The 72,089-nt window shown below is 34.8% G+C and overlaps 1 protein-coding gene across 1 annotated transcript; it reads left to right on the top strand.

Moving 5' to 3' along the window:
* Nucleotides 1-35,671: 35,671 nt before the first annotated feature.
* Nucleotides 35,672-54,000, top strand: LOC114236692 (keratin-associated protein 19-8-like). Its single transcript, XM_028164436.1, has 3 exons — nucleotides 35,672-35,845; nucleotides 48,717-48,855; nucleotides 53,945-54,000. Exons 1-3 carry the CDS (start codon nucleotides 35,672-35,674, stop codon nucleotides 53,998-54,000), a joined length of 369 nt encoding a protein of 122 aa, XP_028020237.1.
* Nucleotides 54,001-72,089: the final 18,089 nt, after the last annotated feature.

Here is a 72,089-nt window from a genome sequence, read left to right as displayed (position 1 = left end):
GCTTGGTCTCACTTCTGTTCACTGCATCAAGATGCTGTCTCCTTTTTTCTTCTCTTTCTGTTGAATAACTTCTGTCCCTCAAGAGCCTACCTCAAATCCACCTTTTTAAGAAATTATTTGCAGATCAATATAACCCACTCTAATGTTTTACTGTTTTTCTAATAAATGTCACTACCTCTTATTTTACTGTTGCTTAGTTGCTTTACATTATCCATATACACAAATATAAACGATGCATTTGCCACACAGGAACATACCCTCCCACACACAAACCATAAACGCACACACACAACTATGACTTAAATTAAAAGGTACATTTCTAAGGCTAGGGATTAGATTCTTATATATCTCCAACCCATCATCTCTCTGGTCAAATGCATAGCAAAGTATTTTCATATAACAGGCATTCAGTAAGAATTTGTTTAAAGAAAATGATATAAATCATCATCCCATTCCTTTGAAAAACAAAGTTTGAGGTATCCTATATGACATACCTGTTATTTTTTAATATAACATTTTAAGGTTTTATAATATTTCTAAAACAAATATATTAAAAATATATATACACATTATTTTATAAGATATTACATAACTTTAAGCCTCAGTCATACTAAATCACGGTCCATGCCTTCAAATTGTTTATAATCAAACTGGAGGACGTGGCAAACATGGAGATCGACCTCTCAAATCTTTCTTCCAGAAAGGAGTCTCTACCCAGAGTACAACAAGATGTCAGTGTTGTCAGGGTCTACCTCAGCCCTTGAGCCAGAGCTGCACTATTCTTAGGGCAGCTGCCAGCCAATAACTAGGCACAGCGTTTCTGCTTAACATGGGCCTCCTCTGAAAGCAATCTTTCCTGCAGAGTTCCAGCTGGGCCGTCAGAGAATTTGTAGGGTCTGTATTATGGTCTCACGGCTCCCCTGCTCAGTTCTACTTATTTTCTTTTCCTTTCTCTTTTCCTGCTCCTCCTCGATATCATTCCTAACTCCGTCATAGAGTTTGATTCTCAAAGAACAGAAATGCTGACCACGGAGTAGGGTGAAAAATAAATTAATAAAACATAAAAATAAAGAAATCAGACCACTAGGTGGCGGTGTGGAAGGGGGAAGGACTACATAATAGTAGGCTAGTAGGATTGTGGACTAGAATGGGTGAAAATGGCATAAGAACAAGAGATAATTTTTTTTTCTCCAGGAGAATAAGTATTCAATACATGTGAGAAAAAGTATATGGCAAAGATACGAACTGCCAGTTTCAAGAAACATTGGTATATCACATGTGGTCAGGAGAGATTTTCTTCGTAAGGGTACAGAAGAAAATTGTGCATTTTGTGTTAGGACATGTCACTCCTCTTACAGAATTTGGTATTTTCAAGTATAAAGGTGGTTAAAAGGTTGTGACACAGAATATCCAGTAAGGAAGATAATCAAAAATTGTCCAAATTTTTCTAAATAAATGGCATCTTTTTATCTAATTGATGACAAATATGTTTTATTTTTCATAATTAAATTTAACAATTATGTGATTCAATTATTGAATAAGTAAAGAAAACAGGTTTTTGGAAAAGATAAAAAAAGTCTGAGGTAGAAAAAAGAAATAACATTTGGCAATATTAAAAATTTCAGAAAATGCCAAGAATTGTCTATCTCATAGAAGAAAGCTTGGAGATTCAATTTTAATGTAGAAATACATGGAAAAAATCAGTTTTGATGATGAACGTAATAAAAACAAATATTAATTCTGAGCTATGAAAAATTATTTTACATTCAAAGGAAAAATGTCTTCTTGCATCTTTGGAACTATGTTTAATAAGAAAGGTATGACTTAATAGTACTATCTTTCACCAAGGATACATTTTCAAAGAGAATGACACTTGTGTGTTGTGCTTTACTACACCCACACTGAGGGGGTATAAAAGTCTGGATGCAGTTGGTGATATTCATTCTCAGGAAACTTACCTTCAACATCCAACCAAACCTTCAACCCCTGACACATTGAGCTACCATTACAGCAACTACTGGTGGCCTTGGCTATGGCCTTGGTGGTTTTGGTGGCCTGGGCTATGGCTATGGTTCTAGCTATGGCCTTGGAGGCTATGATGGTTATGGCTGTGGCTACTTCTGTCCCTCTTTCTATGGATGATACTTGTCATCTGGATTCTTCTGAAAGACCTGATCATTATTTTGGGATTCAGAATGTTTGTGTAATTTTTATTATCTGTTACTTTTCTTCAAAGACGTTATCACCCTGCACTTGGAAATTTTTGGATCAGCAGACACTCATGTTTCTGATGAATGATTTGAATGCTCTACCAAGATATAGTCAACTCTTCTGGAAAATGACCTATATTTTGCTCCTTTTCACTTCTGTGATATTTCTAGACTTACTTTTGAATAAATATTTTTTGGTGAACATTAAATACCAAACTTTATTTCTTTCAACCATTTCAAAACACTAGATGTTTATGTTTTCCAAAATTTTAGTAGTATTTTTGTATTGAAAAATATTTTCCCATGGAACATATTTACTTTGTATTCATGTTTCCTTAGAAATAACCCTTACTGTTAAACTAAGTATATAACTCATTTAGATGATTTACTTTGCTAAATTGATGTCTCTTTTTTAAAATATGGAATTCCATAGAACCAAATATATTCAGACATTTCTAATACTTATGAAGATATGTCCATCATTAACAATATGTAAATATGTGAAGTTTGATGGACCATCTATTCTCTCTTTCATTTAATGAAAAGTCAGGAGACTTTCAGCACTGTATGAAGAGGCTCTTTTTGGTGCTATACTTACCCAATAGGTATTCCTATTTTTCTGAGCTCATCAAGAAAGTAGTGTCCTTGATTTGTAGCTCACTATTCCAACTGTTTCTGTGTCAGTTTCCTCCTTGTATAATTTATTTTTTTTTTAATTAATTTATTTTTTTAAAAAAATTATTGGGGTATAGTTGGTTTACAATTTTGTGTTAGTTTCAGGTGTACAGCAAAGTGAATCTGTTATACATATACATATATCCACTCTTTTTTAGATTCTTTTCCCATATAGGCCATTACAGACTATTGAGTAGAGTTCCCTGTGCTGTATACTAGGCCCTTATTAGTTATCTATTTTATATATAGTAGTGTGCCTCCTTGTGTAATTTAAATGTGGGAAAACATGTGGCTTGATAGCCTTCATTTGCTCTATGAAAGAGAAAAACCTGAGAATTCACCATAGTTAGCATTCTTGGTTATCTCAGTATTATAGCATATACAAATCAATTTTTAAGATAAACTCTCTTTAAACTCACTTAAAACTTAAAAATTGACTCTAAATTAATGTTCTTACTCCTTTTTCCAACCTAGTTCGGGATTGGATTTTGATCAGAATTCTATTCTGATCTTGATCAGAATTCTATTCCAGAGATGGGTCATTGACTTTTGTGCGGAGTCTTGGTTTCCTTGGATACTAAGCTTCACCTTTGAGTCCTACGTAAAGATGTTCACAGGTATCACTTCCAATAAACTGGGTGAATCCCATGGGCCTTCATGAGTCTCCAGTGAGTCCCACAGATACTTCCAGCACTGTGCTTAAGAGAAAAATCTTTCTAGTGTAAAGTTTGTTTTCATTTCTTTTAATGATCTTATGAAATTAAGAATGCTGAGAATGCCGAATCACACAGATTCTGAATAAAGGTTAAACTTTTCAAACAATCTCAAAATAAATCTAATTTGCAACCTTACTTGAAAAATCTATTTCAGTTCAAAAATAAGATTTAAAAAAATTACTGACAGTGTTTTTTAAAAGTCCCTATCATTTAGAAAGTCATATGACAATATTTATAGATAAAATGATATGATTCCTGGGATTTGCTTAAAAATTTCACAGCTGGTAACAAGGAAAAGGACAGAAGTACAGAGGAAATTTGATTGGTCACAAGGTGATAATTTATGAAGATGAGTTATGTATATAATGATTCCTTTAACCATATTATTCTTATATTTTACTTAACTTTATATAATAAAATTCATTAGAAAATATGACCATAACTAAATGTCTATTGTGTGACATATGAAATGTATAGCACAAGACTCAAAGAACAGGGAGAGATGAATCAGTAAAAGTAAATTTATAACAAAGGAGATTGTATTTCATCTTCACTTTTAAAAAAAGGCATCATAAACTAGTTTGGTTAAGGAATGTTGGATGAAGAGAGCAGAATGACATTGTCACGGGCATGAAGAAGAGAACATAGTATCCATGAAATAATGGAGAGATTGTCAATTGAGAAGAAGTATTGACTTATTAAAAAGAATACAGCTTATAGGGAGCTTTAACTGACTGACAAAGAGATTTGACTTCTTCATATTTTGTAGACTTTGAGCAAAAGATAGCAAAGAAAAACTAAATTTAGAAAATCACATTGTTATCCAGACATATTGCTTCTCCAGTAAAAAAGAAAAAAAAGAGACAGAGAGGAGAGAAAGAAAGAAAGAAAGAAAGAAAGAAAGAAAGAAAGAAAGAGAAAGAAAGAAAGGAGGAAAGAGATAGAGGAAAAGAAAGCAAGAGAGAAAGAAGGAAGGAAGGAAGGAAAGAAACAAAGAAAGAAAGGGAGGAAGGAAGAAAGAAAGGAAGAAAAGAAAGAGGGAGGGAGGAAGAAAGAGAGAGAAAGAAAGTCTGTAGTAACATGGCTCAGTTAGAGCAGTGTGTATGTATATGTGTGTGTGAGTGTGTGTGTGTTTCAAATTCGAAACAATGAAACATTGCAAAACTATACAAGATAATATTTTTGTTTGGTAAAAGCAAATTTTTTACAGGTATTTTATTTTTGTTTAAATTCACTGATTAGTTAATGGACAATAATTTATAAAATTTACAGATGTATTTCAATAAAACAATATTTGTCATTGTGTGTTTTGTTTCTGGCCATTATAACTGTTTATTTTATGATTATTACTGAATATAATTTTGTTATATTGAGGAATGATCTGATGCTACTATCAAATATGCTAGTTATACCACTCAAATTTCAAAAGTAAGACGTCATGTAGGAAAATATTATTTGCTGTATGGTTTATAATTATTACCTTAATATTCATTTTGTTCACTAGCAAACATCTCAAAATTTCCCTTCATAATTTGAGGAGAGTATTGGTAATTGGAGTCATGGTAAAGTTCCAAAAATTGACTTGAGGTGAAATATTTATTTATCTCTAAATAACTGAACTTTTAAAGTTGCCTTTTGGTGACTTCCACTGTGAAATATAGATTGTTATCAAAAACATGTTTTTGTTTTTTTTTTTATTGCTCTCAAATGCTTTTATCTCAAAAATTATGGGCTACTGAATAAATAAAATGCAGTGGACTTCTGCATATGTATTAAAACACACATGAAGTATTTCACTCATTTTATTAAAAAGCAAACATTGGTCATAATGCTCTTTACTTTTGACAGGAAATCCATTTTTATCAGCTTATATTCATTTAAAAGTTAAAAATAAAATGATATATGGAATACAAACTTGTAGCTTGGTAATGTTTCTATTTTTAGTCAATGAAGCATATGTGTGCTACTCCTTTAACATTATGCATCTTATAGCCATCTTTTCCCAGCTATCCCTGTTACAAAAACCTTAATTCCAGCTCTTACTATACTATACTATAATTATTGATGTATTATCTAGCTCATCTCCTTACTTTCCACGTCTCCCCACACCACCCAGCTTGCACCAAAAACCAAGTATTTCTAAAATTTCACTTTTCTTATAGTACTTCCCTGGCCCAAAATTAGAAGATTACTCCATAAACGACAAACTTTTCAATCCCAAGTCCCAAGCCTTTCTTCTCGTTTTATTTTACTTAAATTGAGCTTTATTGAGATATGATCAAAATAGAATGTATACGTTTAAGGAATACAACATACAACATGATGATTTAATGCACATATATACTGTGAAATGATTACCACAATAGGGTTAGTTTAACACTTCCATAACCTCATATAATTATGACTTTTGTGTGTGGTGAGACCATTTAAGATTTACCCTTATAGCAACTCTCAAGTATGTGACAATATTGTTAACTATAGCCACGTTGTACATTAGATCCCCAGAACTTATTCATCTTATAAGTGGAGGCTTGTACCCTTTGAACAACATTTCCCCATTTTTTTCCAGCCCCCAGTCTCTGGTAACCACCATTCTACTCTGTTTCTATGGATTCTGCTCTTTTAGATTCCACATATAAGTGAGATCATACAGTATTTATCTTTCTCTGCCCAGACCCTTCTTGCACTGTAATCTGTGTACCTCCCAAATTTAATTAGTCTGTATATAAGCTCTGCTCCAGATACACTGATCTACATGTGCACATCGAGGATACATGTGGTTAAGTCTTGCCTCAGAGCATTAGCTAAAGTCACTGCCTCCTTCTAGCTTCTGTCTCTCTCTTTGATGTTTAATGAATCTTACACATCCTTCACATCCACTGTGTCCCACCTTTTCCAGAATTCTTTGATGAGTGAACCTAGCCCATGGAAATCTTAAGCTCTTTTAAGCTGCTTTTGAAATAGGAGTCACTACCTTTCATTTTACATTTCTCTATACTCCTTCATGTGGCTCAATCTATTCCCCACCCTCAGCCCTGCCTCCAGGCTACAATACCCAGAAAATCATAGACACACCAGACACAGATATTTTTAGACCACAGCTAAAGGGCAGGCTTTCTAAGACCATGAGTGGCCATTTATATCTTTCCCTTTTATCATATACTTTGTTCCAAGCAAAGTGAAATAACTTTAATATTCCAGATAGTCAATCAAACCTATCGTTTGATTGAATGAATCTTCATTTCACCTGTACTCCTTTCTGTGTGCAACCTAAACTTTAAAGTCTTCCAGTCTTTAAATAACTAAATAACTGCTCTATTTTCTATTAAATAAAAATTTAGGACTTCTTGTTTTAGCTCTGACATGGCAAGAGCTTGGAAATTGTCACTCTGGTCTTTACAACAAGATAAAGCTGCACAAACTAAAGATCAATGACTTTTCTAGAATCTAGCAGAGAACTGAGTTTTCAGGACAAACCATTCCTAAAATCTGGAGAAATGGGGGAATCTGTAGATCTGCTGAGATCTGCTTACCAACAGAAGAAGCCTCTGGAGTCATAAACTGTTACAAATACTCAGACTCTCGTTGTGACAAGTTACTAGAGGCTGAGTATGGATTCGTGCAAAAGTGAGAAACTCTAAGGGGCTTTGGTCTTAGAGGGCCCCACACTTTTATGGGCTTTATCTACAGGAACTCTACCAGGTTTACACCGTGAAAATTTGAGAAAGATCTCTTCTTTGCTCTGGTAGTGGGAGAGGAAGAGCAAGTTTTGTGAAAGATACCCAGAGTCTTTCCCATAACTGGAAATGTCTCAACTCAAGGGGAATGAGCAAAGCCTTGTCTCCGAGCCCTGGGAAAAGGGCATTCCTCTCACTCAACTCCCCTGTAGTTTTCCTGTCTCGCAAAAGGGAGGGCTGAGAGATTAAGCTTTAGTTTAATTTCCTGCCTTCCAAATCTCATGCAAAATGTTTCTTTCCACCCTAACTAACCTATAACTATATAGGAAGGTGATTTTCTGAAAACTCATCTCAATTTAGCTTAATTTTCAAAATACAATCTGACAAAAGATGTATGTTTCATTGAAAAGGCAGTGTTAAGGAGCTGAATTATGTCTCCTAAAAAGAAATCATAAAGTTCTAACCTGTGAAAGTGAGCTTATTTGGAAAGAGGGTCTTCACAGATGTAATCAGGTTAAGATGAGTTTATACTGGATTAGGATGGGCCTCAGATCTAATTTCTGGTGTTCTTATAAGAAGACAGAGATTTAGATACACACACACACACGCACACACACACACACAAGATGGGATAAAGGCCCTGTGATGATTGAGGCAGAGATTGGAATCATGTAGCAGCAAGACAAGAGATGCTAAGAATTACCAGGGACCACCAGAAGCTAGGAAGAAGCAAAGAATAAATTTTCCTCAGAGCCTTCATAGGGAGTATGGCCCTGTAAATATCTTGATTTTAGACTTCTAGCTTTTAGAACTATGAGAACTTAAATTTCTCCTGTTTTGAGAAAAAAAATTACCAATGAGTGGTTAATTTTTACAGCAGTCCTAGGAAACTAATACAGAAGTATTGTCTCTATTGTGACTTGAATATCCTTCTATGGAGTCTGTCTTTACAAATTAGAGTCACAAATGTAGTTTTTATTATGAATAATTTGTCTTCGATTTTTGGATTAGTTTCAATCATTCATGGTTACTTAATACTTGGTACCCTGATTTATTGAAAGGCAAAGAGAAAAAGCGATAGAAAATATGATATTTAAAATAGACCAAAATTGAGTGTAACAAAACATGAAGAAGATATTGTCTGGTAATGACAAAGATCTCAGGAAATACCAGAAATGATCTATCTATTATGAAGGAGGCTGATATTTTAACTGTAGGAATATATGTAATTTAAGTTATGACAAAAGGAAAATAAAAATTGAAATGTTTTCAAAGGAAAAATAAAACATTTCATGCATCTTTGAAACTCCCCTTCATAAGAAAGATATGACTTAATAGTACTGTTTTTCACCAAAGATGGATTTTCAAAGAGAATGACACTTGTGTGTTGTGGTTGACCACACCCATATGGAGGGAGTACAAAAGTCTGGGGGCAGCAGGTGATATTCATTCTCAAAAACATCTTCAACATCCAACCTAATCCTCAAGCCCTGTCACGATGAGCTACTACTACGGCAACCATTATGGTGGCCTTGGCTATGGCCTTGGTGGTTTTGGTGACCTGGGTTATGGCTATGGTTCCAGCTATGGTCGTGGAGGCTATGGTGGCTATGGCTGTGGCTACTCCCATCCCTCTTTCTATGGAAGATACTGGTCATCTAGATTTTACTGAAAGCATTCTACATCTACAATGATCTGTTTCCCCCATCCAGAATCCATCACCCAGGCTGCCTATCTTCACTCCTGCTATGTTACTGACATGAAGCTTCCTCCTTTATCCCTCCTGTGATATTTCTGGAAGTATTTTCCAATAAAATTTGTCAACATTCAGAACTTTGTTTCATTATTTTTGCCTACTTAAATGCACTTTTTATTCATAAGTTTTGCATATTTGATTAATATATTTGGTTGAAACTTATTTTTTCCATATAATTATTTACTTCCTTAGAACTGATCTTATCAACTTTTAGCCTGTAACTTCTACATCTCATGTGATAACCTGCTCAGATATTGTTCTCTTTTTGATTTGACATCCTATAAAAACAAAATATTTAGGCATAAACTAATTCTTATGAATATAATAACACTTCCTTTGTAAAGTTATTAGTTTAATATAATAACTCCTTTACCCTCAGTATATCAGGGAAAGAATATTTTTAAACCTATATACTCTTTAGAAACTGTTAGTTTATGAGCTTGTAAGGAAGAGCTGTCTGTACCTTATTGCTCGGTCTTTGTTCAATGTGCCCTGTACCAGGTACCTCCTTAGAAAACAATGACAGGGATACATGTTGTTTGAATCTTTTCCCCCTCCGCATCCCCTGCTGCCAAACACATACACACTGCCCACTCCAGCAGATTCAATCTTTTTTTTTTTTTAAGGATGGCTTGTGGTTTTGTTTTTTTTTTTTAATATATATTTATTTATTTATTTTTGGCTACGTTGGTCTTCGTTGCTGCGTGCGGGCTTTCTTTAGTTGCAGCAAGCGGGGCTACTCTTTGTTGCTGCGCGCAGGCTTCTCATTGCGGTGGCTTCTCTTGTTGCGGAGCACGGGCTCTAGGCGCGCGGGCTTCAGTAGTTGTGACACATGGGCTCAGTAGTTGTGGCTCCCAGGCTCTAGAGCGCAGGCTCAGTAGTTGTGGCACACAGGCTTCATTGCTCCGCAGCATGTGGGATCTTCCCGGACCAGGGCTCGAACCCGTGTCCCCTGCCTTGGCAGGCGGATTCTTAACTACTGTGCCACCAGGGATGTCCCAGCAGCTTCAATTTTTATAAAAGAAATAGAGAGCCTGTGTTTTCTTTTTCTAAGTTCAGACTTTCCTTATTATTTTAACATTTTATTATGTAACTTTTCAGGTTTTACCCTACTTTTTTCATAAGTTAAAAAAAATTTGAGGCTTGAATCAATTTTTCTATAATTTTGCCAACTCAGGTTGAGTAGTATTTATTCCTCATTTAAGTCTTGAGAGGGATTTTATTGCAGGCTTTTTTTTGGGGGGGGGGCTTCCTTCAAACCTGAGACTGTTATGGATTTTTATCTCATATTCTCATAATTAGGGTCTTAAGATCCCTAACCTTCATCTTTAAATTATACATGATGTGACTCCCAATATAACTCTCATTTAATTAGGTAAGTTACACAAGTTTTCATGGGTTTCCAGTGATTCTTACTAATACTTCAGTAATGTGTTAATAAACTAATAGTTGTGCTGACTTTTTTGTGATTTAGTGAATGGAGAAATGATTTGGAGGATGAGTTTCATTGATTCAAGCTAGAAATCAGAATCTTCAATTCAGTTATTAGCAGTTACTTACATAGCACTAAATCCAACCTGACAGGACATTTTAAATAATGGAGCTTAAATTCCAGGAAATAAATAATAATTTAAAAATCACACACCCAATACCTTTTTTAAAGAAAGAATCTTTGTATCTACCAGCTATATACTGAAATATTTATGGACCCAAAAAGCAGGGCATCTCAAAATGATGCAATAGTGAAGGAAGCATGTGAGGCTATGTTTGAAATACAATTGACCTTGACTTGGTAATTCATTAAAATGAATGAATGATTGGTGGGAGTTGTTTATATTGTACTACTATATTTCTGTATTTAATTTTTTTTCCATAACTATATTTTCAGAAACAATTAAATGTTTTATTTTGTGAGAAGGACTCTAGGACTTAAGGAACATCGAGCGATGTATTGAACAGAACCGTACTTCGTGTACCTCCTCACAAAATGGTATTTTAAACAAATTAGAGAAGTGCAGAGTTGAAGAAGAGAACAGCACGTGCATTGTCATGGGGAGGGAGAAGAAAAATATTTTCCATAAGATAAAGAAGGAATTGGAGCTTTAGGGTCATTGTTGGATTTTTAGAGTGAATATAGTATATGGGCATCTTTAAATAATGAAAATGATTTTCATTTCATACTGCCATAAATTAAAAAAAAATAGTGACACAGAAAAAAATATTTAAAAGAAAATAATTGAAATGCAGATAAAATACTGTAATCTTGGCACATGCCCAAGAAGTCCCAGCTCAAACACTGTGCCCATATATAGGGTCTGGGTTAGAAAGGAAAGCAGTTTGAGGAGATTTATTTCAAGAATGTCATGCAGAATATAGGAAACAGGAAATCAAATTCTAGAGGGACAAAGGAGATTCCTAAGGTGATAAAGAGAATTCCCTTAATGCTAACTGATTATTAGATGAAAGAGCAGTAAGTCTGGATTTGAACAGTGCAGAAGCTGCTGAAAAACGGCAGAAGAAGCGGTTGTAGTAGCCAAATTTGATTATGTGGCCCAACAAGAACAAGAGCTGGACATCAAGAAGAATGAGAGGGACTTCCCGGGGCTTCCTGGGGCTTCCCTGGTGGCGCAGTGGTTGAGGGTCTGCCTGCCAATGCAGGGGACACGGGTTCGAGCCCTGGACCAGGAAGATCCCACATGCCACGGAGCAGCTGGGCCCGTGAGCCACAATTACTGAGCCTGTGCGTCTGGAGCCTGTGCTCCGCAACAAGAGAGGCCACGATAGTGAGAGGCCCGCGCACCGCGATGAAGAGTGGCCCCCGCTTGCCACAACTGGAGAAAGTGCTCGCACAGAAACGAAGACCCAACACAGCCAAAAAAAAGAAGAATGAGAGATTGTGGCTTCTGGATGATTCTAAGTCCTGGTGATGAGTTCAAAATTCCATGGATAAAACGGGTTTTGTGCCTTCTAACTACGTGGAAAGGAAAAACAGTGCTCGGAAAGCATCGATTGTAAAAAAACCTAAAGGATACGTTAGGCATTGGAAAAGTGAAAAGAAAACCTAGTGTGCCAGATTCTGCATCTCCTGCTGATGATAGCTTTGTTGACCCAGGGGAACGTCTGTATGACCTCAACATGGCCCACCCTGCAGGTAAGTTAAAATGCTTCCCAACCATCAATTACTCTTTATTTAAACTTTGTTCTCCAACCACAATGCTTTGCTCATTGAGGACACACCTTGCTTACCTTTGTATCTGATCATAAGCTAAAACCAGTTTCTGTGTTGGAAACTCCTCTCCTCTTCTCACCTTGTAAAATTCTTATACACATCCTCTAGATGCAGCTCATTTTACATTTCTACAGAATTCTTACTTGCAAGACATTGTTCCCACCATAATAGTTAATTCCTCTAAATTACTCTTGAAGTCAGTGTAACTATCCATCATTTTATTCCTCCATATACTGCTTTGTGGTATTTATAAGAAAAAAACACATATGTCTTCATTCACATACACCAAATAACACACACATACATACAACATAAAGAGACAAGCACACAAGCACACACACAATTGAGAATACAATTAACTTGTGGGATTTAAAGTCAATGGAGTCATCATTTATATATTTATCATCTATCATCTCCCTTCCCAAAGGCTTTTCATTGTTTCTTTCTCATAATATAATGTAAATATGAATATTTTATTGAGTATATTTGTTTTAATTGAATTTTTTTACAATTTGAAGTATATAAATATAAATATTTATATCCCTTCATATAGATACTTCTCTATTTATAAAAAACTCATACAATATGAATTTGTATTTCAGGAAAAAAGAAATTAAAAAAATCAGCAAATATGTATGTTGTTTCCTTTTACAAGGTATTGTGTTAGGTGTCAGCTTCATGCTTTCAAAGTGCTTTTAAACCAGTTCCAGTAACCAGTCAAGAAATGAAAAATCTTTTAAGAGGCAGTGTCAACTTAAAACAGTAGATGTATGTTTGTAGGTGTTTGTGGACTAGAATTGTTGAAGAAAGCTATGAGGAGAGGGAGTTATTTTAGAGTGAGAAAGGATGTCTGATAAAAAGCTTAGAGTGAGAAAGGCAACTGAAGTTTCAAGAAACAATTGGAGAGGGCTCACCTAGGTAGAGTGGAGGTTTATTGCCACTTGTAGTGGCAAGAAACTGGAGGACGTAGGCTTAGTTTATTTTATGACAAGACTTGAATGTTATCTTTACACGTATGAAGGTGCTTAGAAGGTTATCATACAAATATGCAACACGAAAGAAAAGCCACATACTTGTGCATATTTCCTTTCTAAAAATAAGTGTTCTCAACCATTTATGGATTATTTAATAACTTTACCTTAGTATATTTCATCATAAATAATAAGGAAAAATCATCATTGAATAGAACCCTATCTGAGGCAAAATGGAGATATCATTGACAAAGATCAAAATCTCAAATTATCTAAAATAAGGGAGCCTGATTATTATGATGTAGGTATAGAAATATGTAAAAACATAAACTTTGAAGACATGAAAATAATTATTAACACAAAGCCCGTTTCGGAAGAATGAAAATTCAATGCAATTCAAAGAAAAAACATATTTGTGCATCTCTGGAACTACCTTTCGTACAGAAAGGTATGGCTTAATAGTACTGTGTTTCACCAAACATGGATTTTCAAAGAGAATGACACCTGTGTGTTGTGGTTTACCACACCCACACGGAGGGAGTATAAAAGGCAGGTGCAGCTGGTGATATTCATTCTCAGGAAAGTCACCTTCAACATCCAACCAAAGCTTCAACCCCTGACAATGAGCTACCACTGCATCAACTACTATGGTGTCCTTGGCTATGGCCTTGGTGGTTTTGGAGGCCTAGGCTATTATGGTCTTGGAGGATATGGTGGTTATGGCTGTGGCTACTTCGATCCTACTTTCTATAGAAGATACTGGTCCTCTGGATTTTTCTGAATTTTCTTTTTTCTGTTACTCACTCATTATTTTTAAATAATTTTTAAATAAATTAGTTGTTTTGTTTCCTTCAATGCAAGCAGTGAAATTTTTGAGAGGCCACTGAAGATATTGCAATAAAGATTGACACTTTGAATCAATGGAGACATATGAATCTAAACCAGAGTTTTCATCACTTACACTGGACGTTCTCATTCCTGCAATATTACTGACATGTAGCTTCTTTCTTAATCTATTCTGTGATAATTCTGGGCATAGTTTCTAATAAACATTTTTCACAAGCATAAAAACTTGGGTTTATTTTCTTTCATTCATTTTGACATAATTGAATTTCAAGCTTTGTAATAATAATGCTTTAGCATCAATTTTTTTTTTCCAAGTGGAATTATTTACTTCCTACTATGTTCCCTTATACATGACACTCACTGATGTTTAAGATTATAACTCCTTCCAGTGATACACGTTTTGCTTAGTTCATGTTTCCATTTGATTGGAAATCCCACAGAACCAAATAGTTTTAGACCTTTTGAATTCCAATGAAGATATTTTTCCTGTACAAAATTCAACGGTCCATGGAACACCTGTTTTATTTTCAATATCGTTATATGTATTACTAAGAATCTTCAGTGCTGTAACATGTGGGATGCCTTTCTTGGTGACATCAGATTTTGTTGAATTACTAAGCGGTGCAAAAAACAGGTAGCTGTGAACAATTGCTGTGTCTTCACGATACTTTGATGCAATGTGCCTTCTTAGAAGCCAAAGGCATTATGATGTATTGATTAACCCCCATCACCTCTAAGTCAGATTAATTCTCTTAGTGACTTTCAGCTGTTCAATTACTATTTTCTCCTTACTTAAAACTTGACAGGAATTACTTCCAACATCTTGTCCTTGGTTTTTGGCTTCATCCGTGAGAGGGGCCGTGAACTTCTGCTTCATGTTTGGCTTCCTCAGATCTCTCTTCTTATCCCTCGATCTCACACAATGTTCCTCCTGACCTACCATTCACTCGATTTGTGAGCCTATCGTGTTTTCACATGTCATAATCTATTCTCACAATAATTCAGCAATGAATTCAAGAAAGAAGAGTGTCAGTAGTGATTCCTTTTCATAACTTAGAGAAGTTATACATGATTACAGGAATGATACTCACCAATTCCACAGAGAAATGAAGTTTTTCACCCAATTCAGTAGCAAGTATTTATGCAGCACTGCAGCAGAATCTAAAAAGTGACCCTACTAATGAAAGCCTGTTTTACCAGGAAATAAGAAAGATTAAAGTACAACTATAATTGGTTCCATTATTTTTAATTTGTCCTTATGTTCTGTATACTATGTTTCCATGTTCCATATATACTGTATACACACATACCTTTAGATAAAATGGTATGATGTATGGATTTTTTTCAGAATTATAAAAACAGAGAGTTAGTATAGGTATAAGTGAAAGATAATTGGCAATGAATTGATTATAGCTGAGGATGAATGACATTCATCTATGGGTTTATTACATAATCCATGTTTGTACTTTTCTATGAAAAGTATACGAAAACTGTACCCCAATTAAAATTTCTATCATGGAAAAATATGCACTACAGGACTTAAAGAACCTGGATAGATAGATCACACTGAACTAAGTAATCAGAGGAGAATATAGTTTACCTGAACCTTACAAAATTGTTGAGACATGAACTAGTTGATCAAAGGCATAACAAATGACACAGCAGCTGCTGCTTTCTGAATATGAAATGGATATATTATATTTGAAAAATTTTAAATTTAAAATTAAAAAAAAACTAAGTTTCAACATTTGATATTAGATAATTAGGCTGAATATAGCATTTGGAAAGTTTCAACTTGATAAGTAAGTTTTCCCTAACTAGGTATATTTGAAGATTTCTAGAAGTGTAGTTTAGTAACTGAAATGCAAAGAAATGGGTTTTAATGATACAAAATTTATTTAAGAATAAATTTAACCAAGAAGGTGAAAGACATATACTGAAAACTACAAAACATTGATGAAAGAAATTAAAGGAGACACAAACAAATGGGTTGATATCTCGTGTTAATGGATTGGAAAAAGTAATATTGTTAAAATATCCATACTACCCAACGTGATCTACGGATTAAATGCAATGCTTATCGAAAACCAATGTCATTTTTACAGAAATAGAAAACAAACAAACAAACAAAAAAAAAACACTTGTACAATTTATGTGGAAGCAGAAAAGACCACACAAATATCTAAATTATTCTGGGCTTTACAAGCAATTAATACTGACATCAAATAATTATTCCTAAAAAGTCATATCTTTGTGGCAGTACCCTGGATAAAATCATAGAATGATTGACTCTCCATAAACAACAGAGAATATGAAAAGGTCCTCATGGATCTGGAAACAACGTACTTCTTAATCTTCAGTTATTCTTCACAGAAGTTTTCTGTCCTGTCTACATGCACATCTTGTTTAGTCTTCCTCCTCAGCATTTGTTAAAACCATGGCCTCTTGAGGAAGTCTTCTCTTCTTTTCCCTATTGAATTCTTATAATTTATTTTGGATTCAGCCTAATTTAAACCTTCTCCAGAATTTCTTTTACAGGACAATCCAGCCCATTATAGATTTTCTTCCTCTAAAAAAACTTAAATAATTTTAACTTCCTTTAATTTTCTACTTCCATATATTTAGCTTTGTACCTTCATACAACACATACACATGTAGAATACACACACACACATACACACACACACACACACACACACACACACAAGCACCCTTTGTGTCTATAATGAAAGGGTAAACTTTCTAGGATCATGAAGTAATCATTTATTTTTTTCTCACTTATCATCTTCCTGTCTAAAAGTATGATAAATTACCTTTTATATGATAGGGACCCAGTAATACAAAAACAGAGCAATTCAATAGATGACTGTGGTCTGGAATATTAAAAGAGACTAAGAGACTATAAGGAGAATATATTCCACAGGTGTAGGAAGTGTAGGAACATTTAGTTGAAAGGTGTAAGAAAAAGCTTTGACTATAGATACAAATTGCAGTTTTGGAAACAATAGGATAATCCTTCTATATAGGATGGATGCTTCATGAAAGGTAGTAGTGAGAAGAAATTTAGGCTTGAATATAATCTAATAGAATTTGACTGACACAATAGGCAGGAAGTTAGAATGTTGTTTTTCAGAAAAGGCAAACAGAAGGATGGTCAAATATTTGTTGTAGTCTCTGAATAAATTCTCTCTCCTTCTTTAAAATTATATAATTATGCATGGTAATTTTATAATTGTTATGCTAGTTTATTCAATTTTAAAAAAGAAGGAAAACATGATATTTGGTACCAATTGAAACTCTATTGTAGGCAAAGTGAAGGAAATATCTTTTGACAAATCCAAGCTCTCAGACAACGACAGGAACAAGCTGCCCGATGCAAGGGATTTGATGATTACATTTTAAATGTAGAAATAGGTGTAGTCATTAGCTTTGAACATAAAACCTGTTTTTCCATATAAAGACTGGTTCTTAGACACAACATTTAAATAAATTCAAAGGAAAAATTGACTTCATCCATGTTTGAAACTACCCTTAGTAATAAAGTTATGTCCAATTGGTATTATTTTTTAATCAGATATTCATTTTCAAAGACAACAAAGCTTGTGTTGTGGTTTGCCACACGTTTCACTGAGAATGCCAAAATGAACTGGTTTATTTGCAGTCTTCATCCTCAGGACATTTATTTCACCATCAAACCAAATCTTCAACCCCTGATATGATGAGTTACTATGGAAACACCTACAGTGGCCTTATTTAGTGTTGGTGGCCTGTTTTATGTCTCTGGCTCCAGCAATGGATTTGGAGGCTATAGTGGTTCTGGCTGTACTACTACTATTACCTTTCCTCTATTGATGGAAATTACTGGTCCTTTGGGTTCTACTTTTCCAGTAGAACTTGCTGATCTCTTAGTCCCTTAGAAGCTACACACAGTCATGTGTTACCTCTACTTGCATGTTCTTCTGCATCATAACCTCATATTTGATTTATCTTCTTTGGCTTGTAGCTATTTATTTGGCATCCAGTGGAAAACAAACAAACAAAATAAACAGAACAAAACAAAACAAAAAAAAACCAAAGCTAGGCACTGATTAAAGGTAGTATGAAAGATTTTATTCAGTACTACTGGGGTAGGGGAAAAAGTTTCATAGAACCAAGCTGAATTCCAATCTATGCAGAAATGACAGGGTGCTTTAGAGAGAGAATGAGGGAATAGGGTGGAGGAACAAACATGGCCTTGAGCAGAGTTAGACCAGTTGAAAATTACAAAAAAACAGGAAGAGAGGGTTCACTAATGTGATTAAGCCATCTGGGTTTGTTCATTGGGCTATCTGAAGGAAAAACAACTTTTCAAATCTTCAAGGCAAAAGGTAGTTTTGCAAATTGTGTCAGGGCACCCAGTGAAGTTAAGCCCTTACCCTCCTAGAGGACTAGAGGCAACGGAAAACCTTGGAGGTTTCCATTTCAAAGAGATGACTCCCAGGTACACGAGGAGACAGTCCTGGGTTGTAGAAGATACATCTAAAAGGGACAGAGAAGGATTTACAGTCACAACTTGTTAAAGTAAATGCTTCTAAGAAAAGGGTGGTCAGGGGCCTGTGGTCAGCTTTTGGCTGGAACAACCAACTTCTTTGGGCACCGCTGAGTTTAGGAAGGCTGAGAGTTGCAGTTCTTATAAGTCAAGTCTAAGGCTTAACTCTGAAGGGAGCTCAGAAGAACCTGGATAAATTTTGGTCAAGAAAAGAATTTTTGTCACAGGCAAGCCTAATGATGAAGAATGTGTGCTCTTGTATAAATGCTAGTACAAATTGTGTTAGCAGGATCTCACACCTCGAACACCCTCATGAATTGTGCTATTGGGAAAATGTTCTACCATGCCATCATTGTCAAACTGTTTTTAAACAGGGGTCTCCTGTGTGAATTTTCTGCTGATTAATAAAAAAATGTCCTTAGCTCACATAGCAAAAAAAATGCTTAATTTTTATTAGTCTTCCAGGAAAAATTCTTGCATATAATAATTTTTCAATTACAACACCATTTAAAAAGTTTTTATTATTTGATTCCTATTTTATATAGTTTTTTTTTATTGACCTTTAGAACTACTTGGTCTAAATAATTAAAGTTAAAATTTAGTGGAAAAATGTATTTTGTCTTACATATACATTCCTTGAGTATCTCAGTACTTTCTTTATTACTATTTTCTTTCTTTTAAATTACTTTTCTTCTTCTCAGTGTCTATACTTCTCAAAACACAGGTCAACGTCTGCTCCCTCAATGGACTCTAATTAAGTATTTTCTTTATTATAAGTTATACCTTACTCTACACTTGAGTATATTTTTATCTATGCTTGTATCATTAAACATATACATGCTGACATCTATTAAAATAAATTTTATTCTTCATTTATCTCTCCATTTGGAATGAAACATGTTGAGCCAGGACCATATTTCTGTTATTTTTGTATTCCATTCAATTTAGTAGACACTTTTACTTTTTTTCTACTGCATTCTAAAAGCAATTGTAACTACTGGGACTACTAAGATGAACAAGCTAAAATCCATTATTTCGAGAAAGATTAAATATTATGCAATTTTTGAAGAGACAAAATACATAACAGAAAAGTCTGTTTTAAAATAATAATTTTTAACCTTAATGTTGGATGAAAACTCTTCACGTATATGTATAACTGAATCACTGTGCTGTACACCTGAAACTAACACAATATTGTAAATCAACTATACTTCAATAAAAAAAAAGAAGATATCTGCATTTAAAAAAAAGAAGACATGAGGCCTCAGTTAAGTACTGAAAGATGTATTTCATCTTTGGCAAATAAGAGGGTTGAAAGAAACAAGATGTGCTTATTAGCATGAGGAATGGTGTCCAGACAGGCATAAGCCATGAAAATTATTCTGTATAATTATGGTATAGTATAACTTTCTTCATCAACAAGTACACCATAAAATTAGTAATCCTTTGGATCATATTATAAAGCCTTCCACAATCTGACACCAAGGCACCATCAAAGCATAGGTTCTATAAAGGTTAAAGACTGTAATTTTTATAAAAAGAGACAGTAAACATGCACAAAATTTCCCTTTATGCATTAATCAGAGAACCAACAGAATGGCAAAACTGTTTCAAAAGAATATGTGAAAAACCAAGATATTCATTGTTAGTGAACAAAAGAAATACTGAGATAGCTAAGTTACACCAAAAAATGATTAATTTGCAAGTGGGCAATAAACAGTAATCTTTGTAGTTTTCTACGCTTATGAAAACAGCCTCATCACACTTCCTCAGTTTCGTAGTTGGAAGATGCTGGGCCCTAATCCATTGTTCAAATAAAGTTTTATTCCACTAAAGAGTCAGATGACCTTCAGGTGAGTTATTTGGAAAATATCCTGTGATATACAGCACACTTAGTTTCAGTTCTGCCATGTAAAGAGCTTGGAAGTCTTCAGACAAACTGAGACTCAATTAATTTTCTTAGATTCTTCAGAGGACTAAAGTTACTGGGAAAACTACCACCCCAAAACTAGAAAGACGTGTCCCTTCAGAAAAACACAGCTACCAAAATCTGCTTACCTGGAGCAGAAGTTGAGCAAGTCATAAACTGATGGGAACAGTTAAATGGTGATATTTTTGTGAATTTCTATACAAACATAAATGAGAAACTGCTGGGGGAACAGTGTGTGGAAGTCCTCATACTTTTTTGGCTTTCCCTCCAAGAACCTTGCCAGGTTTTCACTGTGCAAACGGGAAAGATCTCTTCTTGATTCTGGAAGGGAGAGGGAAGAGTAACCATAGTAAAATATGCCCATAGTCTTCTGGATAAAAAAGGCCTAATCTCCAGGAGAAAAATAAACAAAAACTCAAAACCAAAAACTTTGCCAGAGTGCAATTCTGAAACTTTACCCCAGATGAGGGAAAGAAACTCTCATGACTAAAGCTTCCTCCAGCCTTCTTGTCTTACCTAAAGTAGACTGAGGAGAATAAATAACAAGAAATAGATGAAGAAAATAGATCTAATTCCAAGGAAATAGATGGAGAATGCAGCAATCAAGGAAGAGAGTAGGGAGAAGTGGGAGGGAAACTATATACCTGAAGAAAAATTTAAGAAGGTCATACCACTAAGACCAGTCCCTGTAAAAAAAATTGATATTTAATCAGAAGATTGTAGAAAAATTTGATATTTAATCAGAAGATTGTAGAATGATCCTTTTCCCCACGTCTTATCACCAAACTATTATTGGGTTGACCAAAATGTTTGTTCGGGTTTTTCTGTAAGATGTTAGAGAAAACAAACAAAACTTTTGGCCAATGCAATACATTGAAGGGTTTCAGTGTAATAAATTAAAATGGATTCAAACTGAAAGGGGTGTAATACAAAGATTCTCTCTGAGGAAGGGTACATAGGGAAAACCAAGGTCTAGAGGGATGACATCACTTTTAATGTGAATGATATAAATGCACCAATGAAAAGACGAAGATTGCCAACACAGATTAAAAGCAAACAAATAAATAAAAAACACCACCTAAGACTCAACTACATGTTATCTGCAAAGAAAAACCCACTTTCAGTATCAAGACTCAGATATAGTAAAAGTATGGAGAAAATACACTATGGAAACCCAGATCTAAAGAATATTGGGGTTCCTGTATTAATTTCAGGCAAAAATACTTCAGAACAAGGAAGATGATCAAGAACAAAGAAGGCATAATTCTAAACTGTATGCAGTTAACAAAAGAATGTGAAAATATATGAGGCAAAAACCAATAAAACTTAAAAGGGAAATAGACAAATACAGTAATGTAGCTGAGAACTTAACACCCTTCTGTCAATAACTGATAGATAAATCAAACAAAAAAAATCAATAAGGATATAGATGACATGTGTTCATATCTTTTCATAATCAGTTTGATACAATTCATATTCACAAAATATTCTATCCATTAAAAGCAGAATACATATTCTTTAAAAGCTTGCTAGGCTCATTCATCAAGATAGACCATATTCTGGGCCATTAAACACACTTTAATAAATTTAAAAGAATAGAAATCATAAAAAATTATGTTCTTAGACCACAAAGGAATTAAACTAAAAATCAATAACAGAAAGATAGCTGGAAAATCCCACATGTTTGGAAAGTAAACAGCATACTTCTAAATACACATAAATTAAAAATATGTCTCAAGAGAAGTTGAAAAGATATTTTAAACTTAATGAAAATGAAAATGCAACTTATTAAAAGGTGCAAAATCAGCAAAAGCAGTACTTAGAGGGAAATTTATAGCATTAAATGTATATGACAGAGGAAAAAAAAGGTCTAAATCAATAACCTTACTTCTACCTTAGGAAACTAGGGAAAGAAGAGCAATTTAAGGCCAAAGTAAGCAAAAGAAAATATAGAATAACATTAGAGAAGAAATCAATAAACTTGAAAATGGAGATCAACAAATCCAAAAGCTAATTTTTTGAAAAGTTCAATAATTAATAGATTTCTAGCCAAGACAAAAAAAGATAAGACACACATTACTAACGTTAGAAATGAAATAGGGGTCATGACCACAGATCCAATGGATATTAAAATGATAATAAGGGTTCTACAAACAATTCTACACCCATAAATTTAGATAAAATGGGCAAATTACTTTAAGTTACAAACTATGAAAACTCACACAAGGAGAAATAGATAATTAAATAGCCCTATATCTATTTAATTAATTAAAGCAATAATTAAAAACCTTCCAAAAGAGAAAACACCTGGCCCAGTGCTTTTCCAGGTTCACTAGGGTATTCTAACAAACACGTAAGGAAAAAATATTACAAATTCTCCACAATCACTTCCAGAAAATAGTATATGAGAAAACATTTACAAACTCATTCTGCTGGGACATTATCCTAATATCAAAATCAAACAAGAATATTAGCAGAAAAGGAAATTATAAAACAATGTCTCTCATGGAATTTGTTGCAAGAATCCTCAAGCAAATCTAATCTAACAATTTATTTTAAAAAAAAATGAATGAGGTAGAATTCATTCTAAGTATGTAAGGCTGGTTTAACATTTGAAAATCAGTTTATGTAGTCCACCATATCAATGAACTGTTAACCAAAATTTCAGAAAAAAAGACTTGATTGAAATAAAGAGACATTTATTTGGGGTTGGTTAAGACTGCAGTCCGGTAACACAGGTTCAAGAAGCACTTGAATTGTGGTTCACTGGACTACAAAATAGAGGAAGCTTATAAGGGCAAAGACTGCAAGGTTCCAGTTACATGTTATTTGTCCAGAATTATGATTGGAGAGGCAAGAAGTAAGAGTGCTTGTTAAGCAAGGATTAGTTGGGGTCTGAAATGGTTGCATATTTGCAACAAGGTTATAGCTAACAGATGTTCTAAAAATGGCTGGTGGTTGCCTTGGGTTTGGTACAGTTCAGAAAGTTCAAATTCTCAGTGGTGCAGAAACATATCTGAGACCAGAAACTCAGTGGCTGTCCGACTCCATTTTGTATGCCTGAACTATGATTATCCCATTATGATTTCAATCTGTCATCAAGGCTGAAACAAATAAACAAAGAAGTAAAATCATATGGTCATGTAAATGGATGTGGGGCATGCAATTCTCTATTATGTTTAAAAACTCTCCTCCAACTAGGAACAGAGTAGAACTTCTTCAACTTGATAAATAACAGGTAAGAAAAAAAAACCCCTCTATTGCTAACTTAATCATTAGAAACTAGAGACTGTTAACTAAAAAATTATTCACAACCTAAAAACTGAGTTATGCTTTATTCAGCTGGAATTTTTAAGGCTTCAAGCCCGAGAGGCAGCATGTCAAGTAACCCTGAGAGAACTGCTCTGAGTAGGCGAAGGGGAGAGCCAGGATATATAGGAGTTTTGCAACAAAGGGCAGGTAGTCTGAACATCAAAATATTATTGTTAATTAAAGAAAACCAGATATGTCAAGTTAAGGAATTCAGCACTTTGTATGGAAAGATGCAAGAGTCTGGGCTCACTGAAATCATTCCTTTGATATGTACCTCAGATATCTGAGACCAGTATCCTGTGTTTTCACATCCTGAGTTCCCTCAGGGCTCACCAGCTCATCTTCGGCTGGTGGCTGCAATCTCTAATGACTGTGACATCCTTTGTTTACTGATATTGAAATGGTTAGGTGTCATTTCCAGAGGCTCCGAGGAGCTCGGTCCTTTATGCTTCAGTGCAGAAAGAATTCAGCGAGTGGCAAAGTGATAGATAAGTGACTTATTAGAATAGGATGCTTGTGAGTCTTACAAGTGGGCGGGCGAGAAGGTGCTGCCCCAGGAGAACTTAGTGGGCTACAATTTTATAATCAAAGGAAGAGAGGGAAGGGGGCAAAGACCATTTTCTTCTTCATTCTTGAGTAGACAACATGCTTTCATCATTAGCTCCCCTCCAGATTCGGTTTCTTGGCCCTACATGGTCAGGCCAGGACTGTCATGGCACTGTGGAAATTATTATTTTTTATGTGTGCAGAGAGCATGTCCTAGGGGTCATTAAATTACTAAGCTTACTGGGCAGGATGTGGGTCTCATGCCACCATTGTTTTATTGTTTGGGAGCATGTCTCATGTCTCTGTCGCATGGTTTTTGTTGCTAAGCAAGCCTTCCTTGTTTTGTGGTTAAGTAAACCTGTTTTCTTGAGTAATCATCAATTACAGGGGTGTCCTACACTTTTTTCTTTACTTACAATCCCCTAGTGGGATTAACTATTTAAATACCTACTTTGTTCCTTTACTCTGTACCTATCATATGGCAGGCAATATTCCCTTTCTCGATAAAACTTTATTTACAATTGCAAACACTGGCAGGATTTAGCCCATGGGCTATAGTTTTTATATTATCAGACCTAAAAGATAAAATAGAAATACTTTAATGGGCATGTAAGGTTTTTAGGAATAAAGGTTTTCTTTTTTTTACCTTATGTTATACCAATACCTCCCCGCCCCCTGCCGCTTTTTATTCCAACAACATTAAACTTTATTCTACATACAAATTATGAAGTATTGTGGTTCTATAGCGTGCTACTTAAAGTTCCTTCAGTATAGAAGGTCATTTTTCCTTTTTTCTTCTACCTGTTAAATTCTTAGTTTCTCTTTCTGAAAAAAACTTATACATATGCAATCATGTTTATAGGAGGTTTGCTGGTTTGAGCTTCTTAAGATATGAATTACTTCTGGGGTGACCAACCATCCTAATTTACTTGGGACTGAGGGTTTTCAGTGCCCAAACTGGCACAGTCCCAGGAAAACCAGGACAATTGGTCACCCCAGCTGTTTCTACGTTCTGCTGTCTTAAATATTTAAATTTAGTACTCATTACATTTAAGAGATTTTATATTCTACCACAACTATGACAATATTGAATTATAAAACATATATTTCATTTTCTATTTATTTTCCATTATAGTGAATTCTATAACTACAGTAAAAACTAGGTACTATTCATTATTTATTGTCCAAAAATATCATATAGTTCTTAAATATTGCATGACTGTATATATATATGTATATATATATATATATATATATTAGAATGAGGTTAATAGAAAGAGTGGAAAGAAGAAAAGAGGAAGAAAAAGAAAAAAGGAAGGAAGGAAGGGATAGCTCTGTGTAAATAAAGTATACATAAAAAGTAATTTTTTCTTTAATAACCAAGAAACCACAATACAATTATAAAATTATTTAGCCTTACAAATGTAAAGAAAGATTTTGGTAGAAATCTTTAATTACTTGTAATTACTTGTAATTAAGGATTACAAGTAATCTTTAATTACTTGTTATTACTTTTTGATATAAGAAATTGAAGTAGTATTGACAGAAGAATATGAAAATATACTATTTCTTGCTATTACCAGAACATAACTGTAAATATTAAATGCTGGTCTTGTTGATTGCCTACTAAAATGCCAAGATCAAAATTCTCATCCATGAAATACTTTTGTGTTACCAAAAGATTAAAACATGATGCAGAAAATAAATGGTAAAATGTAGCATCAGATAGTTTACAAAATTTGAATGAAATAAATGTTAAAAAAACATATATATTACTAAATAATTGCCCTCTTGTCATGTTAAATTAATTATAATTTTATTAGCATTGCAACTTCAGTGACTAACAGGTCTAAGAGATGTCTTGAACATTGAAGAGATAGAAATCATTTGCATCATTTAATATGATGAAAAATTAGTGGCCAGTAAAATAGATTGGGCTGTGGCTTCCGTGGCCAGGGGTGTTGCTAATCTGTGGATGTGGCAGCTTTTGAGAATAGGTGGTGGTGGATATGAATGCTGCCATCCAGCTTGCTATGGAAGACACTTCTGGTTTCCACTAAGTTTTAGGACCTAAGATTCTTGGGAGAATGATCCAACAACAAAATCAAACTTTTCAAGTGTTTCATCCTATCAGTTCTATTTCCAGCTTGTAACAAGCAGAGAAGATGAATTGCAAGCTTACAAACTTGTTGGCATAAGATTTAAGAGCTGTCTGTATATGTACAGCTGTTGAATAGCAATTTGGACTTATTCTATAAATATTGGATATTTTACCACAACAGTTATCTCTCCTTGCACTCTCAAGATAATGATTTTTCATCTGAAATTTCTTTTGTGTATTTTACACTGGGAGAGATCTCTATAATCACTTTTCAATACATGTGTTTAAGATGGCATTATAGTATGGTTTTAACTTTAGTCATTTATCTTAATAAGTTTCCTTTGTTTTATGGTATTTGAAATGAAGGCAACTGTTTCTCTTCCTGAAGACACCATTTATTCCTATTATTAAATCAGTGGAAAACAAATAGCACAAATTAAGTTTGAGAGGGAGAGATTGCTGATCTTTCCTGGTTAGCTTTTTTTCTTCTCTATTCTGTTTGTGAGTGAGAATCCAGACTTCCAGTCCTAAGTAGTGTCATCAGTCATCACTGAAGTACTCATTAGACAGTAAATATGGCCTCAATGGCTTTTTGAATTTTTAATCAAAATTTATATTGGTGTTAACTGCAATTTATGGCAATGATCTTGTGTGCTAAAATCCCTGGGTTGAGATTCTGGTTATAAACATTCTTGATTTTAATTTCTTTAGCCACCTAGACTCTGGTTATATCCACAGATAGTATTCTGAATCACCAAAGGGAAATAATTGATATCAACGATCTGTGTGAGAGCTTTATACTGAACCACTGAATCAAAGAGTCTACCCATTCTATCACACAGACCCTGTTATTTGTCTTTTAATTTGCTGACTCACGACTTATTTATAGGGTGAGGACTACTTAAGCTGCTCATCAGCCAGAAATTTTGATTGATTTTCTTTCTCCAAATCTTTGCTATTTCCACCTTTTAAAAGCATGTTCACCGAGTCTTTTTGGTACTCTGCACCAAAACCTTAATTGGGAAATTAATTGAAAGTCACACTAATTTAAATTAGAAACATTTAAAAATTAACCTGATAGGAAATTTTCTGTAAATCACAATTAATCTAAATCATAGTTCATTGAGTAAAAAAAATAACTTTTTTTCATTTTAGCACTTCTAGTGGATGAGTATATAATTGTGGTTTTAATTTGCATTTTCCTGATAACTCTGATAGCTAATGATGTCAAACATTTCATTTACTTATTGGACGTTTGTATGTCTTTGTTTCAGTGTGCCTAGGTTTTTAGTGATGTTTTATCTTTGGACATTCGAGTTGTAGGAGATCTTATGATGAATATATCGATCTCTATCTGTATCTCTATTCCCTGTGTCTAATCTGTATCTATATCTATATCATTTGTGTTTATATGTATATCTATTTATATCTATACTTATACTTTATTTCTTCCAGGCTGTGGATTGCTGTTGATGACATCGATTTCACAATTTTTATTTTATAGTCAGTGCTTTCTGCGTCTAAAACAAAACAAAACAAAAACGTCTAGAGGCTTTAGAATTTTAGCTCTTATGTTCGGGTCTATAATACATTTTGAATTAATTTTTATGTATACTATGAATAAATTAAGCTATTTTTTTCTGTTTTCATATGAGTATTTCATTGTTTCAGTACTATTTAATGAAAAGTCTTTTGTTTGTTCTGGAATCTCTGTAGAAGAAAAAGTCGAATTCTAGACTTCTTAATATTTTCCATTCTTTTATTTGTGTACCTCACTTGAATATCACACTTTCTTGATTATACTAGTTTAATGTCTTAAAATCAGTTAAGGCAATTTTTTTAAGATTGTATTGGATATTCTAGGTCCCTTGGATTTCCTTATACGTTTTAGAATACTTTGTAAATATATATTTTGTACAGGTTTTTTGATTAAGATTTTATTTAATATATAATTTTGAGGTATTCAATCTATTGTCAATACAGAAACATTATATATAAACATATATATATTTATTAACTTATTCCAGTATTAATTTGTAACTATCAAGGACTAGGTCTTGCACATCTCTCTTTAAAATAATCTCTAAGTATTTTATGTGTTCTGATAATATTGTAAATGATATTTTTGCATTTTATTTTCTAATTTTTAATGTATAATTTCATACTGGATTTGTAGATTGAGTTTATTTTTTCAAAGATATTTTTACATTTTATTTTCCAATTTTTCATGTATAATTGTATTATTAATTTGTATATAATTAAACTTGGGCTTATTTTATAAAAGAATTAGTGTAAAATTAATATTATTTATTGTACTAATTAGAATTATTTAGATAGCTGCTAACATTCATCATTAAAGAAATATGGGCTTAGTGTTTTCTTTATTAGAAGTCTATTTTTTTTTTTTCCTACAAATTTATTTTCTTAAGAAATATAATCTTTAAAGTCTTTATTTTCTCTTGTGTCAGTTTTAGGAAACTTTTTATTTTGAAGAATTTGTTAACTTCTTCCAAGCAGCATGCAGTTTAGAAATCAGTACAGAGCGCTTGATTTTTATCTTATTTGGTATTAAGAAAGCCTTTGGAGGACTTCCCTCATGGCACAGTGGTTAAGAATCTGCCTGCCAATGCAGGGGACATGGGCTCGAACCCTGGTCCGGGAAGATCCCACATGCAACTAACCCATGAGTCACAACTACAGAACTTGTGCTCTAGAGCCCATGAGCCACAACTACTGAGCCCGTGTGCCACAACTACTGAAGCCCGTGCACCTAGAGCCCATGCTCTGCAACAAGAGAAGTCACCACAATGAGAAGCCCACACACTGCAACGAAGAATAGCCCTGCTCGCTGCTACTAGAGAAAGCCCGTGCACAGCAATGAAGAACCAACACAGTCAAAAATAAATAAATTAATTAATTAATTTAAAAAAAAAAAAGAAAGTCTTTGGAAAATCAGGTTAGTTTGTTTTCTATTGTATTAGTTGTGTCCTGGGTGGAACCAGTACTAATACTAATGTTTTGAGCAATTGGTCATTATATATATAATCATAATATTGATATAGTTCAATAAAATCCAAAATTGAGACAGTAGAATAAAGCAATGGCATGAAGTATTTTGTGACTTTTTAAGTCACCATAATTATCTTGAAGCTCTGTGGTAATCTCACCTCAGAGAACTTCAAATATGTTTCTAGCCATTTAGTAGCATGTTCTCAAAAATGAATCACATGGATATCAGGCAGTGGAATATCAAATATCCCATTAACATTATGTGTAAACCCTTAACAAATATTTCCTTCATTTGCTCATCCTTCGATGGTGATGAATTTTAAAAATGTGTCCGAATTTTTTAAAAAGTCCATAATATTAAAGATATACATAATTAATCTCTGAAAGAAATCACTATTGCAGGCTTACATTGTCTACAACTTTGTTCCTCTTCCCAGTTTCTGCACAAGAAGATCAATAGAGCCATTTATTTATTTTCAGCATGGTATCATAATCCTGGATTCCAGAAAGCAGTCCTAAATTTCCAGAATGCCCTCTTGAGTTTTTTGAGGTTATTATTGCAAAGGATTGTCAACATTTATTTAACTGGGGCACCGTCAGTTTTGACTAGGCTTAAATATAGGGGAGAAGGAACATTTATCTGTTTTGTTTTCCCTCTCTTCTATCTCTTCTCAGGTTTGGAAATGCCTTCTTTAAGGAGGCATCAAGGTTTTAAGTATTGTCTGTTAAAAATTAAGAAATAGGTCTATGCTGGACACTTTAAACAAGATTGGTTCTAAGTTGGCTTCAAACTGCACACAATCAAGTAGGACTTGTTTGTATATCAGTGTTTTTAGATATTTGACATCTAAGTGATTTTAATTTCAAATGAGACATGGATTTAGGAGTATAATTAGTGCCTTGATTACCTCAAATGATAAGAAATAGTCATTATTATGGAAAAATAAAGACAGAAAGCTTTCACAGCAAAGGAGTATAATCTTCACGGTGTTGTCAGCCACTAAACTGGACTGGAGAGATTCTCAGAAGCCTAAATGAGGTGGAGGTTATGCCAGCCCTTATGTTAGAACAGTCTTGAAGTTGCAAATAATAGTTCTTATTATAGACACAATTTAATCAGGGGAATCCTAATTGAGCTAAAGAGTTAATTTAAAAGTTTTACTATGATGGGAGATGACTCCATGCATATTAAACAAAACAAATAGCCAATAACATTTGTTTCCTTAAATTTCTTCTGAGGAATGAAAATGAGGTAGTTCTGAATGATTTACTACACCTGTAACTTAGGGTATAAAAACTTCAGCGCAGGTGTCGAGATCCATACACAGGAAACACACCTTCAATAGCAAACCAAGGGCCTCCCTGGTGGCTCAGTGGTTGAGAATCTGCCTGCCAATGCAGGGGACATGGGTTCGAGCCCTGGTCTGGGAAGATCCCACATGCTGCGGAGCAACTAGGCCCGTGAGCCACAGTTGCTGAGCCCGCGCGTCTGGAGCCTGTGCTCCACAACAAGAGAGGCCACGATAGTGAGAGGCCTGCGCACCGTGATGAAGAGTGGCCCCCACTTGCCGGAACTAGAGAAAGCCCTCACACAGAAACGAAGACCCAACACAGCCATAAATAAATAAATAAATAAAATTAAAAAAAAAAAAAAATAGCAAACCAAGACTTCAGCCCCTGACACCGTGAGCTACTACTGCGACTACTACAGAGGGCTGGGCTATGGCTATGGTTGTGGGTGTGGCAGCTTCTGCAGACTGGGCTATGGCTTCAGAGGCTATGGATATGACTCTGGTTACGGAAGCTTCAGATATGGCTGCCATCACTACCCATTTTTCTGTGGAACATATGGATTCTCTAGCTTCTTTTAAAATTCTTCTTTATGAATCTAATATCTGGCTCCATAAGTAGACTTGCTTAATCTGATTTCAATCATTGGGCCAATCAAGATTATGCTGGGTCCATTTGTTCAATATAATTAGTGCCTAAGACTTTTAGTACATTTATAATTACATCAGGTCTCCTCAATTTCCTTAATAAAGTCTCTTAATTTGAAACAGCAAATATAGCTTTGTTTAATTCATTTCTCAATCATATATATATATAACAGTATAATACTAGTCAACATTGAAGGAATATTTTAATATACTTTCTTGAATTTTTATTTCCTTGATTTTAATCAGATAATACTTAGAGTTTATTTCAACAACAATAAAAAATTCAACTTTAACAATTTTGAGTAACATATCTATGGTAACAAATAAAAATTATTTATATGTTTTACATTTGATGCAATTTTATTTATCAATGCAGTCCAAAATATATAAATAATCCATCCCTTCTTTCAAAATTTGTCCTTTTGTGGTAATTAAAGAACAGTGGTAGACTCCAAACTTCTAGGAAAGAAAAATATTTGTTAAATGAATTTCTTGATTATATATATCATCTTTCTCTATTTCCTGTTATTTCACTTGGTATTCTCATGGAAATAGTTCTTTTATAATCTTACTAAAAGTGTTACAAGCCAGTTAATTAAAATATATGTAGTATTAAAAATATAAATTGGTTTAGATTTTTATTGTTACTGTTCTTCTGTGGCATGCAAAGATATTCTTTTTCACTATCATCATCATCATCATCATGACATTAAATTCTTTTGCAACTGTAAATGGAATGCAAGCACCTAGTTATAACAAATAAATATATTACTCTGAATCTTTACTTGATGAGAATCATCAAAAGAGTTTTTTGGGTTTTTTTTAAAGTGGAATTTCAACCAATTAACACGCACCAAAAAGCAAACATTTTATTACTGGTGTTTCACATAATTGGGTATATAAATGATACAATATAAATATATTGTTTCAAATTTGAATGGCATGTTCAGGTAATATGAATAATGTGAATATGAATAATTCATATATAGTGAAGTTTGTTGTTGTTTAAGTTCATGAAATCTAATAAGGACAACAGAAGTAGGAGCTGGACCTAGCATTAAGATTGTATAGTGCTGCCCCCTATAGTATAACTAGGGAAACTGCAAATGGTTAAATGGCTTGCTTAGAGTCACAAACCCAAGTGTCAGAACCAAGATCAGAAAACAGTTCACCTGAATTCTGGTGTTCTGCTCCATCATGCTGATTCTTTTTCATTGTATATTTTAAAAATTTGAATACCATCTGGAAAGTTCTCATCATATATATAATTTTATAGCTAAATTTATGGGGATTAATTTCCTCGTAGATTAACTACCACTTACTGTGTTTCCTTTTACATTTTTATTGTTACAATTTTATTTTATTGTATGTAATCTCCTACTTCTCAATTTCTAATTTAGTTTTGCTTCGAGGCAAATGAAGAATGAATAATTTTAAAGCTCAATTCTCAAGATCATGACTTTTTATTAGATTTAGATTTGTTTAAACTATTTGAAGATAGAAAAAAATAAAACTCGGCCGGTTCTGGTCACTTGTCCAATCATATGTTATGTTTTCATAGGAGAGGTTATGCTAGTTAAATTTTGGTCATTCCATTAAAGGAACTTTGACTCATATAACCAAATTTCATTTGAAACTATTCTAGTCTCACACAGGTCAGTATCTTCACAGCCTGAGGAAGTTGTTGCAAAGTTGCAAAGAAAAATAATTATAAAAAAATTAGAATGAGAAATATGCATGTGGGCACTCCTAGTATAATATAATATTTTTGTAACCTACATTTTCATATTTTATTGATTTGTGTCTGAATTTTAATAAAATCTATGGAATGTATAACAAAAGATTCTATTACATATAAGTAAAGACCATTACTTACCCCAAAAGAAAACACATTTTCCTCTTCTCCATCCATTATCATAGAATTGTTTAACATAAATTTCAAAGGAAACTTCCTAAAAGTGAAATGAAGGAAAAAAAAAAAATCATCATTCAGTCTATTTAGGGTCTAACAACGAAGCATAAAAGCAATATTTCTCTAAAGAAATATATATCGCTCATTTTCCAATGGATACTTTCATTTTGATCATTTTTTTCACTTAGGAAAAAAACGAGGCAAATATTTGTTCTATAGAGTCTATAATATTTTAGTGTTGATATTTTATTGCCAATGATCATGAATCGAATTGGTTTTGTGCAAAACTCTCACATTTTATTCCTTGAAACTATTTTGATTTTTATTTGACTGTTGAAGTTTTCCATTTATGTTTTGTTTAGTGTTCTATCTCAGGATGATGAATCCTTTTTATTCCAAACAAACAAGACTCTCCATTAATGTTACATGGGCAAAATGTGATATCCTTAACTCAGTCTGAATTAGTTGTGATTCTATGTCTTCAAAAGGACTCATTGAGAATGAAAATTGAGCTTATCAACTCTTTCTAGTTCAGAATGAGAAGTCATGAAACAGTATTTGGATAAAAGACACATGGCACATGGATTATGGCATACTGAGTCATATTGTGGCTTCAAAAGGTAGTTTGCTAAGGTGCAGTCAGAGAGTTGCACAGATTGTGGTAGCCATGATAGTAAATGTAATTTACTTATACTTTATTTATTAGTTCTATAAACAGTTTTTAATTCCCTACTCTGTTGTTTAGAATTGAAAACATCCATTTGAAGAAATTCATCTTTGATAAAATACTTGGGAATCTTACAAAAGTTCAACTACATATTCAAGACCGTGTAAATTAAATAACTTTTTACTGACCCAAGTCAAGAGTCAGGTACTACATGGAGATTAATCAAGTGTAGGGTCAACCTTGGACCTCATTGACTAACTCAGTGAAATTAGCAGAGGAACTCCATGAAGTCCAAGCCGAAAGTCCTCACATATATTTCTTGGTTCTGTGTTATTTCGACATTGTGTTCTCATTTTCAAAAATTTGAAGATATTTTCAATATTAAGATACTATTTTAACATTCAGAAGGCCCTAGGAGTTTGTTGTATGTTTTAAAAGATAAGACCTTAATGAACAATTAACGTATTAGTAGTGAGTGGTAAGAAATCGCCTGAAGATGAATGGGTACCAGACACACATATAAACAAAGGGAAATATATTATGGTAAATATAAAGAAGAGGTAGAAAGAAAGACATTTATTGGACTAGCAAGTGGAAGACTGAGGTAGGGGGAAATATTGTCAACTTTAAAAATTTACCTGGTTGTTCCTCGTGAGTATTGAGAGGAAGGGAAGAAGAATGAGAGCTAAAGTGAGAATGAAAATACAGATCATATATGGATAACTGAAGAAGGGTAAAGGAAGGGAGAAATAGGCTGGCTTGTGCAAAACATAGATGCAGATGCAATCTGCAATTTTAGTAGGACTTTGAATAGAACCAATTATGGAGGAAGGTTTTAGGATTTGAAATGAAAATTGAACTCCTACTCCAATAAGCCAGCTTTTGAGATGGATCTTGTGCCCTCAATTTCCGAAATTAATTGTTCCATGTTTTGCAACCAAAAGGTTTTGAAGATGGTGTGTAAAGCCAAAAATTATAAAGGTTATTATGAGTTAAATGCTAAAAATCAACATATGGCTTCGTTTTTAAAAATTTAAAATGTTTTCATATATTCTAAATAGAGGCACTTTCTTCAGTCCTCACCCCATAAGTTTGTTTTCTAAAAAATATAGATTTAACACCTGTAAATGGAAAAAATATCTGTGAATTTAGTTCGAGATGGAGTTATTCATTCAGGAGATGACAGAACAGAGGAAATGTTTAATTATAAAAAGAATGCCATCAAATTTAAATGGTGTAATATACCTTATAATAAACAATTCAACTTAGAGTTTGGAATGCACAAATTTTGAAGAGTTGGACATTTCTTCCCATAAAATCAAAGCAACAGGCTCAAGGACATCTTAAATAAGAAGCTAAGTAACCTGAAATATTTTAATGAGAATGAGGACCTCTCTCTGTGTCAGGAGACAGCAGATTAATAAGTTATAACATTACAGGTAATATGCAGAAAGGCACATAGGAAGGCTATACAGGTAATATGCAGAATGATACATGATTTATCACATGCTCTGACCAGGGTATATAAGCCTCCCTCTACACATGCTGAGATCCACACTCAGGACCTTGTCTTGAACAGCAAACCAAACTCACCACCCCTCACACCATGAGCTACTACAGCATCTACTACGGAGGCCTGAGCTATGGCTATGGCGGCTTTGGTGGACTGGGGTATGGCTATGGTTGTGGATGTGGCAGCTTCTGCAGACTGGGCTATGGCTGTGGCTTCAGAGGCTATGGATATGACTCTGGTTATGGAAGATTTGGATATGGCTGCCATTGCCACCCATTCTTCTGTGGAAGATATGGATTTTCTAGCTTCTGTTGAAATCCTACCCCAGGAGCCCAATATTTGAGGTCATAAAAGAATTATCTAAGTCTGACTACAATAACTATACCAAACAAGATCACCCAGGACCAAGCCAAGATCAAAAGTATTTAGTGTCTAAGATTTTAGGAATATTTATCATTTCATAATTGTCTGCTTCATGTTTCTTGTTGTCTCTTATTCATGCTTTCTTAACTGTGGGATTTCTCTAATCCTTTTGCAATAAATTTTCCTAAGTTAAAACAGCACACATGGCTGTTATTTTTTTATTTAACTCACAATATCAAAATGATTATTTGTAATTGCACTTAATTGACAATGAAAAAAAATAAACTACTCCATGAAGAGCTAAGGTAATAGGAGATCTTACACTCATGCATATGGCTAGATAGATACATGTAAACCATAACCTTCAGTTTAAATAAATTTTTTTTTCTCTGAACACTAAACCAGATCTTATCCAATGCTTTTATTTAGATAACATTGGTATTTAAAACTAGCACTGAAATATCAAGTTTATATATTTTAATATTTAAAGTGAAGCTAACATGAAGAATAAATGTTTTTCTGTTTTGTTCAAAATTGATATTTATTTAGCTCTTTCAGTGATAAGAAAACATGATGATAGAATAACACATCTCTCTAAATATACACTGAAAAATGAACTTCTTTTTGTGAATCTCTATCATGTTTTCCTCATGGTCTGCCATGGTGTGACATGACATTGTTCTTCAGTATTATCAGCACTTTGAAATATTTTGCAGTTCATCAGGGAAATTTAAAAATTTCTGTCATTCCTTGGGAAGTAATCTGTATTGAGGCTGTGGCTGATCTGAATCTTTATACATTCTAGCAAGTGTCTTATAATGCTGACCTTCAAAAAGTGGGCCATTTCTTCTTAGTATTTCACATAAATATTTGACCGTGAAAAACACATAACAAAATATCAGCATTTTTGCCAAAAAAATGCTATATATTTTAGTAGTGAAACAAAAGTTAATATCTTTTGTTTGAGTTACTAAATTCAATAAAACCAAGGCAGTAATATAATGACAGAATTGAGAAGCTGGCTGGGGTACTGTAAAACTTAGCAAAACAGCATCTTAGATGGGAAAGTACCTCCAAAAAGTAAAATGACTTGCTAAGGATCAAAAATGGCACGAGCAGTACAGCCTAAGACGAGAACCAGTTTTACTGAATACTAGACAGTCTGCTATCCCATTCCTTGAGCACTTCCCTTTTAAGTGCTATCAAATAAAACATCTTGAAAGTTCTGGCCTTGTGTCTTTGAAGAGCTAAATTACACAGCTGGTTGACCACCTCTATTTATTTTGCTTTGCAAATATTCCGACACAGAATCTTGAACTATCAATTTCTTTTTTTTTTTTTAACATCTTTATTGGAGTATAATTGCTTTACAATGGTGTGTTAGTTTCTGCTTTACAACAAAGTGAATCACTTATACATATACATATGTCCCCATACTTCGTCCCTCTTGCATCTCCCTCCCTCCCACCCTCCCTATCCCAACCCTCTAGGTGGTCACAAAGCATGGAGCTGATCTCCCTGTGCTATGCGGCTGCTTCCCACTAGCTATCTATTTTACGTTTGGTAGTGTATATATATCCATGCCACTCTCTCACTTTGTCCCAGCTTACCTTCCCCCTCTCCGTATCCTCAAGTCCATTCTCTAGTAGGTCTGCATCTTTAGTCCCATCTTGCCAATAGGTTCTTCGTGACCATTTTTTTTTTTTTTTAGATTCCATATATATGTGTTAGCATACTGTATTTGTTTTTCTCTGTCTCACTTACTTCACTCTGTATGACAGTCTCTAGCTCCAACCACCTCACTACAAATAACTCAATTTAATTTCCTTTTATGGCTGAGTAATATTCCACTGTATATATGTGCCACATCTTCTTTATCCATTCCTCTGTTGATGGACACTTAGGTTGCTTCCATGTCCTGGCTAATGTAAATAGAGCTGCAATGAACATTTTGGTACATGACTTTTTGAATTATGATTTTCTGAGGGTATATGCCCAGTAGTGGGATTGCTGGGGCGTACGGTAGCTCTATTTTTAGTTTTTTAAGGAACCTCCATACTGTTCTCCATAGTGGCTGTATCAATTTATATTCCCACCAACAGTGCCAGAGGGTTACCTTTTCTCCACACCCTCTCCAGCATTTATTGTTTGTGGATTTTTTGATGATGGCCATTCTGAGTGGTGTGAGGTGATATCTCATTGTAGTTTTGAGTTGCATTTCTCCAATGATTAATGATGTTGAGCATTCTTTCATGCATCTGTTGGCAATCTGTATATCTTCTTTGGAGAAATGTCTATTTAGGTCCTCTGCCCATTTTTGGATTGGGTTGTTTGTTTTTTTGTTGTTGAGCTGCATGAGCTGCTTGTAAATTTTGGAGATTAATCCTATGTCAGTTTCTCCATTTGCAAACATTTTCTCCCATTCTGAGAGTTCCCTTTTCGTCTTGTTTATGGTTTCCATTTCTGTGCAAAAGCTTTTAACTTTCATTAAGTGCCATTTGTTTATTTTTGTTTTTATTTCCATTTCTCTAGGAGGTGGCTCAAAAAGGATCTTGCTGTGATTTATGTCATAGAGTGTTCTGCCTATGTTTTCCTCTAAGAGTTTGATGGTGTCTGGCCTTACATTTAGGTTTTTAATCCATTTTGAGCTTATTTTTGTGTATGGTGTTAGGAAGTGTTCTAATTTCATTCTTTTACATGTAGCTGTCCAGTTTTCCCAGCACCACTTATTGAAGAGGCTGTCTTTTCTCCACTGTATATGCTTGCCTCCTTTATCAAAGATAAGGTGACCATATGTGTGTGGGTTTATCTCTGGGCTTTCTATCCTGTTCCATTGACCTATATTTCTGTTTTTGTGCCAGTACCATACTGTCTTGATTACTGTAGCTTTGTAATATAGTCTGAAGTCAGGGAGCCTGACTCCTCCAGCTCCGTTTTTCCTTCTCAAGATTGCTTTGGTTGTTCAGGGTCTTTTGTGTTTCCATACAAATTGTGAAATTTTTGGTTCTAGTTCTGTGAAAACTGCCAGTGGTAGTTTGATAGAGATTGCATTGAATCTGTAGATTGCTTTGGGTAGCAAAGTCATTTTCACAATGTTGATTCTTCCAATCCAAGAACATGGTATATCTCGCCATCTATTTGTATCATCTTTAATTTCTTTCATCAGTGTCTTATAATTTTCTGCATACAGGTCTTTTGTCTCCTTAGGTAGGTTTATTCCTAGATATTTTATTCTTTTTGTTGCAGTGGTAAATGGGAGTGTTTTCTTAGTTTCACTTTCAGATTTTTCATCATTAGTGTATAGGAATGCAAGAGATTTCTGTGCATTAATTTTGTATCCTACTACCTTACCAAATTCACTGATTAGCTCTAGTAGTTTTCTGGTAGCATCTTTAGGATTCTCTCTGTATAGTATCATGTCATCTGCAAACAGGGACAGCTTTACATATTCTTTTCCAATTTGGATTCCTTTTATTTCTTTTTCTTCTCTGATTGCCATGGCTAGGACTTCCAAAACTATGCTGAATAATAGTGGTGAGAGTGGGCAACCTTGTCTTCTTCCTGATCTTAGTAGAAATGGTTTCAGTTTTTCACCATTGAGGACAATGTTGGCTGTGGGTTTGTCATATATAGACTTTATTATGTTGAGGAAAGTTCCCTCTATGCCTACTTTCTGGAGGGTTTTTATCATAAATTGGTGTTGAATTTTGTCAAAAGCTTTCTCTGCATCTATTGAGATGATCATATGGTTTTTCTCCTTCAATTTGTTAATATGGTGTATCACGTTGATTGATTTGTGTATATTGAAGAATGCTTGCATTCCTGGGATAAACCCCACTTGGTCATAGTGTATGATCCTTTTAATGTGCTGTTGGATTCTGTTTTCAAGTATTTTGTTGAGGATTTTTGCATGTATACTCATCAGTGATATTGGCCTGTAGCTTTCTTTTTTTGTGACATCTTTGTCTGGTTTTGGTATCAGAGTGATGGTGGCCTCGTAGAATGAGTTTGGGAGTGTTCCTCCCTCTGCTATATTTTGGAAGAGTTTGAGAAGGATAGGTGTTAGGTCTTCTCTAAATGTTTGATAGAATTTACCTGTGAGGCCATCTGGTCCTGGGCTTTTGTTTGTTGGAAGTTTTTAAATCACAGTTTCAATTTCAGTGCTTCTGATTTGTCGGTTCATATTTTCTATTTCTTCCTGGTTCAATCTCGGAAGGTTGTGCATTTCTAACAGTTTGTCCATTTCTTCAAGGTTGTCCATTTTATTGGCATAGAGTTGCTTGTAGTAATCTCTCATGATCCTCTGTATTTCTGCAGTGTCAGTTGTTACTTCTCCTTTTTCATTTCCAATTCTACTGATTTGAGTCTTCTCCCTTTTTTTCTTGATGAGTCTGGCTAATGTTTTATCAATTTTGTTTATCTTCTGAAAGAACCAGCTTTTAGTTTTATTGATCTTTGCTATCGTTTCCTTCATTTCTTTTTCATTTATTTCTGATATGATCTTTATGATTTCTTTCCTTCTGCTAACTTTGGGGTCCTTTTATTCTTCTTTCTCTAATTGATTTAGGTGTAAGGTTAGGTTGTTTATTTGAGATGTTTCTTGTTTCTTAAGGTAAGATTGTATTGCTGTAAGCTTCCCTCTTAGAACTGCTTTTCCTGCATCCCATAGGTTTTGGGTCATTGAGTTTTCATTGTCATTTGTTTCTAGGTATTTTTTCATTTGCTCTTTGATTTCTTCAGTGATCTCTTGGTTATTAAGTAGTGTGTTGTTTAGCCTCCACGTGTTTGTATTTCTTACAGATTTTTTACTGTAATTGATATCTAGTCTCATAGTATTTTGGTGAGAAAAAATACTTGATACGATTTCACTTTTCTTAAATTTACCAAGTCTTGATTTGTGACCCAAGATATGATCTTTCCTGGAGAATGTTCCATGAGCACTTGAGAAGAATGTGTATTCTGTTGTTTTTGGATGGAATGTCCTATAAATATCAATTAAGTCCATCTTGTCTAATGTATCATTTAAAGCTTGCATTTCCTTATTTATTTTCATTTTGGATGATCTGTCTATTGGTGAAAGTGGGGTGTTAAAGTCCCCTACTATGATTGTGTTACTGTCGATTTCCCCTTTTATGGCTATTAGTATTTGCCTTATGTATTAGGTGCTCCTATGTTGGGTGCATAAATATTTACAATTGTTATATCTTCTTCTTGGATTGATCTCTTGATCATTATGTAGTGTCCTTCTTTGTCTCTTGTAATAGTTTTTGTTTTAAAGTCTATTTTGTCTGATATGAGAATTGCTACTCCAGCTTTCTTTTGATTTCCATTTGCATGGAATATCTTTTTCCATTCCCTCACTTTCAGTCTGTATGTGTCCCTAGGTCTGAAGTGGGTCTCTTGTAGACAGCATATATACTGGTCTTCTTTTTTTATCCATTCAGCCATTCTACGTTTTTTGGTTGGAGCATTTAATCCATTTACATTTAATGTAATTATCAATATGTATGTTCCTATCACCATTTTCTTAATTGTTTTGGCTTTAGTATTGTAGGTCTTTCCCTTTTCTTGTGTTTCCTGTCTAGAGAAGTTCCCTTAGCATTTGTTGTAAAGCTGGTTTGGTGGTGCTGAATTCTCTTAGCTTTTGCTTGTCTGTAAAGCTTTTAATTTCTCCATCAAATCTGAATGAGAGCCTTGCTGGGTAGAGTAATCTTGATTGTAGGTTTTTCTCCTTCATCACTTTAAAGATGTCATGCCACTCCCTTCTGGCTTGCAGAGTTTCTGCTGAAAGATCAGCTGTTAACCTTATGGGGATTCCTTTATCTGTTATTTGTTGTTTTTGCCGTGTTGCTTTTAATATTTGTTCTTTGTATTTCATTTTTGATAGTTTGATTAATATATGTCTTGGCGTGTTTCTCCTTGGATTTATCCAGTGTGGGATTCTCTGTGCTTCCTGAACTTGAGTAACTATTTCCTTTCCCATATTAGGGAAGTTTTCAACTATAATCTCTTCAAATATTTTCTCAGTCCCCTTCTTTTTCTCTTCTTCTTCTGGGACCCATATAATTCGAATGTTGGTGCGTTTAATGTTGTCCCAGAGGTCTCTGAGACTGTCCTCACTTCTTTTCATTCTTTTTTCTTTAGTCTGCTCTGCAGTAGTTATTTCCACTATTTTATCATCCAGGTCACTTATCCGTTCTTCTGCCTCAGTTATTCTGCTATTGATCCTGTCTAAAGTATTTTTAATTTCTTTTATTGTGTTGTTCATTGTTGCTTAGTTCCTCTTTAGTTCTTCTACGTCCTTGTTAAATGTTTCCTGCATTTTGTCTATTCTATTTCCAAGATTTTGGATCATCTTTACTATCATTATTCTGAATTCTTTTTCAGGTAGACTGCCTATTTCCTCTTCATTTGTTAGGTCTGGTGTGTTTTACCTTTCTCCTTCATCTGCTGTGTGTTTTTCTGTCTTCTCATTTTGCTTCACTTACTGTTTTGGGGGTCTCCTTTTCACAGGCTGCAGGTTCATAGTTCCTGTTGTTTTTGGTGTCTGTCCCCAGTGGCTAAGGTTGGTTCAGTGAGTTGTGTAGGCTTCCTGGTGGAGGGGACTAGTGCCTGTGTTCTGGTGGATGAGGCTGGATCTTGTCTTTTTGGTGGGCAGGTCCACGTCTGGTGGTGTGTTTTGGGGTGTCTGTGGCCTTATTATGATTTTAAGCAGCCTCTGTGCTAATGGATGGGGTTGTGTTCCTGTCTAGCTAGTTGTTTGGCATATGGTGTCCAGCACTGTAACTTGCTGGTCATTGAGTGGAGTTGGTTCTTGGTGTTGAGATGGAGTTCTCTGGGAGATTTTTGCTGTTTGATATTACGTGGATCTGGGAGGTCACTTGTTAACCAGTTTCCTCAACTTGGCTCTCCCACCTCAGTGGCACAGCCCTGATGCCTGGCTGGAGCACCAAGAGCCTGTCCTCCACATGGACCAAAACAAAAGGGAGGAATAAAAGAAAGAAAGAAAGAAGAAGATAAAATGAAATTAAATAAAAATTAAATAAAATAAAAATTAAAATAAAATAAAGTTATTAAAATAACAACTATTTATTAAGAAAAAAAATTTTTTAGTAATAAAAAAGAAAAGCATACAAAGGAAAATGGACAGACAGAACCCTAGGACAAATGGTAAAAGCAAAGTTATACGGACAAAATCACACAGAGAAGCATACACATACACAGTCACAAAAAGAGAAAAAGGGAAAATATATATATATCGTTGTTCCCAAAGTCCACCTCCTCAATTTGGGATGATTCATTGTCTATTCAGGTATTCCACAGATGCAGGGTACATCAGGTTGATTGTGGAGCTTTAATCCACTGCTCCTGAGGCTGCTGGGATAGATTTCCCTTTCTCTTCTTTGTTCGCACAGCTCCCGGGGTTCAGCTTTGGATTTGGACTGGCCTCTGCGTGTAGGTCACCTGAGGGCGTCTGTTCTTCACTCAGACAGGACCGGGTTAAAGGAGCAGCTGATTTGGTGGCTCTGGCTCACTCAGGCCTGGAGGAGTGAGGGGTACGGGTGCAGGGCAAGCCTGCGGCGACAGAGGCCGGTGTGATGTTGCTGCAGCCTGAGGCGCGCCGTGTGTTCTCCTGGGGAAGTTGTCCCTGGATCACCCGACCCTGGCAGTGGTGGGCTGCACAGGCTCCCAGGAGGGGCGGTGTGGATAGTGACCTGTGCTTGCACACAGGCTTCTTGGTGGTGGCAGCAGCAGCCTTACCCTCTCATGCCCGTCTCTGGAGCTCCTTTAGCGGCACTCTGAATCCCCTCTCCTTGCACACCAGGAAACAAAGAGGCAAGAAAAAGTCTCTTGTCTCTTCCACAGCTCCAGACTTTTTCCCAGACTCCCTCCCAGCCAGCTGTGGCGCACTAGCCCCTTCAGGCTGTGTTCACGCCGCCAACCCCAGTCCTCTCCCTGTGATCCGACTGAAGCTGAGCCTCAGCTCCCAGCCCCCGCCCGCCTCGGCGGGTGAGCAGACAAGCCTCTCGGGCTGGTGAGTGCTGGTTGGCACCGATCCTCTGTGCGGGAACCTCTCCGCTTTGCCCTCCGCACCCCTGTGGCTACGCTCTCCCCCGTGGCTCCGAAGCTTCCCCCCTCTGCCACCCCCAGTCTCCGCCCGTGAAGGGGCTTCCTAGTGTGTGGAAACTTTTCCTCCTTCACAGCTCCCTCCCACTGGTGCAGGTCTTGTCCCTATTCTTTTGTCTCTGTTTTTTTCTTTTCCCTTTTTTTCCTTTCTAATTGAGCTTCTTTGTAAAAATAGCTTCTAGTAAATAGTGCTAAATCAACTCTACTTTTAAAAAATTATTATAATGCATTTGAAAAGCTTAGACTTGTTTACTGAACATATGGATGGATTTACTCAGGCAGATCATATCCTTTTAGTCAACTCAGGAGAGGAATCGTAGCTTCATAGTAAATAGGTAAGGGTAGATATATTTCAGTGTCACCATTCGAGGATGATAATCTTCAGTTTGACTAAATAAAACATAATTTCATATGAAAATATTTTACCCCCTAACTGGACAATAGAATCATAGCCTAAAGAAAGACTTTATGTAGCTAAAGAAAAACTATAATCAGTATAACTATTTGGAGAAGCTACTTAGCATTCTTAGTATAATGAAGCTTTATTATTATACCTCTTATTGGTAAATTATATTGATATGCGTTGGAATTAACAGAAGAGCTCCAAAATCTTCTTTTAGGGAAAAGCTGTTACTGGTCCAGAGAAAATGCATCACAGGATCATCGGCACCACAACTGAGGGAAGATATGACAGAATTAAATGGTCAGTGTCACAACATCATTAAACCTGGTTGATTTATTTCTGATTTTATGGCTTCCTGTTGACTTAATGAGAATGAAATACTGAAATTAACAACTGTCTTTTAATCTAGGATGAACAATAAAAAAAGGAACAAGTTCTGAAGAGAAAAGACAAAGGAATTAAAAAATAAGAGGTGAGGTAGCCAAGAGTTTCTTAAGTAAGACAAAAAAGCATTAAACATAAAATTAAAAAATTAATAAACTGGACTCATTCTATTAAGAAATTCTGTTCATACATAGACATCACTTTAAAGTGCAAAAACGAGCCACATACAGAGAGAAAATACTTTCAAAAGAGATTTGACAAAATACTTGTACCCAAGTACTCTACAAATCAATACTAAAATATTACAAACTCAATTAAAAATGAACAAAATAGTTGAACAGCCACTTCCAAAAGGTTATCTAGCTGGTCAATAGATGTATATAATTGTCCCTAGTATTATTACTCATCAGGTAAAAGCCAAATTAAAACAATACTCAGCTACTACTACTTTCCCACAAGAATGATCAAAATTAAATGTCTGAAAATAGCAAGTGTTGTCAAAGATTTAGAGCAAGTGGAGCTCTCTTACATTTCTGGTGGGACTGTAAACCTGAAAATCATTTTGGAAAACTATTGACAAGATCCACAAAAACTGCTGTCAAAATCTAGAAGGATGGTTATCTCTAGAGAGTGAGGACAAAAAAAAAAGAGCAGTAGAGACACTTTAGGCATTCAGGCATGCTTAGTATGGGTAGTGTATGCCTATTTATAAGAATTCAGCAAATTTTACACTGAAATTTATATATAATATATAATTCATTATTATGCTTAAAATAAACCCAGTGCAAATGAAATGTTGGTTATATGTTCCTCTAAATTCAGAAAGCCACTTGAGCTTATTCCTCCTTTAAATCTTTATTGTTTAGATGCCGTCGCAGAGTTACCCATGCCTGTCAGAAGCGTGATGCTTAATTTTAAAGACCTTAGAATTCATTCATACTTTCAACACATATTTGTTGTGTTCTTATTACATGGTAGCTATTAAGAGAAGTAAATAAATCCAGTTGGGAGAATGCATCATTTGAAAATTACTTAAAAGACTAAAAGAACCTGAACAATACATTTGAGGTTATATAAAGTTCACACGAACTTAAGGACTAGAGCCGAATGTTAAATGCAAAACTAGATAAATTTAACCAGGTTTGGGATCAGCTTCAGCTATAAGTGACTAACTTCTTAGAGTCAGCTGAGGGACTTTTGCTCTCAATTGTCTTTTTCCACCCCTTATCTTCTAACATAACATCTACAATTTGGAGATACTGAAGACATTTCCAATGTTAATGGTATCTTACTGAATTTGATAGAGGCCTTGGATTTGTATTATTTTTTTAACATCAGAAACCTTAACAAACATTTAATATCTTAGTGAGACTAGTATGGTATTTCCGGAGAATAAGGGAAGCAAAATAAATAAATAAATAAATAAATAAATAAAGCACAGAAAAAGCAAAGGGAATAAAAGGGAAAACTGTCTTCATAAAAGTAAAGATACAAGAAGAAGGAAAAGGAAGAGATTAACTAATAACTATAGACTGAGTGAAAATTGATGGGTGCCAAAGAGAAATTTTATGTACATCACAATTTTACCTAGCCACCATAGCCTAATGGCTAATTGGGGAACAGAGGCTAGATGGTACGTAAAAAGAGATTGTAACATATATGTTAGAATGGCTAAAATTTAAAGCACTAAAAACAATTAATGCTGGCTTGATTGTGGAGCAACAGAAACTATCATTCATTGCTGATGGGAATAAAAAGTGGTATAGCAACTTTGGAAGACAGTCTGGCAGTTTTTCACAAAGCTAAATATGGTCTTATGGAAAAGATTCAGTAATCATTTTCCCTGGTATTTACCCAAATGGCTTGAAAATTTATGTCCACACAAAAACCTGAACAGAGACGTTTATAGAAGTTTTATTCCTATTTGCCAAAACTTGGAAGCAATCAAGATGTCCTTCAAAAGGTGAATGGATAAATAAACTGTGGTACATCCAGACAATGGAATATTATTCAGGGATAAAAAGAAATGAGCTATCAAGCCACAGAAGGATAAGGAGGAATCATAAAGGCTTATTGCTAAGTGAAAGAAGTCAATGTGAAAAGGCAAAATACTGTATGATTCCACTATGACATTCTGGAAAAGAAAAAACTATGGAGACAGTCAGAAGATTAGTGTTTGCAGGAGTTTGGAAGGAGGGAGGGAAGAATAGAGGGGGCAAAGGGGATTTTTAGGGCAGTGAAACTATTCTGTATGGTACTGTAATAGAGGTTAATGACATTATGCATTTGTCAAAACCCACAGAACAGTACAACACAGAGTGAACACTAACTACAGATTTTAATTATTAATGTACTAATATTGGTGTGTATGTGTGTGTATGGGGGGTGGCATATAGGAATTCTGTATTTCCTGCTCAATTAATCTGAAAACTTAAAACTATTCTTCAAATAAAGTTTATTAATTAAAAAAAAGGATATTGTATAAGATAGATATATGGATGAATAAACAGGAGGAAATGGCGAATGTAAAGACAGGGAGGAAGATGTATACTTTGGAGGCAACTTGGATAGATGACATGCCAGAGAATAGGTTCAGGATTTGAGAAGATAACTTTCAATATGCTTTTAAAGCTATTTATGAAATAAATTTTTGATTACTGTGATTTGCCATCAGTTTCTGAACAATTTTATCCCATGGTTGTCAAAGCGCATAGAAGGGTACAACACGAAGAATGAAGAGTAAACTATGGATTTTAATTAATAATTATATGTCATTATTGGCTCAGCAATGTAAAAAGCAAAAATGTTTTTTATTTTTTAAAGTAGCATGAAAAGTAAAAAGTATGTCAGTTATGATGGTCAATGTTCCAAAAATAAATAAAAAGTAGATTTATTTTTCTAAAATTCCTTACTAGTGTTCACAACAGTCAAGCTGGTTCTTTCCAGCTCTCAAATGTTTCTGTTTTCTTATTTCTGAAAGAAATAAATAATTCAGTTTGGGGACAGAGGAAAATATGCTTTAAAAGGATATTATCGATTACAGAACTTGGACCAATTTCTTTGGTTTAATTTTCTTAAGTGAAGCATCTAAAGAAAACCAGAGATGATGAAATATTTAACTGAAAACCACAACACGATCAAACCTGATTGGTATGCCTGGCTATGAAGAACAGTATTTGGGGTCTGATATGTCTAGACTTTGAAGATACAGCATTCCTTCTTATAAAGTGATGCAATAACTTTTTTCACCTGCTTTCTTGAAGTATAATTGACAAATATAATTGTGTATATTTAAAGTGTGCCAAGTGATGATTTAATAAAGTGATACAATAACTTTTTTTAAATTAATTAGTTTATTTATTTATTTTTGGCTGCGTTGGGTCTTCGTTTCTGTGCGAGGGCTTTCTCTAGTTGCAGCAAGCGGGGGCCACTCTTCATCGCGGTGCACGGGCCTCTCACTATCGCGGCCTCTCTTGTTGCGGGGCACAGGCTCCAGACGCGCAGGCTCAGTAGTTTTGGTTCACGGGCCTAGTTGCTCCGCAGTGTGTGGGATCTTCCCAGACCAGGGCTTGAATCCGTGTCCCCTGCATTGGCAGGCAGATTCTCAACCACTGAGCCACCAGGGAAGCCCCGATGCAACAACTTTTAAGAGACACCCTAACTAGGTAACAAAGTAATCCCATATATTTTAATGAGTGTGAGACCTTCTCTCTGTGTCAGGGGACGAAGAATTAATGAGTTGTTCCAAGTATGTATAATGTGAACATGACATAAAAGGAGGGTATACACGTGATTTATCACATGCTCTGACCAGGGTATATAAGCATCCTTCTACACATGCTGACATCCACAGTCAGGTTCTTGCTTTGAATAACAAACCAAACTCACCACCCCTGACACCAAGAGCCATTACAGCAACTATTACGGAGGCTTGGGCTATGGCTATGGAGGCTTTGGTGGTCTGGGCTATGGCTACGTTTGTGGATGTGGCAGCTTCCGCAGACTGGGCTATGGCTGTGGCTTCAGAGGCTATGGATATGACTCTGGTTATGGAAGCTTTGGATATGGCTGCCATCACTACCCATCGTTCTGTGGAAGATAGATATGGATTTTCTAGCTTCCACTGAAATCTTACCCTAGGAGCCCAATATCTGAAATTACAGGGGACTTTCCAAATCTGATCTCAAAAATTGGACCACAAAGATCATACTAGAGTTATTTGCACAGAAGTATCTAGCTTCTCAGAATTTTAGACAAGTTTTCAATACACTCCTATACCTCCATCATAATCCTAGAATCCTCTAATTTTTCTTTTAAAACTAACTGGATTATCTGTTTACCTTTCAGTAAAACATTAAATTTGAAAACAATATATGTTTTTTTTTCTTGTTCATGAAACTCAATTATATGGAAGTGATGATGGTTCCATTCTACTCAATCGTTAGTAAAGGATGGTATCTCCTTGGCTTAGAATCGTTTTTTTTTTTTCATATACCTCACAAATATCCATACAGATAGAAAGACTGATAAAAAGACTAATTCTAGACTAAAATGAAAAGATTTTTTCAAAACTGTTAGTGATTTAATATTTTTACATCTCCTGCTTTTGTTTAGATAATATTCAGATTTAAGTCAACAACAAAAAGCAATGCCGATTTAACATATCTATATATTTATTTATCAAATACATGTGTTTTATTTAACTTAATTCACATTTCTCAATTAAGTCCAAATGCATAATGAATCCTTCCATTTATTCAAAATCTATTTGGCTTTTTATTGTAAATGCAAATAAATGGAAATAGATCAAACCATTACTAAGCTAATTATGAAAGTAAACCACCTTTCCAAAATTTTTATATTTAGTATAATCCACCCTGTGTATCATAGTCTTCTACACATTATTTTCTTTGATATTTTCATCAAGCAGCTGATCTATAAGTAAATAATGAATTAGGGTAACGTTTTTCATATGAGGTCATTTAATTCAAAACGTTTTAACTAAGACTTTTCTGTTAGCTTTCCTATATTCTTACTGAATCTTCATGACTTGACATGGTATTCTTCTTTACTACCATCATTATATTGGCCATTTTTTCAACCTAAGAAGGGAAAGAAACAACAAGACATAATCGTGAACTAATTTATTTTTTAGCTTAAGCTGATAACAAGCACAGCTACATCCAAAGAGCTTTCCTATAAATCTAAATTTCAGTTAAATCTGAATTTCCCCTTATAAAAATGGACAGGAGGGGACATTTCATTGGTGAAATAAGAAAAATATGTAAGCAAATACCAATTTTTTCCTAAAATCAAATGATATATTCAGGTAATAATATAAAATTAAGATTTTTTTATTGAGGTATACTTGACATATAACATTCTATCGGTTTCAGGTATACAACATAATGATTCGATATTTGTATACATTGCAAAATATTCACCACAATAAGTCTAGTTAGCATCCATCACCACACACAGTTTCATTTTTTTCCTGTGATAAGAACTTTTAACATTACTCTCTTAGCAACTTTCAAATATGCGATATAGTATTATTAACTATAGTGATCACGCTGTATATTACATCACCATGATTTACTTAGTTTGTAACTAAAAATTTGCAGCTTTTGACCTCCTTCACTCATTTTGCCCACTCCCAACCCCCTCACTTCTGGCAGCCACCAATCTATTCTCTGTATCTATGAGGGGATATTTTGTTTAAACTGGTCAAAATTGGTCAAATATATTTGATTCAGTCAGATAGCAGTATCATATACAAACATTAAATGTCAGCAGTGCTTTGTACCTCATTCTCAGCTTAAAAAAATCTCAGAAAAATAATTGTCTTCTATAGAATTATTTTAGCTCTAGTGATAACATCGGGACCAAGACCAAGATCCTCTGAATCTAGGTGCCAGAATGCAGCCGCCTTCTTCAGTGTATTTTCCCCATTCATACAAGCAAATGGAGTATCTTGAAAGCTTTGCTCAGTTTCCATGAACTTAGCTGAATTTATGGGGGATGTGAAAGAGGATTTGCCTTCTTAGATAGAATTACCATTTTTATAACATTTTTTCTTATAGAACATATAAAAAATAAAACTCAATTTCAATGTTAGCTTTATCTAGATTTCACCTATATCTATATGTATATCTATTATATTCATACATGTATATCTATATTTATACAAGATCAAAGTCTTCATTTGAAAGGTACAGACTTAACCTACATAAAGAGAAATTTGCTCAGGCATCAGTTATCACCTACCCTTTCAGTCAATTCAGCCTGGGTGTTGCAGAGTCTCAGTGTACAGAGCAGGTGAGATAGAGTTGTATGGCTCCATTTTGCACACTTAATGAGGCAATAGTTCCATAGTCTGTGGACATGCCCTATAGGTCTAAAAATAGAAATAGCCATCAATGTCATTAGACTGAGAAACAATCTCGTGTGCATGATACTCCTAGTGAAATACATTATCATATTTTATCACATCCTATTTTATGATTTAATTAATTATGTCTAAGAAACACATTTTGAATTCATGGTAGAAGTTCCCTTAGCTTCCTAATAAAAGCTACAATTTGGCCAGTGGAAGAATATATTTTCATCATTTAGCACATCAACACAGGATCTGAGCTTCACAATCAACTGATTATCTTCTTGTAGAAAGCTCCCAAAAAGATTAACAAAGAATTGTGCAAGTCTTTGAGTCCACTGAATTAACAACAACAACAACAAAAACACAAAAAAACTCTCCAAAGAAATAAACATTTCTCAGTTTTCAAAGATAAGTAGTATCCAAAAGATATTACAATTGTTTTATTTTTTAACCCAGAACAAAATCAATAAAAAAAAATTTGGTTCATATATTTCACAGCATTGTTTCACAATTTTTTGTTCTTAATTATATATTTACATAATATTATTTTCTTTGAAAATACACAAATAAATCATGGCATATTTCATTGTTGAGCTTTTTAAAAAATTTGTAAAATCTATTGGATTTTATCTCATGTGAGCATAGCTATTTTCTTTGGAAATAAGAACATAAATTAGCCCTCATCACAGACAATCTAGCAAATTTACTTAATCATTCATGGGATTCTTAAACTTGTTAGATTTATTTGTGATCATTTGATTTCAAAATGACTCATTGAGGAAAAAAGATAGTTTTTGCCAACTATTTTCTTTTTCAGAATAAAAAATAAAGATGGAATAACGTTTGCTCAAGGAAAAAACAGGATTGAACAGTAGGATTAATTATTCCTTTGAGTTAAATATTCCTTTAAAACCTGAAAGCCATTTGAGTCCATAATTCAACTTAAAGAATTATTACAAGTTGTGTGTCATGCAGAATTTATTTTTTCATTAATTCAACAAATATTTTTTGTTTGGAAAAACAGTAAACAAATCCAGTTAGAGAAATGTATTATCAAAAATGTAATAAAAACACTAACTCTAAAAGGTATTTGCGGGGAGTTCCCTGGTGGGCTAGTGGTTAGGATTCTGGGCTTTCACTGCTGGGGCCCGGGTTCAACCTTTAGTCGGGGAACTGAGATCCCACAAGCTGTGCAGCGGGACAAAAAGAAAAAAAAAAAGACATTTGTGCTCGCATGTTCACTGCAGCATTATTTACAATAGCCCAGGTATGGAATCAACCTAAGAGACAAGTGATGGATAAATGGATAAAGAAAATGTGTTACATATATATATATATGTGTCCAAGATATGGTCCCATCCAGTGGGGCTTAAACTTGGAGTGGGCTTACTATCTTCACAGAGTGAACTGAGAAACAGCGGAAGACTGGCCCACTACTTCATATACCTGGTTCCTGTCTCAGTCATTTCATCACTGCACATTCATTTTTGGAGATTTTCAAGGCAACAGGATTTTAAGAAGCCCTGTTAAACAATATTGTATGATTTTAAGAGCATACAAACATATATATATATATATATCTTAAATTTAAAACCTTAATGAATAAGTAATTATGAAAAAATATTTGCTGATTACCTGAGAAAAAGTAAGGGTCTGGTACACACAGAATTGGAAAAGAAAAATTTAAGAGCAAAAGTATTATGATAAAATTAGAGATGTGAGTAGAAGGATAAAATATTGATTGGAAAAAGTGAATAAGACCAAAAGACCTAGCTGGTGCAAGCATGTATTGGGAATGAATGTAGAATGAGATTTAAAGAGATGTTTAATAAGAGAATGATATATGGATTATGAAGAACTGTAGAGAAGAGAAGAAAAATGGTAACTGTGTAGCATAGAGCCAAGATCATCTGCATTTTTAGATCATATTTTCGGTATTGTCCATTCTGGAAAAGTGGGTAATTGTGTAAAGGGAATATTTTTTAATGGTTTTCAGACTGGTTATGAAAGTGAGTTTGTCTTGTGTGTGTATATATATATATTATATATATGTATATGTATATATATTATATATATATATATATATATACAAATGGGAAATAAATTTGATATTTATTTGGAGAATTTTATAGATTTAAAAACTTTAATCTTGATCAGTGTATTTAAATCTAGGTGGAATTAATACACAACAATCCAAAGAATGCTATGAAAATGGGAAATGAGAAAATATTTAATGAGAAAACTCCATCAAATATGAATGATGTAATATGCTTAGTAATGAAGAATTCTATTCAGGGAATTTTTATTTTGTAACTTTGAAGACAGATTTATTTTTTCTCATTAAAAAAGAATGTAATGAGTTCAAGGGCCTTTTGACCAGGCAGCTAAGCAAGCTCAAAAATTTTAATGAGTCTGTGCCTCTCCTTGTGTCAGCAAACAGATTAACAATTTGCCTCAAGTAAATGAATAATCTGGAATGATACAAAAGAATGGCCACACGTTTTACCACATGTTCTGACCAGGGTATATAAGCATCCCTCTACACATGCTGATATCCACACTTAGGTTCTTGCTTTGAAAGGAAACCAAACTCACCACCCCTGACAGCAACTACTGTGGAGGCCTGGGCTGTGGCTATGGAGACTTCGGTGGCCTGGGCTATGGCTGTGGATGTGGTGGCTTCTGCAGGTTGGGCCATGGCTGTGGCTTCGGAGACTACGGACTTGGCTCTGGTTATGGAAGCTTCAGACATGGCTGCCATTACCACCCATTGCGCTATGGAGGTTATGGATTCTCTAGCTTCTACTAAACTACGGCCCTAGTAACCCAATATCTGCTACCATGAGTGGATTTGACACAACATTATTCAGTCAATGAATTGAGATTACCCTAGACCTATTTAGCAAGAGAAACTTAAGAATTTCAGAGAATTTATTATTTATAAACATGTCTGCCTTATGTCTTCTGGCATCTGTTAGCTTGGGCACTAACAGATGATGTATATTGACTACCAATAAATGACCTAATTTGAAATAGAAAATATGGCTCTTTGGGGTTCATTTAACTCAGTTATGTGTACATACCTATATGTATTTTTGCTATTTGTCAATTATAAATACGAGGATTATCTCCTTTAATTTTTTTTATATAAACAAGTCATGTTAGACACACCTATTTATAGTTGTTAGCCATCCGTATTATTAAAACAGTAGTCAGAGCATACTTGCATTTCACAAATATTATAATCCATATTTCTAAATTTTTAGAGAAAGTAAGCTCTGCTTTTCTGTGAATCTTTGAATTATATGTTATCTTCCTTTATTCATAATCTTCTGCTTTCATCTAGCTTGTTATGCATGTAAGATAAGACTGACTTAAATTATTTAAAAGTCATTGACAAATTGGATAATAAAAATGTGAACTTTGGACATTCAACTCATCTCATTTATCCTTTTATGGGAACACTGTCCTTCATCTTCATCATCATTACTACACTGAAGTATTTGTAATCCAGTAAAAACAATAAATGAACAGAAATATCATCAAGGAGCAAAACATTGTTTATCTTCAACTGACCAAAATTACCATTCAATAATTTTTTAAAAATTTGTATAAAGAGGAATTTCAGTCAAACATTATCTCTTCAAAAACAATCATTTTATTGCAACATAAGAAATAAGGAATAGAATAGGTAAAATACAAGATTTCCTAACTTGTTTTCCTAAAACTGAATGATATCTTCAGGTAAAGATATAAACAAATAATATTTGGTATAAACTGGGCAAATATAATTTTTAAAAAGGACTAAAATTAAATCATAGAGTTAAAAAACCGAAAGGGATGTTAGAACTCTATAATGCTGCCTCATAATCTTGCAAGCAGGGTACCTCAGAATAAATGATTTTCCCTTGAAAATTAGTGGTAAGACTAGGGTCAGAACCCTGTTGTCCTGAGTCCCAGGACAACTATACTATGTTGACTCTCTCTTTATGTATTTTCTCTTTGAAGGTTGTCAAATAGACCATTTAAAATGTTCTGTTCATGGTTACAAGAAGAGCTAAATTATGACAACTGATTTTTGAAGATTGGTCCCTTTACCTTGATTAACACCTGTGCTTCTTTAACATTTTTACTGTTCTGAGATAGAGATTGTACTTATAATTTTCTAGTCTATTTGCTGTTGAATGTAACTAAACAATGAGCAATGTTAAAACTCAAGTCTAAGTGAAAACAAGACACAACAAAACAAAAAACCCATGACTTCTTCTTTTAGTCATTGCTACCTAAGAGTTGTATGTAGCTTCACAGTGGGCTGAGCAGGAGAAATAAAGGAAAGTTACTCTATTGAAGGATCAGACTATGTACTTTGACCCAGGAGGACAAAATTTCTATTTTCCTTTCATTTGGTTAATAACTCTAGGGACAGTATCCATGGGGCTGACAAGGAGTAAATAATCAATACAATCAAACACTATTATTATTGTTGTTGATATTCTTAGTATAATCAATATTATCATAATTCTGTGCTAAGATTGCATTGATCTATGTCTTAGGTGAGGGAAAATATTTTGAATTTATAACAAAAGACTTCTTTACTTCCAGGGAAAATGTGAGAACATCTTTCACCCCATGAACAGAAACTTAAGTCATGAGTTAAAACTTTAAAAAATATAATGACAATCCAAATCTGCTTTTGATCCACTGATTGGACAGAAAAATAATAACTCCCCAAAGAAATTTCCAACATGACTTTTTCTCTTGTGCATGTGGAGGAAAAATACTCAGATTTGTTCCATATTTTTCAAACTGTTTTTTCTTGCTTTTGTAACTAATGGACATTTATGAAATATGCATACCTTTGTCACACGTTTTCTTTTTTGGTAACACATTTAGCATTATTGTTATTGAAGATTTTCATTTGTATCCCATATTCTTTCCATATATAAAGTAGAGACAGTCTTATACATTAAAAAAAATAGCTCTTAATCATGATCGCATGCTCTGACAGAGTTACTCAAGAAGAATATGAAATCCTTAATGTTATGTAATTTACTCATATTTCTAAATTATTCATTAAAAATAAAAATATTCTTATTTTCAATTGGTTGATTTTCTGAAATGAGGAATAAAAATGGAATAAAGTAGGGTTAAAGTAGTATGGAGTTTAAAGCCTTATACTGGGTTAAATGCTAGTCTGTAACCAGAAAGCCTGTTGGAACTCATGTCAACCTTAAAATATTTCTAGAATAGCCACTGAATTGCTCAGGTTATGATATGCATGTTCCTTGTTTTAATGTTAGTTAAAGTCTTATAATTCTTTAAAAAATAACTGTTGCTATGCTTTATTTAGATATTAGGGTCAGCTTAGTGAACAAACCTGTCAAAATATATGTCATCCAAATATTACTTATAAATCTCAGAAAAAGCTTAGCAATATGGTTATAGTCATATAAGACATGTTTTGTGAGTCCCAAGTTTCAAGATATGGGCACATTTACCTAGGGCTTATTCAGGTATGGGATCAACTTTGGGTATTAGTGACTACCTCTCTGGGCTGAGGTCAGGAACTCTGTGAATATCAGGCCAAATGTTTCCAAAGAGTGTCTCCTTATTCTCTGTCCATTTTTACAATTATGCTGCATATTTAGATAATTTAAGTATTCCAGATTGTACAAGTCCCTTTAAAATTCAGATGATTTCAGGAGTTGAAATATGTTTTAAACAAGTATCAATATCTTATAGAAAGGTCTAGTTGATATCTTAGGAAAGGCTAGTAACAAAAAATTGGCACAGACTAGGTAAAGAGAAGACAAAGGCAAATGTAATATATTGCCTATGAGATCTAGATGGAAGGAATGCAGTGTTGATTTGAGTATGTAGGTTGGAGCCCAAACCATTTTTCTCTATTCACACTTTTACCTGGATGCATAATGAATCATGCAGGGAGGAAGTTGGATGATATTCAAAGTGGAATTCAAAAAAGATGTAAAGTACATGGATAAATGATGAAGAGTAGAGGAAGAGAGAAAATGATGCGTGCAGGTGAGTATAATCTGCATTTGCAGCAGCAGTGAGACTAGAATTTATTCTGAAGAAATGGTTCAGGATGTTAAAAAAAATAACTGTGCGTGAAGATTTTTCACAAGATGGATTTTTGATCACTGTGATAGCCTCTCCATTTCTGAGTCCAATTCTGCTATGTTTTTAAACCAAAACAAGTATGCTGGTATGTAAAACCAAAAATAAATCTATCATAGTACATGGTCAAAGTTCTAAAACTCTAGAAATCAAGTGAGCTTTTGTTGTCATTTTCTGGTATACACAACAAGCGAACCAAATCTTTCTGGACTTAGAATGTTCTTTTATCTTCTGAAGAGAGGTGCATCCTTTGTGTCTCATGCTGCAAAATATGTGTGCCTTTTGACAAAATTCATCAGTTTAAGAGTCTTGATATTTTTTAGAATCAGTTATGACAACCCTCAAATGCCCGTGATGAGAAGATAATTAGAAATTCAACAACATTTAATATAACTGATGTTAAGTGACTGGTGATAAAGAATTCAATTTAAGGTTTGGTATGCCTATACTTTAAAGAAATAGCAATTCATTTTAAGAAAATTAATGCACCTATCTCAGGAACAACCTACCTAGGGAGCCAAGCTGGTTAACACGTTCTTAACGAGTATGGTCAGGGCATCATAGATTAAGGAGTTGTCCTAGGCAAGTATAATTCATGAATGAAACCAAAGGATGGGCACCTGTTTTATCACATTCTCTGACCAGGGTATATAAGCCTCCCTGTAAAGATGTCGACATTCACACTCTGTATCTTGCATGGAACAGCAGACTAACCACCTCTGATACCATGAGTCATTACAGCAACTATATGGAGGCTTGGACTTCAGCTGTAGAGGCTTTAGTGGCCTGGGCTATGGCCATGGCTGTGGACATGGCAGCTTCTGAAGACTGGGCCATGGCTGTGGCTTCAGAGGCTATGGATATGGCTCTGGTTATGGAAGCTACAGTTACAGCTGCTGTCACCATCCATCGTGCTATGGAGGATATGGATTCCTTAGTTTTTACTAAAGAAAATGGAAATTGGATGCAGAGGGAAAACCTTCAAATTTGTTTGGTCCTATTTTGTGCTTTCATCCCCAAAACATCCACCCTATTTTATCCAGGATCAATGAATAGCATTTATCAATGGTTACACTGCCCCTATGAATATTTGGTGACTTTTTACCTCTAAAGCTGCCATCTAAATGCATAGGCAATATGTATCACCATTCTAGTTTGATATCCTCATTTTGGTTTACTCTTCTTACCACCATTACCATGATGTTCTCTTTCTAGCAAGACCACAGAGAAAACTTGTATTTTGCTTTTGTCTAATAAACTGATACTTTAATAAAATATAAGTGTTTCTTTCTGATGCTTTTATTTTTATTATTTTAACTCCTTCTTTTGCAACTAATCTACAAAATTTACTTATGAAGCAGTGAGAGCTGTGGTTACATGTTTTAGTATGATGCAAATGTTTCTAGTTCACCACATTATATAAGCTTGAGAACACCTAGGGTGTCAGTTAACACTAAATGAAATTAACGTGTCCCTGTTTACTCACTTAGGATATCAGCCCCCTCAAATGTCCCTCAAATGTTCCTAGAATTACTAAGGATTCTGTGGTTCTCATGTCTGCATTCAAGTGCATTCTTCTGTATGACATTGCTGTTAGCTAAATATCTTCTTTTTTTAAGACTTTTTTTTTAGAGCAATTTTAGGCTCACAGCAAAATTGAAAAGTAGGTATTATGATTTCCCACATACTCTCTGCTCCCACACACTACCAATATCTCCCCAGAGTGGTATACTGATTACAGCTGAAGAACCTACATTGACATATCCTAACCACTCAAAGTCCACAGTTTACCTTAGGGTTCATTCTTGGTGTTGTACATTCTATGGGTTTGGAGCAAATATACAGTGGCATGTATCCATCATTATAATATCATACAAAGTATTTTCACTGTCCTAAATCTCTTCTATGCTACTCTTATTCATCCTTTCTCCCACTGAATATCTTCTTGGTACCACTGGCCAGACATGCCTTTGCTTTATTTCCAAACTTTTTCCTGGACAAGGGGAGGTGATGGGGAAGTATCACTCATTTCCTGGGAAGGAACTACATTTCTATAGTTGGCATCTACTGAAGGCCACTTTCCCTTACAAGGCTGATCCACCTAGCCCTGCCAGGTTGCACTGGAACATAGAGGTACAGTGTTCTATGGAAAATAGGGGTGGAGGATCTTCTCTCATCTCTTTTTGCATTCTATTAGAGTGTTCTTAATATTCTATACATTTTCTCATGAATAGATGATGGTACAAGCCAAACCTGAGTAACACAAAAGATGCTTTGCTGATAAGAGTTTCTCACGGCTGTCAACTCTGGCTCCATTACTCAGTCAAGGTCAAGAAAATTGGTTGGCTCTTTCTTCTTTCAAGATTTATTCTCTCCCAGAAAATTCCTCAGTTTCTCTAGAGGGACTTTCTTTTTGGCTTATTACGTCATTCACCACTTGGAACAAGCCTTTTGGAACAAAAACAGTGAACACAGATTGAAATCTCCTCTAGAAGGTTTCTTAGCCAACAGGCCAGAGCAGCCTGTTTCACCAGTTTGTCCGACATGACCAGACATGTCTGAATCCACTTAAATTCATACTTGGACCACTATTGCTTATCTCTTGAGAAATTCTTTTTATCCTTTTGTAAATCTAAAGGAAGAGCATTACTGTATGAACAATTTCCCACTGAAAAAGTGTTACTTTTTTTAAAATTAATTTATTTATTTTTGACTGTGTTGGGTCTTCGTTTTCTGTGCGAGGGCTTTCTCTAGTTGCGGCAAGCGGGGGCCACTCTTCATCGCGGTGCGCGGGCCTCTCACTATCGCGGCCTCTCTTGTTGCGGAGCACAGGCTCCAGACACGCAGGCTCAGTAGTTGTGGCTCACGGGCCTAGTTGCTCTGCGGCATGTGGGATCTTCCCAGACCAGGGTTTGAACCCATGTCCCCTGCATTGGCAGGCAGATTCTCAACCACTGCGCCGCCAGGGAAGCCCAAAAGTGTTACTTTTTAACCTACACTGCAGTTTAGATTTCAAATTAAAAAAACAAACATGGGAAGCAAAAGAAAAAAAAAATAAATGAAAAAGAAGAATTCATAGATCAAGGGCTCAGTGACTTACATAGAAGATGGCTTACATCATGAGGATGACATGAAGCTCAGAGTGAACACCCACCCAAGTGCTATTAGCTGGAAGGCATCAACTCAAAGAATCTCCAGAAGATCCCTTTGTATGCATTTAACCTTGCTAGCGATATATAAACTTTGTATTTTCATGCATAAAGCTTAGTATGTTCTAAATCCCTGGGATAAAATAGAAAAGTTCTTCAGATAATTATTTTGTCCTTTAACTAAAAAGGACAATGGAATGATCCTTGTAGATTAATAATGATGATAATTGTAGTTCTTGTTCTATATGATTTATATCTTTGATTTTCATTTTCTATTGCCTAAAATTTAACAATATGTGAATTGATTTGCATGTACTCTGATAAACATACAAAACACATGAGCCTTCTAGAGGACTATTACTTGGAATATATAGCATGTGATTGCTCAACTTAATTTTCTCCAGACAGATAGTACCTCCTACTAAGTATGACCTTGTATACCATGTATATTATGTTTAAATATTGGCCCTATTTGAAGGTGTTTCTGATTTTTTGAACTGTCTAGATGCTATTAAATTGGATTTGTGCACAAACATAATTAGTGATTCTCTTGAATGTCATATCTTTTAGAAGCATATTGCAAAAGTGACGTTTATGTCCTTGGTTAGGTTGTAAAAGAATTGGAAGCCAGGAACATGAAACATTTTAAAATTGCGGTCACTAAATAGTTCTGTTGAGAGAATTTTGTTTATATCTATTATGTCAGTAATACGTTAGAAGATAAGCAGGGGAGAAATCTCTTTATTAAAAATAAGGTCCTAATTTTGAAGAAGGCATAATAGTGTTAGTTTTATTCCTGGTATGCTAGTAAATAAAGATTGCATAATTTAGGATCCAAGATTAATGTTAAAGGATAGAGTGGAAGGAGAATAATTTCTTGAAATGTGGATACAAAAAGTAAAAGTTCTTACCGCCACTAAAATGGGTTTTAGAGACATAATATTCATAATCACAACTCATTACAGCTTAAATTGGTCACAGTCAATCTAATGATAAAAATAAATATAAAAACTCTTTAATCAATGAAAAATACTCTATTAGTATGAAAGGGCACTTTAGTAAATATTTTATCATATGTGTGTACAGAATAAAAATTCAGTATACCTAGTCCATTTTCCAAGTCTGAATCAAAGTTTATTTTTTAAAAATATATTTTAAAAATATAATTGCTGGTCTCCAAATGGGGGGGCTTAGACTAGATCTATGAATCTGCCTATAACTATAGCTATGAACTTGGAGATTCTGAGGCTTAATATTGGCATGTATTTAGTTATGTTCTTGCCAAGCACCTTGCTATGGGTTGTAGAAACCATGTGGATTCTATTGTCCAATTTGTTGATAATGGCACAGTGATCCATACAGCCACTCCGGTCAGAATTTGGAGAGGCTTCACATGTCTTTTCTCTCATCCATATCCAATTGGTAACCATTTTGTGCTACCTACTTAATGTATGTATTTCATTTTACTCATTTTTTAAAGTCTATAGTCATCGTTTGTATCTTGGGCTATGGCTATACATTCTCATCTATTCTTTTTTTCTTTTTCTTTTTACAAATTTAATTTTTATTGGAGTGTAGTTGCTTTACAATGTTGTGTTGGTTTCTGCTGTACAGCAAAGTGAATCAGTTATACGTACATATATCCCCTCTGTTTTAGATTTCCTTCCCATTTAGGTCATCACAGAGCATTGAGCAGAGTTCCCTGTGCTATATAGTAGGTTCTCTACAGATAATAGTTATCTATTTTATACATAGTAGTGTATATATGTCAATCCCAATCTCCCAGTTCATCCCACCTCCTTCCCCCCTTGGTATCCATAAGTTTGTTCTCTACATCTGTGTCTCTATTTCTGCTTTGCAAATAAGTTCATCTGTACCATTTTTCTAGATTCCACATATAAGCGATATTATATGATATTTGTTTTTCTCTGATTTACTTCACTCTGTATGGCTGTATGACCAGTCTCTAGGTCTGGTTTCCAGGACTCAAAGGTTCCTTTCTTTCTTTCTTTCTTTTTTTAAATTTAATTTTATTTATTTATTTTGGCTGCATTGGGTCTTCGTTGTTGCGCGCGGGCTTTTCTCTAGTTGTGGCGAGCAGGGGCTACTCTTCGTTGTGGTGCGTGGGCTTCTCATTGTGGTGGCTTCTCTTGTTGCAGAGCATGGGCTCTAGGCGCACGGGCTTCAGTAGTTGTGGCTCGCGGGCTCTAGAGCGCAGGCTCAGTAGTTGTGGCACACGGGCTTAGTTGCTCCGCTGCAGGTGGGATCTTCCCGGACCAGGGCTCGAACCCATGTCCCCTGCATTGGCAGGCGGATTCTTAACCACTGCGTCACCAGGAAAGCCCTCAAAGCCTCCTTTCATCCTCTGGTCCCTTTGTTGAAAGCCCTTTGTTTAAAATGGTTTCTTATCTGTCTTGGGATGACACATTATGCTGCTATTATGAAGAGAATAATTCAGCTCCCAATGTGCTGATATGGAAAGAATTCAATTAAAAATCAATTTGCAGAAGAGCATGGATCATAAATTTGGTCCACCAGATATGAAGCTCAGTAAACACTGACTGAATGAATATGTGTAATTACCTAAATAATCCATAATCTTTCTCAAATAATTGCCTTTGTCCTAGCTCCTTCCTCACCTCAGATGGTATGGTCTTCACTTTTCATGATGAGCTCCTACTCATCTTCAAATATCAACCTATTATTATCTCTGTTGGGATGCCTTCTTGTATTCCACAAGGCACCCAACAGCATCATGTACAAATGCCCGTTCCTGACTACCTTATTGGCCTCTAGTCCCCTATGTAGCTTTTTCCTCATAACACTTATCACCAATGGATATTACATATTTGCTTATTTATTCACATATATCATGTGTCTTCCCCAGGAAATGTAAACTCCATATGGGCAGAGACTTAATATGTTTTACTTACTGCTGAATCTTCAGTGTCTAGAGCAATGTTTGATCCATTTAAAGTATTTCATAAAGTATGTACTGAATAAATCTCTGCTGGCACTAATCTATTAATTATTTTTTTATGTCACATTCTTCATTAAATTAGAAGTCATTTATTATAATAATATGATTCTATTGATGAAAATGAAAAATAAACTTTTATTTTTCTTCTAAACGTCATAGTTCATCATCTTTTTCACAGATATTTATTAACCATTTACAATATGCTAAGCACTCTGCTTGGTACAAAGACATAATCATAAGCCAACGTCAATATAACTACTAGTAATAATAACATATTTATTGTCTTCTTACTTTGCCTGTCACTGTCACACCTAAACATCAGAATTTTTAGAGATTGTTGCTATTTTAGGGTAATAAGTGAGGGAATTATAGTTTGAGAGGCTAAATTACTTATTCCAAATCACACAATAGTGAGTTGTGAGATAATAATAGTCAATGATAAATTAAAAAGTAAAAGATTTTCAACCTCAGCACAAGTTTGTATACATGTAGTAAAGATGGTTGGTTATAAGAATGTACCTTCATGCTACTATCACATTGCTGGGTAATGACTACAAACCTCAATTGTATACAAAAATAAGTCTAACGCTCATCTGAGAGCTGGGGGAAGTGAGATAGATTTGCTGGGTTCACTAACATGACTGGGGGTTGGTGTGGGTAAGTGGGTACTTGGCTCTGCACCACACATCTTTCATTCTCTAATAGGCTAGACCAGATGTGTTTTCATGCAAATGTCAGGGGTATGAGAGCAAAATAAATACCTTCAAGGATATTGGATACCCAAACCCAGAACTGACACACCATTAATTCTATCCCATTTTCTTGATCAAAGCATCTTATATGGCTGAACTAGGGGTCAGACTGGAGAACACTAAAAAGTCATAAGGCAAAGAAAATCAATGAGAGAAGGGGCAAAACTTTGTATTTTATCAAGGACCCCATTGTCTACCCTCACCTTTGAGAATTCTTTTTCTTAGGTAATGTCATTACTCAAGGCAATCAGTGATCTCTTCTCTGCAAGCTGATGACTCTCAAATCTATATCTCCAGTTTGTAGGGACGCCAAATTAAAAACAGGACAACCTGTGAAATTTAAATTTCAGATAAACAAAAAATACATTTTTAAAACAGGAATGTGCAAAATATCACATGGAACATACTTGTACTAAAAAAATGTCATTTGCCTGAAATTCAAATTTAACTGGCACTATGTATTTTTATTTGCACTATATTGTATCTGTCTTAATCTAACCTTTCTTCTGATATTTTTCTGCTTGAAGAATGTTTCCAAATGTGTGTCTATGTAGGCAACTGAACCTCAACATGGTCTGACTAATAGTTTATTCTTACACATGTACCCTTCCTGCCTCCAGACCCTTTGTGCTGGTATTTCCATCCACCTAATACTACAAGACTGAAAAATCAGTCATGAAAATAATTCTCAGTTTGTCTCCTCTCCTCATTCATTGATTTATCTTTAATTCTGCCATTTAAATCTTCCTAAAAGAGATCTCATCTTCTTCATCACCAATTCTTCTCCTTTACTTGACATCTTTTCATCTCTTTGTCACAATATTCTCCATTAAGAGTCTTCTTAAATCAACTTTTACTCCATTCACATCTTAAGATGCCATTCTCTTTTACATCCATTGAAGTCAGACTGCTTGGGTTACAATGTCAATGTCGAATAACTCGATTACCTTGGGCAATTTATTTTACCTCATTAAGTCTCATTTTTGTTATCTGAAAGTTGAAGATGGTTTCATTGTTTTCCCTGTAATGTTGTGAGGATTAAATGAGCTAATGTTTGTAAAGCCCAAAGAATGGCTGGAGTAAACAATAGACTTGAGCTATAAGTATAATTATTACTCTAATACTTTCATTGCTGTATAATACCTTTTTCCTCTATTTCATTCCATAGAAGCAACTCCTCATCCTGTAAGGCCTAGCATATAAAAACTATTCTTACATCATGGTCCTGAAAAAAAATAATCTGTCCTCAACTATATTCTTTTCATGTGTTTTATTTTTTCACAACAACCTTTATTTTATAATGTGATGTTTGCTTATCTTTCTCCCCTGCTCAATAGTGAGCTCCTTCACTGAAGTCTAGATTTACTCAAGTTTATTGCAGCTACATTGAAATTCCTTACAGACTCATACAGTGAAATGTCTTCCTTTTTTCATTAATTGCTGTAATACTAGATTCCTATTAAGACTGTAATACTAGATGGTTCTTAAACTTGATATGATCTTATTATAAGTTGAATTTCTTTTATGCTATATTTTTATGATAAAATGAGAACTGAAATAATTTGCTAAAAATATTTAAAGAGCCCATATAAAACACTGCATTGCTTCCTAGGTAGACAGTAAATGCACAATTAAATTATCAGAACCCATATTCCAACGGTCATTTGTACCATATGAAGAGGCTCAAACCCAAGTTCTCCCCACCAGTCTACTTCTTCTATCCTCTTGTCTACTCCAAGGTTCTGTTCAGAGATCTTAGGAAAGCACTATTTACTAAGCAAGGAAGTAGTTAAAAGAAAGATTACCAAGTCATTATCATTGTCTTCATCGTGTACTTTTCTTCCAGAAGTAAAGAATGTAAGGAGAAATTGGATATATCTAACATAGTTCTTGATTGGAAGAGACGGAAACCACTTAAAAAATAAATTTATTGAGAATACGGGTAACTCAAAGAACCTGTTGGTAAGCTGGGAGATTAATTTAACAAACCATACAGGATCCAGGGATGTAAAGATGGCTGGAATAGCAACAAAACCAATGCTACAGCAATAGTCTTGTTACTATATCACTTTATCCATTACTGTCACAGTTGGACTTGTGGTTTTTATAATTGTTAGACACTGTTAACAATAACCATCAGGAAACTTTGGGGGAAAAAAAAAAGGTTTATTACTTACAGGACCTGGAAATTACACAACACACCTAGGGTCACACAGTGAGGTCAAGGGGAGAGAGATGGAATGCATGGGTCTGAGGTTCTGCTTTTATTGGGATTGAGGGTGAGGACCTAGGGTTTCATGGTCTTACTCTTTATTGGTGAATTAATACATAAGAGTGAGAATTTAAAGTGCAGGGAGAGAAAAAAAACAAATGGCCCAAATGGTCAGTTATTGAAATCAACCAAGAGCTCTAAAACAAAGGTGCCTTGACTCTCTTTATGTAATCATATGGCTGGCAATGTGTTTATTTGAGATACCTTCTTTGAAGTGGATGTCTGTTTGAAGTGGATGCCTGGGTAATCAAAGCTTAAGTCAGGCACTTGCTTTACAAAAAGAAAAAAGCAAAACAAAACAACTGTCAAGGGTTTACACTACATTGTGAGAGTATTTTCTTCTTCTTTTTTTTCCTCAACATCTTTATTGGAGTATAATTACTCTACAATGGTGCCTTAGCTTCTGCTGTATGACAAAGTGAATCAGCCATACGTATAACATATCCCCGTATCCCCTCCCTCTTGCATCTCCCTCTCACCTTCCCTATCCCACCCATCTAGGTGGTCACAAAGCACCGGGCTGATCTCCCTGTGCTATGCAGCTGCTTCCCACCAGCCATCCATTCTACATTTGGTAGTGTATATATGTCCATGCCACTCACTCACCTCGTCCCAGCCCACCCCTCCCCCTCCTTGTGTCCTCAAGTCCACAAGTATTTTCGAGATGTGGTTAACATCTACAATTAGTCCGCTTTAAGTAAAAGAGATTATCTGTGTAATGTGGGTGAATCTAAACCAATCAACTGGAAACCTTAAAAGCAAAAACTAAGGTTTCCCAAAGAAGGACTTGGAATGCTTTTCAGACTGCAGTACCAAGTCTTGCCTGAATTTCCAGCCTGAGTGTGTGTGTGTGTGTGTGTGTGTGTGTGTGTGTGTGTATGTGTGTGTGTATATATATATATATATATATATATTATATATATATATGTGTGTGTGTGTGTATATATATATATATATATATATATATAAATATACTATTGCTTCAGTTTATCTGGAGACCCCGAAGATGCACCTTCCAAACAATTCCTCCAGTTTTCTATAGGTGATGAAAATTTCCCTAAATCAAATCAAATCACCACTTAGCACTTAAGGTTATGACATGTGATCATGGTTAGAACTGTCAATTTATTTCCCGGAGTTTGAGTGCACAGGCGGTACATTACTCCCCACCTGTCCCTAGAACACTAGATACAAAAATATTGGGAGGAAAAGGAAAGAAGAAAACAAAGAGGTAAATCTGGAGCAAGAGATATGGTGTCAAGAGGGCAGACTCATGTGGAGAGACACAGTGAGAGCCTTGGAACCTGTGAATGAAAAATGTTGCCCTCCATATCAGTAAACAAAGGAGGTTGCAGCCATCAAACCACTACAGCCATCCCCAGCAGTGAGCCCTGAGGGAATGCAGGATGGAGACAAATGGGCTGCCCACGGCCAAGCCCTCAGCCACTGCAGCTCCCCAACGGTGCACCCTGAGGGGACTCAGGATGAGAAAGCACAGGATACTGACCCTGGATAGCTAAGGTGTATATTAAAGGGATAATTTCAATGAGCCCAGACTCTTGCATCTTCCCATACATAGAAAAGTGCTAAATTCATTAACTTGAAGTATCTGGTTTTCTTTAATTAATAGTAATCTTCTGCTGTTCCGACTACGTGGTCTTTGTTGCAAAACCCCCTGTACATCCTGGATCCTCCCTCACCTCTTCGGAGCTGTCCCTCAGAGTTCTTCTGAGAGGCTCTCTCCCTGGCTTGAAGTCTTCAGAAAGTCCTCCAAATAAAACATAGTTCTCAACTTTTAGGTTGTGCTTTTTTTTTCAGTCAACAAACCCAGGGGACAGCATTTGGTGAGGGAGGTCCTAAGAACAGATGTGACAGGGGTGAGAGACAGTGACCAAAAGGAAATGGATGAGAAGTCACCAAAGATCAATCACCTCTACAAAAATTATGCACCAAGCTTTTACTTGTTCTAAGTGTGTTGTAGAAACACCATCAAGAAGTGTCTATCTTATTCCTCTTCTGGGAGCTCTCTAAATCAGCAGTTCAGGCAAGTGAAAACCAGAATAGCTCTCAGGCCTCTTAGCTAAATTCAAACCCAACTTATGCAGTTAATAGCTGTGATGCCTTGGGGCATGTTATTACTTAAGTGCTCTGTGCCATCTGTGCAATGGGGGTAATAACAGTATCTACCTCACAGGATGATTGTCTTAAATGAATTAATACATCTAAAGTTTCTGGAACATAATAAGTGTGAATAGACACTTACTATTTTTACTCTTATTATTAGCAAGTTGAGATTCCTTGTCTCTATTAGTTGTCTGATTATCTAATAGGTAGCCTATAAAATCTGCAAGGAAAGTGCTACAACTTTCAAGCCAAATATGTTTCCAGCTTTACCTAATGTACAAAGGCATAAAAGATAACTGCTCTTTAGTGTTTACTGAAGAATCTACTGGGTATTTAAATTCATGACTTGAAATAACTTGGGTTAATTGATTTTTATTTTCAAGATATTTTCTTACCCTTCACGAATTGATTTTTATTGCTAAAAATAAAACAAGTGAGCATATGCTTTTTTTTTTAATTAATTAATTTATTTTTAGCTGTGTTGGGTCTTCGTTTCTGTGCGAGGGCTTTCTCTAGTTGCGGCAAGCGGGGGCCACTCTTCATCGTGGTGCACGGGCCTCTCACTGTCGCGGCCTCTCTTGTTGCGGAGCACAGGCTCCAGACGCACAGGCTCAGTAGTTGTGGCACATGGGCCCAGTTGCTCTGCGACATGTGAGATCTTCCCAGACCAGGGTTCGAACCCGTGTCCCCTGCATTGGCAGGCAGATTCTCAACCACTGCACCACCAGGGAAGCCCGAGCATATGCTTTTTGATGAGTTTGAGCTACAGTGCTTAGCAGTTAGTCTGGCTGGCCTCAAATTTAATCACATGGGATCAATTAAATTGAATTTAATAAAAAATCAACCATTAAAAGCTGAATAATTTGCAACAACGTGGATGAACCTGGAGGACATTTTGCTAAGTGAAGTAAGCCAGACACAGAAAGACAAATACTGTGTGATATTACTTACATGTGGAATCTAAAAACGTCAAACTCATAGTAACAGAGAATAGAACGGTGGTTCCAGGGTCTTCAGGCTGGGAGAAATGAGCAGACGTTGGTCAAATGGTATAAGCATTCAGTTATAAGGTGAATAAGTTCTGGAGACCTAATATATAGCATGAGGACTATGGCTAATAATAACGTATTGTATACCTGAAATTTTCCAAAGGAGTAAATTTCAAGTGCAAAAAAGAAGTTAACTATGTGAAATGATGGATATGTTAGTTCACCTGATTATGGTAATCATTTCACAATGTATATATATATTACAACAGCACGTTGTACACCTTAAATGTATACAGTCTTTATTTGTTAATAATACCTCTATAAAGCTAGAAAAAAGTTGCCATTTAAATGTGCCATTTCAAGCTAAACATTCTATCCTCCTCATGTATCTATAGATGGGGAAGAGGAAGAAAGAAAACCCCTCTCTTTCATAAAATTCATTAAGGTTTTATTCCCTTCCTTACAAGGCAATAGTTGTCAAAAGTACCTTTGGACTCATCAACTTTTTTTTATTTGTTCAATTTCCTCCTTCATTATATCTTGTTTAGGTCACTTTATTTTAATCACCTTTGTCCAAATTTCCCATTCTTTTCTCTAAATATTTCCTTTACTGAAAAAGACAAAAAATAATTCCTTTCCAACATGTTTACCTCCTTAAATTCTTCCTACATTATATCTCTAAATTAAAAAGAAATAATAGAAAAACATACAGAATCAACTAAAACATCCCTTGACAGATTAGACAGAAACTACAAATATCAAAAACAACTCACTTTTTGGGGTAAATATCAAGTATGTGTTTGCATTTGAACAAATGCATATGTAGATTTTGAACTTTCTGTATGTGAAGACCGTCTTGAAGACTATTTAAAATGAAATTGTATTAATCTTTATCTGCATCAATATTAAGAGGAATACATTCAATTTTGAATATGACTGAAAGGTTTTTGACCATCTAACCTCCAAGCAGAAAAAAAAGAGAAAGTACTTTTTTTTTTTTTTTTTTTTTTTAGAAAGTACTTTTAATATGAGTTGATAAAATATTAAAGTTGGTTGTTTCAGTCTGAGTGATCATCAGCTAGTGTTACTGAATTGTGAAGACATAATTTTTTTTTTTTAGTTTTTTTTTATTAATTTATTTATTTTTGGCTGCATTGGGTCTTTGCTGCTGTGCATGGGCTTTCTTTAGTTTCAGTGAGCAAAGGCTACTCTTCACTGTGGTACATGGGCTTCTCATTGTGGTGGCTTCTCTTGTTGTGGAGCATGGGCTCTAGGTGTGCGGGCTTCAGTAGTTGTGGCCCACAGGCTCTGTAGCTGTGGCTCACGGGCTCTAGAGTGCAGGCTCAGTAGTTGTGGCGCACAGGCTTAGTTGCTCCACAGCCTGTGGGATCTTCTGGGACCAGGGCTCGAACCCGTGTCCCCTGCTTTGGCAGGCAGATTCTTCACCACTGAGCCACTAGGGAGGCCCCAAGACATAATTTTAAACACATCCTCTTCCATATCTTTTCTCTGAGTCTCTTAAGGAAGAGAATTGAGTCTTCAGAAATCAAAATGAGAAGTTCAGAGAAAAGAGAAGAAATGTTTTGCTAAATTGCTTTAGTTCTTATCATACAAAGATAGAGAAACAATATTATAGTAGTATCATTGTATAAATATACCACATTTTCTTAACCCATTCATCTGGAGATGGACATTTAGTTTGCTTCTGTCTTGAATAATGCTCAATAAACATGGGAGTGCAGATACTGCTATTTCTATTTTGAGTGAAAGGTACTGAAGTTTCCATGGGTGACTTTATAAAACACTGACCTTATAAAAAATTAATATGGAGAAAAATGTTGTTGCAGAGAAGAAAAGATACAAGATTAGCTAGCATTAAAGATACTAAGAACTTTAGAAAAGACAAGTACAATAGGAGAAATATATTAAACAAAAATATTATAGACATCACTTATTAATTACCTAATTTGTCAGGCATTTTGAATACTTTACATAAACTCTGAAAATATTACTATCCCCACTGTAAAAATAAGGGAATTGGATCAGACAGTGGAAGTGACTTGTCCAAGACCAAGCAGCTGGTAGGTGGTAAAGTCAGGATTTGAATCTGGATTCAAAACTCATGTTTGTTCTTTATGCTACACCCTGCTGTTGCCAGAAAGCAGGCATCAGTGGTGATATTTGGGATAAATTGTGGACTGCGAGAGATGGTAGATTGACTTTGTAGTCTTCACTGGTTAATTTATATTGAGCATTAATTGGTAAAACTCAATAGAGTTTTAGAAATCAGAAAAAAATAGAGAAAATGAATTTTGCTTAAGATCATAAGTTTTTCATTGGCATAAAGCTGGGAAAAATTTAGGAAACTTTAGTATAAGCCTACTGTGAGTAGTTTTCTATAACATTTTGTTTTAGCATATCAAATTTTACATAAATTGAAATATATATCAATAAATACTTTGTGTATAGCTGTTGAACAAGACCTATAATTTTA

Source organism: Balaenoptera acutorostrata, chromosome 4, assembly GCF_949987535.1.
Source record: "Balaenoptera acutorostrata chromosome 4, mBalAcu1.1, whole genome shotgun sequence".
In the NCBI taxonomy this organism is placed as follows: domain Eukaryota; kingdom Metazoa; phylum Chordata; class Mammalia; order Artiodactyla; family Balaenopteridae; genus Balaenoptera; species Balaenoptera acutorostrata.
Note: the sequence above shows the minus strand (reverse complement) of the source record. Positions and strands in the feature narration are given on the sequence as shown.

Bases quoted from the DNA above. Each gene is read 5' to 3' on its own strand.
- LOC114236692 (XM_028164436.1), top strand. From the start codon at position 35,672: ATGGCGGCTTTGGTGGACTGGGGTATGGCTATGGTTGTGGATGTGGCA. The intron at 35,846-48,716 runs GTTGAAATCCTA...CCTGACACCAAG, and splicing joins ATATGGATTTTCTAGCTTCT to AGCCATTACAGCAACTATTA. The intron at 48,856-53,944 runs CTGGTTATGGAA...GCTTCAGACATG, and splicing joins CAGAGGCTATGGATATGACT to GCTGCCATTACCACCCATTG.